Source organism: Dermacentor silvarum, chromosome 3, assembly GCF_013339745.2.
Source record: "Dermacentor silvarum isolate Dsil-2018 chromosome 3, BIME_Dsil_1.4, whole genome shotgun sequence".
NCBI lineage: Eukaryota > Metazoa > Arthropoda > Arachnida > Ixodida > Ixodidae > Dermacentor > Dermacentor silvarum.
In genome coordinates this window covers 210,445,044-210,514,822 of record NC_051156.1, presented here as the reverse complement: position 1 = coordinate 210,514,822, position 69,779 = coordinate 210,445,044, and the positions used below count along the sequence as shown (strand labels likewise).

Genomic DNA, 69,779 nt, shown 5'->3' with positions numbered 1-69,779 from the left:
GTTTCGAGATGACAGAAACCAACAGAGAGAGCCCAACGATAATCAGGGTGGGCGTCCTAACCCTTCGGGAAACGAGAACGGCCGGGCCTAGGGGGCCAGCCCGGCCGCCCCGTGTGCACTATGTCAGAAAGTCAGCTCATAGCAGTGCCCATACGAGCAAACGGCACCGACACAAAACTCGTGATCGATACTGGCTCGTCGGTAAATGTCATCTCGTCACATTTCGCTGAAAAAATTGGTGCTTCATCGAAATCAAGAAAAGACATTTTCATCAGAGGAATTGGCGGAAGCTTGCTCTCCCCCCAAGGCGAAGCTGAAATAACTCTTGATCTTGAAACCACGCGTATTCAAGAAAAGTTTTTAATTGTCCGGGACTGTCCCTACGAGCTATTAGGTGGCCTCCCGTTTTGTCGAGCAGTGCGGCTTCTTATAGATTTCTCCAAGAGGGAGCTCCAACTCAACGGTGAATCTCTGAGGTTGCATTTAAACTCGAGCGCCCTCGCGCACAATGATGTACTTAGTGCACGGTGCCACGAGCACATTCGCATTGAACCTCGCACTGAAATCGCTGTCCAAGTAAAAATCGCAAGGGACGGAGTCCATCTCGTGGAACCAAACAACACGCTAAGAAATGGACTTCAGGTTGCACGTACCGTGACCAAGATCGTGCAAGGGACAGGTGTGATTCGAGTCGCGAATCCCACCATGTCGCCAGTAAATTTGCTCAGCGGAACAAAGCTTGGATGGGCCACTTCTATCCACAACGCACAATTGGCAGTCATCGCGCCCGAGGACACGCAAGTCTCTCAGGATTTTGACGTGGAGACTGGGGATCACCTGCGTCCGCATGAAAGGGGTGAGCTGCTTTCGCTCATTGACAGGTTCCGTCATCTATTCACTGGCGAAGACAACCCCATTCGGCAGACGCATGTGACAGAACATGTTATCGACACAGGCGATTCTCGACCAATTCATCAGCATCCCTACCGTCACTCTCCTTTTGAAAGGAAACTGATAGAGAAGCAAGTAGAGGAGATGCTGCGCGATGGGATAATTAGGGAATCTCGCAGTCCCTGGTCATCGCCTGTTGTCCTCGTAAAAAAGCCAAACGGAACATGGCGTTTCTGTGTCGACTTCCGAAGAGTGAATGAAGTCACCAAGAAAGATGTACATCCACTGCCACGTATTGATGACATTCTCGACGTGTTACAGGGGTCAAAATACTTTACTACACTTGATCTTACATCGGGCTATTGGCAAGTGAAAATCAAGGAGGAAGATAAGTTAAAGACCGCGTTTGCCTGCGGGCCCGGGCTGTACGAGTTCAACGTTGTTCCTTTTGGCTTATGTAACGCCCCGGCCACGTTTCAGAGAATGATTAACAAAGTGCTCAGTGGTCTGCTCTGGAAGGTGTGCTTGGCTTACTTGGACGACATCGTCATTTTTTCTAAGACCATGACCACTCATTTGCAAGATCTGGAAAGCGTGTTCTCGGCCTTGGACGCGGCGAACTTGCGGCTGAAGCCGGAAAAGTGCAGCTTCGCTCGCCAGGAGATTAAGTACCTCGGTCACATTCTCACTGGTGAAAGCATCCGACCGGACCCGGACAAGGTGGCCGCGATTGAAAAATTTTCCCCACCCAAAAACAAGAAAGGTGTACAGAGCTTTCTCGGAATCTGCAACTACTACCGGCGATTTATCAAGGATTTTTCTCGTATTTCTCGGCCACTTACTAACCTAACAAAAAAGGATGCCCCTTTCGTCTGGGATGCGGCCTGCGAAGCGGCTATGCAATCCCTCAAAGAGAAGCTGATCACGGCGCCCGTTTTGCGTCAGTTTGAACCGGGCAAGCCGATAGAGGTGCACACTGATGCCTGTGATTACGGGATTGGTGCCGTACTTGTCCAGAAAATCGGATCCCAAGAGCAAGTCATTGCCTATGCTAGCCGCCACCTTAATAAGGCTGAGATGAACTACAGCACAACCGAGAAGGAATGTCTTGCTGTCGTGTACGCCTGTGGACAATTTCGTCCGTACATTTTTGGATCTAAGTTCACAGTCGTGACCGACCAAGCTAGCTTGGCCTGGCTAATGAAAGTGAGGAATCCGAATGGTCGCCTTATGCGATGGTCTCTGCTGCTTCAGGAGTTTGACATAACCTTGCGACATCGTCCTGGCCTAAAGAATGGAAATGCCGACACGCTTTCCCGCCTTCCTCATGATCCCGCACCCGCAAGCGAAGAAAGCCCCTTACCGTTGCTCGTGCTGAATCATGTGGACGTTGGGGAAAAGCAGAGGGAAGATCCGTGGATGAAAGAAGTGATACAGCACCTAGAGCAGCCGAGTGCGCCCGTTGTCCGAAAAACGAAAAGAACGGCACGGAGCTTTCGGTTGATCGATGGTGTGTTGTACCGAAGAGCGAAAGGTTTTCAAGAAGATCGCGCGGCGCTCGTAGTCCCCAAGTGTTTGAGATCGGAAGTTCTAAAGCAATGCCATGACGACCCCACGGCAGGCCACCTCGGTGTCAAGCGCACATGGGAGAAAATTCGCAGCCGCTATTTCTGGCCAAAGATGTTTTGCCACGTCAGCAAGTATGTTCTCTCCTGCCCTGACTGTCAGACTCGAAAGCTACCACCCGGAAAGCCGGTTGGTTTTCTCCAGCCGATCCCACCTGCAGGTCGACCTTTCCAACAAGTGGGCATGGATTTTCTAGGCCCATTCACAAAAAGTAAAGCAGGAAACCGCTACATCCTCGTGATTACCGACTACCACACGAAATGGGTTGAGGCTGTAGCGTGCCCAACGGCCACCGCTACGGAAGCAGCTAAAGCCTTCGTCGGGCAAATTGTCTTACGTCATGGGGCCCCAGAAAAAGTTATAAGTGATCGGGGACAGCATTTCGTCGCTAACCTGACTGAAGAAATTTTTCAACTCGTGGGTAGCGAACATGCCACTACTACAGCGTACCACCCACAAGCCAACGGCTTATGCGAACGCTTCAACCGCACGTTGGCCGATATGCTGAGCATGTACGTTTCTTCTCATCATCGCGACTGGGACGAATTTCTTCCGTATGTGCTTTTTGCCTACAATTCTTCCACCCACGAGACAACTGGATTCACCCCGTTCTTTCTCCTTCACGGACATGAGCCAGCGCTTCCTATAGATGTAGGGCTGGGCGCGCAACGCGGTTTCGACTGCACGCTGGACGCCAGGAAAGTGGCCCGCCGGCTGCAGCGTGCTCGCGAACTAGTGAACGAACGAGAGAGGCGTCAGCAAGAAAAAAACAAACGCAGCTATGACGCTAAACGGCGTGGTGCAGTCTACCATGCGGGGGATTTGGTGTACTTGTGGACTCCCTTCAGAGCTCGGGGAAAGACGACAAAGCTCCTTCACCGATACCACGGGCCTTTCCGCCTTGTTAGGCGAGTCGGCGAGAACAACTGGGAGGTCGTGGATCGAACTGGCAAAAAACGCGACGTTGTGAATGTTGCGCGATTAAAACCTTGCCACGTGCGACAGGGTTCCGATGATGAGGACGCAGACGACGAGTCTGTTGACGGACATCCAGAGGAGGTGTGTGACCCACATGGTGATGTGCGCGAGTGCTATTCAAGTGATGATGTGCGCGAGTGCGACTTAAGTGGTGGTGTGCGTGAGTGCGGTCCACGTAGTGATCGGAAGCTTGACTCGTGTGATCGTGCGTGCGAGACAGAGACCAACGACAAGGTGCCCGTAGTCGAAAGCTCGGACGCTGGGACTGAACTTTACTCCGACTGGAGGACATTTCTCAACGAGGCCGAACCTACAACCATCGCTGCTTACGACACAGATACTGATGTATATTACAGCACCAGTGAATAGAACTTTAGTGTTAATTTTTGTGTGTCGCGATCGCTCGCGGTTTTTTACATTTTTTGTTAAAACGCGCTTGTTCATTTTTGTTTTTATTTTTTCCATTATTTCTTACAACCCCTCATGTATGTGTTTAATTTCTAGAGCCATAATTTCTTTTCAAGTTCGAAGTGCTCTGTAGAAACGAGTGGGACACTCTTTTTCGTAGGGGGAAGGTGTCGCGAAGAACGTATGCCGCGCCCGACCTTGAGGAATACCGAAACGGGTTTGTGCACGTGTAAAGCGCGGTCGCTCCGCGCGCGGCTGTACTGGGGGGGAAAGGTCATGCCAGTTCACGGTCTATTGTTGCGACCATGTCTGCGTGGTCCCCAAAACTCTGTCCCCTATTGGAGCACGACGGCTTGCCTGATTGACGAATAGAGGCTTGCGTCTCCCACGGGTCCGCGGGCCCCGTGGATGCTGTGGAACCACATTTAAGGAAGGGGTTTTGGGTCATTTTGGAGTGAGCAAGGACACAGCAGCCCACGGCGCCACTTCACCACGGGAGACCAGGCCGGTCAGGCAGGCCGTCGACGATCGGTATGACATCGTTTCATGTATAATATGTGTGTACAGTTTTTATGAACTAAGTTAATGCCAAGTTAAATAAATCTAGTTTCTTCAAACGTTACTTCTTGTCGTCGTACCTGCCGATCTGCACCTGCCGCTGCCAGAGCTCATCCCCCTTCATCGTCGTCTCCCTGGTGAGCTGATGCGTCCAACAACTAACTGCTGCGTCACTTCGCTACAGTATTTTAGTGGAAGCGTGAGTGTGACGTCCCAGACTGTGGTATTTCCTCGTGCATGGATCGTTCCTTACGCAGGAAAAGTTCCCAAAAGTTTCGCAATTGAATTCTCGCTCCCATTCAGTGTGCTATGTAGTCATTCCTTATTGATATTAAATTAACTAGCTATAAGGAAACATTGTCAAAACTCATGACGTCACGAGGAACTGCTACGGAAACTTCACAAAGGTGTCACTTTTAGGCCTTTCTCTCTTTCGGTTTTCTGCGAATAGAGTTAAACTTGACGTTTATCTTTAGGTGTTTGGTTGGTGCCTTATTGTACGCTGTCGTTTTCTTGTGAATATTGTTTGAGCGGTCCGAAGTCTTATGACAGATACGCTCCTCCCGCCACGCCATGATCGTCATACCGAGAGCGGACAGAATGGCTCCCGACCAGAGGACTTCACTGCCGACGGCCGGCAGAGCCAGCAGCAGTCCCATCCAGCGGCCGTAGTGCTTCTGGAACGGGTCCAGCATGGTCATCGCGTCGCTCAGCCGCATTCTACCGGCGAAGAAGAGGCCGCCTGCGACAATAAGACGGCGCGAACATGTTTAGAACAGCCACGCAACACACACAACGCGCGCGCAGTGCAACGATGCTTAAATTAAATTGCAGAGGTTCATCGTCCCGAAACAGCGCAGTACGTTATGATGGACACCGTAGCGGAGGGTTACGGATCAATTTTGCCCACCAGAGGTTGTTTAGCGTGCACCCAAATTATTTGCACCTAAAAATGCACGGTACACGAGCATTATTGCATTTCACTCCCATCGAAATGCGGCCGCCGAAGCCGGGAATTGCACCCGCGACCTCGTGCTCAAAAACACGGTGCCTTAGCCACTGAGCCACCACGCTGCGTCCAGCAGCGATCTCAAGAACAAAGGTGATGCAAAGCAGAAGGGCAAAAGAGAGTTCGGTGGCACACACCATTACCCCGCGCTGCATGAAGTGGTTGCTGACAACATCCAGCCAGTCATCTATCTACACGGTCAAACTCTAGTAGTTTGTTGCTACTGAAACTACTCCCCAGTATACTTAAAACAACCAATTCCTTCGAAGTGCGTTCAGCTGTGGCAGAGCTAACTCACCCAGCAGCAGGCTAAGGGTGTAGCCGAACGGAGCGTACGTGTGCAGCAGGCCGTGCTGGAAGACCGCCTCGGCAGTTGCGTTCAGGTAGCCGCCTCCAACCCACGTGGCTGCAAATTCATTTCAGGCGAGAGCCATATAAATGTATTCGAAAACAATCACCGTGCAGTGCGACATATTTAGAGTGTACGTTTAAGCACGTAGCGTAGAAGGCGAGGAAAGGACGACCGTGTACAGAACAAGGCACTGTCCTGCGCTGCGCACTGAAGGACGCTTCGCTATTATTCCGCATCTCAGTTCGTGGCACCAGATAAACTGTACCACAAACTGACGACATGGTGCGTGAATGAAACAACAGATGTGCCAGTTATCTTTTTTCTTATGCATAAAGCCAGCGCTTCGATTAACTTTGGCCGGAACAAAGTTCTCTAATACCTGCCTGATGCACCGTTTCGTTGCACGTAACCATCGCGAGAGGCCGCAAAAGCGTCCTTGTTTGTTGCTATAAGGGCAAGTCATACGTCCCATGTACGCTCGATCTTTGGGGGATCTTCTGTGCCGGAGGAGGAGAGGAACAAAGGGAAAGACAGGGCAATTATCAAGTTCACAGACCAGCTGGCTACGCTGTCTACGAAGCATACTCAAGAGAATGTAGTAACTCTTTTATTGCGTTCAGTAACAGGTGTTCTGGTACGCTCAGCAGCATGCACACGGTACGATCCAGCGTGCGATCCGACGTACGACCTGTCGTATATACCACCAACCACATTCAACAAGTTTCTAACAGGTTCCACCAGGTTCCTGCAGGTTCCAGCAGTGTGGGCGACGCACGGATATAATGTCTAGTGCCGCGTCGCACCGCGTGTCTCCTGCTTTGCGTTCGACCGCGGCGCTGCCATTATGTCCTTACCGGTCATGGATCCGCAGCTAAGGACCAGCGGCAGGCTCCTGTTGGCGACGAGCAGGTTCCTCACGTATTGGTCACCCGCGCTAATGCTGAGCTGTGGCGACGTTGGCGTGCCCTGCTTGGCGCTGCTGCGACGGCGTCGCTCTGACGAGTCGTGGATGTGCACCTTGCGACCGGCCCAGACGCCCACGAAGATGACCGTCAGGTAGTAGAGGATCGCGACGAACGCGGCCGCCCAGTTCAGAGACATGGCTTCTTCTCAGATTCGCGGCAAGCGCGCGTGCACCCGCGTTCACGCGCTGACACGTCGCGCAGCCTGATGTCGATTGGCATGAACGTGTTTAGTCACTTATTTGCTTTTGCTTGTTTACTTACCATGCATTCGCTGCTTTATAAGTTCTAAAGGTACTTAAAGAGGAAGAGAAGAAAAAGGGAAAAGAGAACGATACGTAAGCTATTACGTAAACTTTTGAGTAGGCATACATGAAGAATAGCGTCAGCTGAGAGCGAACCCAATAAAGGCCCGTACTAATCAGCCACTTAATCATTATCATTCGCGGAAAGTTCAAATGCTTGTGCTAAAGCCTAAGCCGCAAAGTCGCCGACTATCTGAAGAGCCTAGCCAGTTTCTTGCCTGACGGCTACCTCCGCAGTGAGCGAGATAGATATATAGTGTAGAGAAAGGGAAATGGTTGGCCGGTTACCCAGAATGGGGCCCAGTTTACTACAGTTAACTAGTCTGCAAATACTGCCCATAATGCGAAGTAGTGACGTGATAGCTGCCGCATTATTATGCGCTTTAAGTATTGCACTGTTTTGTGCGGTATCGATTGCGGTCAACGATCGAAAATTCGTGCGAGCAACGTCCTTTCGTGCACAAATGAAGAAAAAGAAGAAGACATTCAGTGTGGGAAACTGAACAAGAAACGCAACAACAACACCAAGAAACGCATTTCTCATGGTTATGCGACTGTGATCAGAGTGTAACGCTGCGTGGAGGTTCGACCCAAAGTGAAGTACAAGGACAGGAAAGATGTCAGCAACAAGTACAGTGATATGTAATAAGTGTTTCGGTTAATTCTTTTAAGTAATTTCTTTGCCTAGTCGGAGTCATGGTCAAACGCGAGGCCGTCCAGGTCACAGAGTTCGTCGCTGATGTCTGTGCACCCGCATACGCTCGCTCGCTGGCTGCTATTGGCTAGGCCCCTCCTTGCTCCACGCGTCCGCACGCACCATGTTTCTTACCTCCATGGCTCGCACACCGCAACTGGCGTGGCGTCTCCTCTCCTTGCTCCACTCGTCGGCACGTGCGTGCGCGTCACAAATAGACGTGGTTCGGTTGCGCTAGCTGCGCTATGTTGCGCGTAGGCCTCTACTTCCAAAGAGCCCCCTCGAAATTATCAAGCGGGAGAGTGCAAAGGTTCCGCAGAGAGTACAGAAGTATGCGGTGCGTACCCAAGTGGCGAGGCAGTGGGTGAAGCGATGGGCTGACGATATACGCTCGGCCGTGGAGCGCGAACAAGAGACGCGGCGCGCGGCAGAAGAACAGCGCTACTGTAAGCGAACGGCCGCCGAATAGGCCTCCACGCCAAGCGGCACCGGTTGGAGGACCGCCACTTGCGGGACGCCGACGCGTACTTTCAAAAGCACTTTGTGGAAGACGAATTTGGTGCGGCGTGTAGCGTCTGCGATCACCTCTGGTTCCGATCGTACGTTGTCAGGGTGTCGCGGCCCACGCGTAGGGCGGTCCTCGAGTGAGCGTTTCCCCGGAAGGGCGTGAGCAGGAGAGAAATGTTTTGCATTGACTTAGATAATCATCGAGGATTGTTCCATGCCATAATTTTTGCTTTTCTTTTTTATTCATGCCTTTTTTCTCCATGTCATAATTTTCACTTTCTCCCTCTCCTTGTGTTCCCCTTCCGCGTCGCTAAGTAGCAGACTAGAGCCTAGCAGTTCAGGCCGACCTCACAGCTTTTCTCTCATAATAAATCTCTTACAGCCTGCTGCGCAGGCCCGCAGTCCGCAAGAATCGAAATAGCGCAGCCTCTAGCGCTCAGACGTCCGTTGCGACCACTATCCTTATACCTTTCTTTCTGACATTAAACGAGTGCAATATTCCTCAAGCGAGGTGCACAGAGCTTGCTATTTCGTGCTGCAATACGGACAGATATAAAGCATGGTGCGCAGCTGTTTCTTTCGAGCCACGTGTGTGATGAGACACGTCAGACGAATGAAAAACACGACGAAGGGATGGAAAGAGAAACAAGTGGACAAAACAAATGAATGAAGTAAGCGATATATGAAAGGCAAAGCAGAGCGACGGGCTTACAGAAGCAAGCAAGCAAGCAAGCAAGCAAGCAAGCAAGAAAGAAAGAAAGAAAGAAAGAAAGAAAGAAAGAAAGAAAGAAAGAAAGAAAGAAAGAAAGAAAGAAAGAAAGAAAGAAAGAAAGAAAGAATCGGGTGTTTTTAGAAGAGGAAAACGGAGTCGAATTTATAGTCAGACCGGAAAACGCAGGCTTATTATGTTATCCTTAACTTTATTTATAATATTATTTTCTAACCTTCCAAGGGGCGCCAATGCTATCTAACAGCTGGTAGGATAATCCCATGTTTTCTTCTTTTCAATACGCACAAATGTTTATCTCACTTGGCATATTCCTTGAATTGGGCACGTGCCACAGTTGAGCAGCAGCATCATCATTAGAGAAGAACCTAACCACAAGAAGAAAGCGCTGGTGGCTACAGTTTGGAACGTTCTGAACATTTCCTCACAGTGACATTTCAAGCCTTCCGCAACACTCATGCTACTGCTTCGAGCTCTCTGGAGACGAAATTCCTTGCGTGAGTTGAAAATTTCGCTACTTAACGGCTTCGCGGCATATACTTAAGGTCCAAAGCAAGGAGCTGGTTGGGATTCATAGCGTTCCTTTTCGATGCGAGCCAAGGATTACTAGACGCGCTCGCGACCAAAGGACCCTTGCAAATTAAGGCAACCGTCGTATAGCACTGTGGTCAAAGTCTTGGATTTTATCGAGAGGTCATGCCCGAGCATGGCCCATGCAAGGCAGGCGCACTGGTCTAGCGCGTGATATTGCTACGACGCTTTAGGCCCGGCTGATGACATTATTACGGCCATACGGCAGAATGTGTACGAACTCGTGGAGCGTTGGTGACTTGAACACAAAAGAAAACCTAAGCTTCCACCCAGATGAAACGGGTGACGCTCAGTGGAAACGTGGTCTTCGCACCAGTGTCTGATCGTGCACAAAAACTGCATATTCGGAGGCTGCGATGAGGTTCGGAATTTACTATTGTTAGTTTTTCGAAAACATTTGTAAGCAAATTTAAGCGCCCACATTTACAGACGGCGATGGTGACACGCGAATGTGATTTTAAAGGCTTCGCATGGGCGACTATAGTACTGCATGACTTCTCGATGTGTGTTTACCAAACGTATCTTCAGGATGAAAATGTCGCGGAGTACATGCTGAACACTTGTAGCTACGCGGCATTTTTCATGAGTTGTTGACGGTTTACAGAAGCTTATGATCTGATGCTGTGTTACGGTTAGGTGCTACAGCTGGGCTATAAAAGACTATGCAGTTGAAGGGCCGGGTTAAATTTGACCAGCACACATTCCGATGGGCTCTTCATTTTTTTGTACATGCGACGTTTGTGCACCTACGCCGAAACCGAATACAGTCACGCCGAATGGGAATCTAACCCAGGACCTTGTGTTCTAGAGCAGAACTTCGTTTCCACAGTGGTGCAGCCACCTATCATGACAGCGAACATGGCAGTGGTGGCGGCTGGTCAATGGTTACGATCGAAAGACTTCGGGAACACAGTCCTAAACTTGTGAACATTTTGCATGGTATATCAATATATTCACACGGGTGTTGTCTCGCACAAAATTATTCAGGCATTCTATATAACCTCTACGGGCGTTTTTTCGTAAAAGTATGCGCAATGCCTGCAGAAAGCCTGGGATTATATAGCCTTAATTTCGTCTTTTGTTTATAGATTTTGTGCGAAGAACCAGTTAGTAAATTTCTGGACCAAAACAGACTAAAGGAATTAACCCTGTAACAAACTTTTGCCTGTATACAGTCCGTATACTTTACCGAGATGTGTATAGATAGTCTGTGAAGTCATATTAGTCTCGCAGATATCTTCATATATGTCTGTATATAGAAAACTGGATGGTACGTATGGTTGCAGTCTGTCTACGTTCTATAACCGAAAGGGCAGATCGTTAGTACAGCAGTACAGTCTACGCGATATCTATAGACAGTTTAGAAATTGTCTAAATTCATTTACGATATCTACTAGGTACTTGTGCCTACCCATCGCGCATAACCGTGCATCGATCATCTAGCGCACTTCCCTGCGTCGCAGTGGAATGCATCAGGACTCGCCGTCAGGTGACAAGGGGTCTGGAAGACGAGAGTCCACGGGACAAGTATGACCTGAGCGTCGACGGCACCGACCTTTCGAAGCTGTACAAGCAGGCGAGGCCGACACTTCCAGATTTCGTGGTTCAAGACGTCATAGCGTACGTCAACCAAAAGGTGACGGAAGTTGTGTATACTTCCTGTCTTGGCTATACAAGCACGCCACTTCGCAGCAGCTATATAACGCTGACTCCATATATGTCATCGGAGGTCCATATGTGCCATCCATATGTGCTGCGTCCGTTGTACGCGGCATGCCCATGCTGCAATCAGGGCTGAATGTCGTAAACGGTGTTCGTAAACTTAACTGGCAAATTATTCGACAACTCGACCAGCAGGGACATCAATGTTTCCGCACTAAGAGTTGTCGATTAATTGGCCGAAAAAGGTTACAATCACCCTGTACGCTATTCAGCCCTGATTACACTGCGCTTCCTTCCTTCCTTCCTTCCTTCCTTCCTTCCTTCCTTCCTTCCTTCCTTCCTTCCTTCCTTCCTTCCTTCCTTCCTTCCTTCCTTCCTTCCTTCCTTCCTTAATTAATTAATGCATTAATTAAACTTATTATCCAGACCAGTGCTTGGAGAGCTCCATTGATTCACTTTCCTCCCACCATCTTCCCGGCTATATCTAACTTGGTACAGCGTCTGCCCTTGAAAGGCGATGACTTAAAGTTCGATCCCCGAACCAGGACGAATGTTTCTTGCTAAACTGCTAAATTTGTTCTACGAATGCATTCATGCTGCTTTCACGTGCGTGCCAACCTACTCAAGAAAGCTGAATGTGGTGAAGTCTATAGGACTGGTCACCTGTCCTCACGCGCAGCTGCCCAAGCGTGAGCTGTGCATTGATGTGGGCTGCGGGCCCGGCCAGAGCACCGAGCTGTTCTGCCCCTACTTCAAGAACGTGGTGGGCGCCGACATCAGCCACTCGCAGATCGAGGAGGCCAACGCCATGAGGCGGCACGGAAACGTCACGTACATGTGAGCCCTCGTCGTGTTATGTTTCTGACGCGCGAGGTTGCTGATTGTGTGCTACTATCAACACCCGATTAGGTACGAAATATGGAACGCGTTGTTTTGCGCACTCTAGTGAATAGCAATGGTCATGCGATTTCGAGGTCGACCCCGATTTGTCACGAGCCATGATCAAAGTGAGTCAAAAGTTCACGTGACCATTACTTTTCGCGATTGGCTTCGGGATTGTAAACATTAGGGTGCACTAGGGACACGGACAAGGACAACACGTAGATGTATAACTTATAACCGCCTTCTTTGTTAAACGCGTATAGATCTGGCATTGGGACATCGTGTATAACGGACAGGAAGACTGAGGCCAGGTAAAAGGAAAATACATTCATACAGGGCTGTAATTAAATGGCATGTTGAGAGTAGAAGTCGCGCTAACGACGCGCCGACGCGGCCTTAAATACACATTTTATGCCTTTGTATGCAGCGATTAGTCAGTAGTGTCGTCGCACCTCGATCTTATAAATCACACAGTGTACTCAAAGCTGATATAGGCATCTACACGGCTTCGTTTTCCTCACTTCCACCGAGGGGCACTCTGTCGGGGTGCGGGAGGTTTAACCTGAAAGCGCGAAGGTGGTTCCCTCGCAAGTCGCAGAAAACATAGTCTGGTGCCACGTGACGGGGGAATATGAGCTTCATGCACTTCTTCACGACGCCTGTCTCTCGGTCCGGTACGCTAAAAAAATGCGTGACTTGCGTAACTGAAATTCGTCATGGTGTCAGGGGGGAACCCCAATAAAATAGCTTCTCTCCCCCTCCCCTCCCCTCTTCTCATTTTTTTTTTTTTTCGCGGCGTTGGGAAATTGACCTTGGTGTCGTCAATAATAGCAAACCAGAGCTCAACGCCTCGATTGCAATGGGGATTTGATGCACTTTCTCTGAAGCCCACAGGTCAGACAGCGACTCCGTGGGCGAAAGCGGCGAACAATAAGCTTTCGCACTTTAGTTCTCGGCTAGAGCAAAAGAAGAGATTCTTCGCAAGAGTATTTTTTGTAACGTAAACGTTCGTAAGAGTTCGTTCGTACTTTGCGCTAACGTTTGCGACATGCATGGGTTACCAACTTGACCCAAGACACCGTCCTAGTGGACATTGCAGGATAACTGTGCTGCTCTCTGGCGCGCTTTCAAATACATGGGCTGCTTGCTACTTCGTCGTCCCTCGGCGACAGGGAGGCGCACGCCGAGTGCCTACCGCTGCGCAGCAACTCGGTCGCGCTGGTGTCGGCGGTGAACGCGATCCAGTGGTTCGACCAGGACGCCTTCTTCGCCGAAGTGCGCCGCGTGCTGGTGCAGAACGGCGTCCTCTTTGCGGCCATGCACCACCTGAGGGCTCTGCTCGAACCCGGCATGGACAACTGGCTCTCCCAGGTATACTGTGAGATGCCACAGCTGCGGTAGATCGCGGTGTCCATCTTTACGATCAAATCAAATCAGCGGTTATTTTGATCATTGATCATTAGTAAAAATCTTAATTGGGCGATATATCATCGTCAACACGATCCCATCAAACGTACGACTACTTATCTTGAGACAAACTTGTCGAACTAACATAGAGTGGTCCAGTGGCCGGCTGTGCAATCCACAGTACAGCACAGTAAGTGTGACCAAACAAGCTTTTAATGTTTCCAACTGGTCCAGAGGTCAAAACAATTTAATCCGTTGGATGACGACGTGGAAAGGTGGCTGTATCACTGTTAGAACCTAATGGAACTTGTTGGAAACGTGCAGGACGAGGTGGTTGATACGTTCTGTTCTACGTCGAATCGGATGGTCTTTAAAACAAAGTGCTTGAAGTTGAAGCGTAATATGGATGGGTTAATCTCTAAGATAAAACAGAATATGACGCGAAATCAGAGGAGACATCAGCGACGTGGAAGCATTGGTTACAATAAGTGATCAGAGACTATTGGAACATTTCAGTGGTTTCATATCGTGTATTCGTACCTTTTCCGTAAAATATACTTAAGAAATCGATAATTATTTCATAAAAATACTGCATCATTCAGGTGATGTTGGCACGGAAAGAAAACTAAAGTAACTCGACAACTTCGGTGATTTTTCTATGTCCCTTGACCTTAATAAAGTTTTGAGTATACGTTCTCTTTTGCAATCGGATTATCTGTGGAAACGATATGACTACAATAAGTCATTTAGTGACGTCAGAGTCTACACCGCCACTTCGCCCAGAAGCGTAATAACTGGTGTTTCTCTTCGTCTTGCCGCAGGACAATGCGTTGAGCGTGGGGAACGTCAGATGTCTCGCGCGGAGTCGGCGGCTCAAACGCAAACGGAGATCCTTGAGTGCTCATATCGGCGTTGAAATCGCCGTTGTATAGTTCGAAAGAGCTGGACAAGCTTCGCATGTCGTCAGAATGCATCGTCAGCTTCGTTTTTATTTTTTCTTGGCGTTAGCACCCTGTGTACTACGTGTTTAGCACGCGTTCTGCGTGTTTACATTACGGTAGTGTAGGATCTGACGTCATCCACTCATCGTAGATGTCACATGAAGCAGCTACCAGTTTCAGTTCCGGTACCTTGTTTATCGGATATTTATAATATTGATGAATTTATATTGAACGATACTACTGGTGAGAGGACTGTCACTGCCATTTGAAAAGGACAATATCCTAACATGGTTAAAAAAAAACGCCGGAGTTGCCCTTTAAGGGGTGCCTGTGTAGGGAGGATGCATTGCTCGCGCATATTTTCACGCCATCGTATACCACTTTAGTCAGCAGCCACATTTCCATCGACCGCAGCAGTTGCAATGCTTCAGCTGTCTATAACTTCTTGCAATTCTAGCTGGTGAATGCTGCATGACTGAGACCGCTGGGCAAGGAACCCGCAACTAAATAGACATATGTGTCTCCTTTATGGTCTATTCTTTCAGTTCTTGTATCCATTGCCTCCTACCGGTTGTCTCCTACCGCGGACTTAAGTCAGCCCTTACTACTGCGTGGTTTGAAATTTTCTGATTTGTATATATGATTATCTTATGGATATTATATTAAAGCTCTTGGATGTCGCCATCTTAATGTGACAATGTGGTTATCATAAACAGTACCACCCGATGCACGCAGTGTAAGCACCAATACTTGTTTAAACCACACCAGGCAACTTCCGGCTACCTCGCGTAACGGAAGTAAACGGTGCGGAGAAGAAATGGCAGAACAAGCTGCGAGTTACGGCGTAGTACAAGAGGTTAAGAAGCGATGCATATGGAAGCTTCTAAGCGCTGCAACTGCAATTTTTTTTATACTGCCTCCGGTATCGGCAAAAAAACGCGAATTGACGTGATCTTGGCGGCCACCGATTTGCATACCGCAGTCGTTCGTCATAGTCTCACCGTCAGAAACACTGAGCATGTGCGCGTGTCTAAATGCATCGCAATAGGAGATACAATTCTGCTTTGCGTCAAATAAGCAGCTGAGCAAAAGCTCAATATAAAACCCTCTCCGGCTCTATAAAATTGTCAACACAATGACATGCGCCGATGAGGGCCTATAGGTACCGTTCACAAACCATTAGTAACGTCACGTGTAAGAACCATTGACTTTTTTTTGTTGACTGTAAGCGATGACAGCAAGATCATAAAGCATTCCTGGTACTACGCACAGCTGCGAAGAGACAAGTTCTCGGACTACTTGCTATCCCGCCATATGTACTGGGATGAGGGATACGGCAGCATCAAGGTCCCCTTCAAGGGCGTTCGAAGGTGAGAGCAAAGCGCTTCTGATTTATTGCGATAGCAATTATATGGACACTCCAAGCGTATTCCTGCTGTCGTGGTCGCCGTGAGGTTCCGTATAAAGTCCGACGACGATAAACTCGTCGCCGCGCGCCGTATGCTGCATGTGCGAGTGAAAAGAGCGCGAGGGACGCGCGCTTTCACGGAGAACGAACGCACGGCGGAGAGGAAACACGACGTCTCCGGTCGTGCGAAAGGCCGTGGGGGGACGGGAGGGAGGGAGGGGAGGCGACGTTTAGCTGCGGCACTAAATGCGTATCTTGCGTCCGGGCGCAAGGGGAACTGGCGAGTCGACTAATCTCCCACGCGAAAGGAGGAAAGTGGGAAGGCAGCGCGGGAGGGAGGGTGTGCGGCTTCTATACTCTGCCAGGAACAGCGTACTTTGCACGGCTGAGGGCTGTCGCGCGCACCGTATCTTGAAAGCGAACTCTACATGGATCTGACCTTTGTATGCGCTGTGCTTTCGCCGCTCAGTTTCCGTTGAAGCGGCAGACCACACGAACCTTCTGTCACTGCTCTTGCCGCGCTTGCACACGCCAGCGTTTTGACAGTGCTTGTCTGCGGTCATCGAGTGTGATCTATTTATGTTTGCTTGAGCGCGCTGACACCACGCTTCTTAATTCAGTCAGTAAGCGAATGTGTCCAAGTTTATGCAGCCCAAAAAACTGCTATCCTTACTCCGTATACTCTACTAGTAAATTTGCTATCTCAATTGATTGTTCGCCTTTCGGGCGAAACTGCGACTTTTTTTTAGTCACGACAAAGACCTGGTGGGCCGTTTGGATGACAGGGAGTGCGTCAAAACACTGTCACGTCGTGTTGGAAGAGTCCGGTATTGACTAGTCTCACATAGGTCGTAATACACATCGCCCCTCCCCCCTCCCTCCAGCGGCAGCTCACTTAGAGTAGTGACAAGCCACGGCCGCTCAATGGAAACACCATTGAGCGGCCGTGGACAAGCAAATGTTATGGCCATGCTTTTGCCGTTCTGCAGGTGCCCGCAAGAACCGTTGACGTGTTGGTCGCCAATTTGTGGTCACCAGATATTCGTCCTAGAAGCTAGACAACGGCCGCATTGTAAGTGCGCGCGCACTGAATATGAAAGTATTAAAGGAATACGAAAAGTAGTTTCGGAAGCGCGTTTGCAGCCAGGAAATTTGTATCTCGATGTTTGGAGCTAACAATGGGTGAGCACGTTGAAAAGTATTCGTGTAGGCTCCACAGAATATACTTCACGTATACACCCGCCCTCCCCCCTCTAATAATAAAAAAAAAAGAATGGTAAAAAATGTGGTTGATCCCTCTTATATAGGAATCGGTATAGAACACGAAAGTGAAACGTGTCTTCACAGAAGTAGTGTAATGTTTATTGCACATTGATATATAATGTCTATTGGTGTTTTGTGGCTAAAGCGCCCTTAGGCGTTGATGCACCCACGCTGACGCCTGGTGGCACGTCTCCTCCATCACGACTACCAACGTCGATGACCATGAGCAACCGTCGTGCATATGGAAGCTGCACTACGCTGCACACGCTAGCACAACGCGAAAGACGAAGCACGTAACTGACACACTAATACAACGCGCAAGACAAAGCACGTAACTGAATCGTCACCGAGTCAAATCAGCGCGTACAGCGCGTCGTAATTGCAGCCTCCGCGATAAACTTCAGAAACATTTTCAGAGCTAATTGCGGAGGCCACGCTCCGCTGTGCTGAGTACGGTGAACGCCACCTAGGTGGCGTTGGTAGTGCTTCTTGATGCCAGCGTCCCTTCGAATGCTGGCATCGAGGCGTCGTAGTGCTGAGACCACCGAAGCGTTCACTGTCGGTGCGCGTTAGTGTCATAATGCAGTACTTCTCTTTTCTGCTCGTAGGCGGCGGCACCGCCCCGAGCAAGAGCGCGGGTACACGGAGGAGTGTTAGATATATAAGGCGCGTCTGTGTAGCTCTCTGCAAATGCGTTTGTGGCGCAATGGGTTAAACGCTCGGCGATCTATCGTCGCGGACCGAGAGGTCGTGGGTTCGATTTCCAAATTTTGCATGTTTGTGGAACTTTTTCTTCTGGTTTCTTTCTTTGTATTATGTTCTATGACGTATTTCCGTGACGGAAATACGTCAGTGAAGTCTTGGTGGACCCCGGCATAAAACACTTTCGTGTTAAAAAGGCGCTGTTCAGCTCTAAGCAAAGCGGACACGTAAAGTGATGCAGTTGAAGTGAATTATAGTACGCTGTACGCGTGCACCTTTAGACTCGTTAGCGACTACTTCGATGGATTAGTTTTGCAATTTACGCCGATCCCATTAAGAAGAAATGGTTTCAACCGAAAGCACCGTGGATAACATCTAAATCTCTTGTCACGCGCACGCAGGAAAACGATGCTGAACAACAGCACGCTGACAGTGTCGGACGTCATGAGCCACATCAACACGTGGAGCCTGGTGATCATGATGCGCGAGCAGGAGCCGGCAAGGGCCAAGGCCACACTCGCAGAATTCAGGGACAGGTACGCGCAGGCGTGGCTTCCACTCAACTCTCGCCAAGTGTTTCCCGTGCGGCGATAGGGGCACGGGACAAGGTTTGCGCGAGATTTCGTGACAGTACGCTATTAAATGTTTAACGGGCTATAGGCGAGGAACGTTCGATACTCGTTTTATTCGGCCTGTATCTCCCGGGTCACGAGGCTGCTTGCAGTGCGAATTTCGCGCACACCTTATCTGATTCAAAGACTGCATGCTCTTTTTTATTGTGTGGTTCTTGCAAAACCAAATCTCTTTTCATGCCGTCGAGGCCTCAGTGATGTTAAAATGTCTTGTAATGCTGCCCATGAGCAATCAAGAGAACTTTCTTCCGCACCTTTGCAAATATCTTTATGGAAACGTTCGATTCTGCAGGTAAATAGTACGAATGACCTATTTCGTTTTTGGTCATAAGTACTTGATAGTTCGGCAAATGTTAGGTGTAACGTTGACAGAAAGGAAGATAGCGGCGTGGATCAGAGAGCAAACGGGGATAACCAGTATTTTCCTTGGCATTAAGAGAAAGACAGACGGAGCTGGGCAGGCCAAGTAATGCGAGGACCAGACAACCGGTGGGCCATTAGAGTTACAGAATGCGTGCCAAGGGAAGGGAAACGCAATCGAGAACGACAGAAAATTAGGCGGGCCGGGTAATGAAATTATGAAATTTGCAGGCGCAAGTTGGAATCAGCGCAAGACGGGGGTGGTTGAAGATCTCAGGTAGAGACCTGCGTCCTGCAGTGAACATAAAAATAGGCCGCTGCTGCTGCTACTGCTGCTGCTACTGCTGCTGCTGCTGCTGATGATGATGATGATGATGACGACTTGATAGTTCTATCGGTGCAGTGGCTTCGTCTTCGCCAGTCTCCTATCCGTTGTAATGTTATTTGAAGCCTCATTCATGTCACTGCGTATGGGTATCGAAGCCATCAGTGATGTACATCGTAGACTGCGCATAAAGATTTCGATAGCACACAGACTTCTGTACTGAATATTTATAGCGTAACCTGGTCTACTTTTGAAGGGACCATCCAAGTTGCACTCAAATCAACACAATTTCAACGTTTATTTATCTTTATAAAGGAAATGTGCTTCATTCGACGCGTCAGGTAGGCGTATATCGATAACTACTGTTATTCGCACCTTCCTTCTTAAAACTGAGCTGTAATCACTGTAATCAGTACCGGAATACAAATTGCGTGTTTAAATTAGGAGTGGGCGGAACTGAACGTTGAAATTAGAAACGTTGCAATGTCTGCAGCTTCGTATGGTATTTAATTCTAGTCGTTTCGAGCCCCCGTCTTCTTTGTAAGGATCCACTGTAAGGGTCCTGTTTCTCGAAGGGATTGAAGCTCGTGCGTGCGGCGCCAGAGCTGGTGCGCATGCGCGCAGCTGCCTCACGCACAGTTTGCTTCCTCGAGGCAGAGCATGGCCCTTAGTGGTTGCACATAAGTCTAGAGCGGAGCGCGCATCACAGTATATTATATATGCTGAAACTATCAAATTGTTCTTATTTTCTTTCCATTCAAAGTTATGTTTTCACTGCACGCCTTGTAAATGAGCTTGCGTGTGATTCCCGCAGGATCCTATCAAAGATGCAGCGGTACCCCGAGGAAGATCCAGTGCTCAACGTCGCCTTCATGACGTCATACGTTATGTGCCGGAAGTAATTGTTCCACGAATTGAAGCTTGAACGGCAGAAATATACTCGCAGAGTTTTTTTTTTTTCATTCTATGCAATAACTTACTGAGGCCGAGTTACATTTATGTACGCGATGTATACGCATAAACGTTTATCTACATGTGCGAACTGACCATCGTCTTCGTGTGGGCGTAAAATACCGGGAATAAAATAAAACATTTGGTAAAAAAAAATATAAGCATATTTGGTGACCTTAGCTTGCTTACTACTTACAACGCAAAACAGTTAGCGGCACGAAACGGCGTCCCTATGACGACAATGGCCGCGGTATAGGACGATAACGCGACACCGACGACCACGCCGACGATTGCGGCGTGATCACGACAATACGGCAAAGACTATGCTGAAGACGGTGGCATGACGAAGACGACGGTGACATTTCGTTACTGAAAACTGCCAAGTCATATGTTCGTATCTATCGCCCTATCTATCAGCGATTTAAAGTGCGTTACAAGAAAGCGCTCTATACAACAGCGTTACACTAAAGCGTTAAGCTCAATCTAGATTTTAAACTATTACTATCTACGGGCGATAAAGTTTTACGGCTTCTCAGTGAACGTAACGAATAGACGCCTCGCTCGTTTCTTTCAAGAAAGAAAGAATGCTAGGATATCTCGATATAAGAAAAAATTGCTGGCCACTGTTTCATCGCAGCGCGTGCGAAGGAAGGTGCACGCGACTACAAAAGCGGCGGCATTCACTCAGTTAATATGTACCCGTTTTCCTGCTAACCAGAATAATAATAAAGAAAACAGTGGCCTCCGAGATCCCACTGGTGATCTCGAAGGCCACGAGGAACCAGAAAAAGGAATTTGCCATTGTCTGCCTCTGATCGCCCTGTACGCCACGCCGACTGAACGTAAGTTGCTTCTCTGTAGGGTGCCCATATGTGGGCGAGGTGGACACCTAGGCACCCTACTTCTCTAGAACATGCCCGCCCGATCTCGTTACTGATTGCCTCACACGAGCCCTATAGCTTTCGCTGCACTACACGGAGCTTATGATGTGGAGTCTACGCTTACGCACTGCACGAACTTCGCAAAAATTGTGTACGTAGATCGTAAAACGAAATTTACAGAATTTCTAAAATTCTTGGCCCGTATTATACTGACAGACAGATGAATACAAGCGGAGAAGGAGCGAGTATAGCTCTCGCCATTCATTGTACTAAACCTTCTGCCTGGCTGTTGTTGCCTGACTGTTATGAGTCTAGGGGGACCGCGCTTCTCCGTTGTTTCATGTTTCGTTGAAGTAAACAAACACACTCATCCAACTCAGTGCTGCAATCTAAATTACACTCAACTTGTTTGAATTAGCGCGGTAGCAGCAGCAGTGGATGACACGTACCACGGTCTCGTAGTCTCTAAATACCTAGTGTGTATTCTTTCCAGTACAGTGGAGTAGCCGCCAGTAATTTTTTTCATTACTGAGATTTAATTAGGTAATTGTAATTAATTATCTATCTCGAGAAATACTGTTCTAATTATCAAAGTGTCAATGAGAAAGTTGTAGAGCAACATGAAAAACTACCGATACAGCTTTCTGTGGCTCAATACGTGCTACAGAAAAGTGGTTTACCGAGCGTGAAAGAAGCCCGCAAATGCACGCAAAGTGCCTCGAGCGGCCAGTCGCGCGGCAATTCTGCGTGTATTCGAGGTCTTCTTTCACACTCGGAAAAACGCATTTATGTAGCTCGTATTCAGCAACAGAGAGCTGTATCGGGAGTTTTTCATGTTGCTCTACAACTTTCTCATTGACACTTTGATAATTAGGACAGTACTTCTTGAGTTAGATAATTAATTACAATTACCTAATTAAATATCAGTAACGAAAAAATTACTGGCGGCTACTCCACTGTACTGGAAACAATACGCACTAGGTTTGCTTCGCGTAACACCATTCCTCGTTTTTTAAATCGTGCTGCATGATAGCTGGGACACCCTGTATATTTATTTTCACCCCGATATGCTTTTATTCCCTTTCCCACACGTAGGGTAACAAGTTAGTCCAGTTCCCTAGATGATGTTGAATCTTTTCCAATATGTCACGGATACCCCTGATGGGGGTCGTTGTTGTTGCTCTTCCCTGTCGATCATGTGGTTCCTACCCTATGGGGTATCGTCCAAGAAATGGGTAGCTTATTCCAAGTTATAATGAAAAATAATATTTCAGAATTTCTATGGTATAACTGCCATAGAAGGTGAAATTATCTGTTAAAATAAAAGCAATAATAGCAGAAACAACAAATAATCATTATTTCAAAATGCAAAAATAAAGATTAAAAAAATATAGCACACAATTTTAAGTTTAACCTCCCTATACATTTCATTTGCCTTTCTCTGCCTTCCTTGTGGGTCTCTCAAGTTCAATGAAGCTGTTATATTTATTTTATCTTTAGGACGTGTGCTTAACAAATTGGAATTCCGAAGTGCTCAGAAATTGTCGCGGGTATTCTCTGACTACCCATAAAGTAACTCATAAAAATTGGACCAGAACTCATCTCACGATGACTGTTTGCAATAATGTGATTATCATTCAGGCAATGTAATGACACATCGGCTTTATTTAAAATCTGTACTAAACATTCTGAAATTTCTTCTTTTGAAACAACGTCAATTCTACAGCAAATGAACTTTATTAAATTTAATATTTTACGAAGTCGGGTAGCTTTATGCGTTAAAGTGGCCTCGCTTGGAACTTTCAACAAGGAAAGGGCTATTTGCAAACTACTTTCGCGACTGCAGGACTGCGTAGCACGTACGGAATTATCGCACACGGTCTATTTATGCCATTTTTTTATCCTGTTCAGTTTACAACAAATTATGGGGTTGTCTTTTAGTCTGCATTCAATACCGGATCCACTTGTCAGCGCGTGTCAAGAGCGTGAGGAAGAAGGAAAAGACTAAGGAGAACGTGTCCACGCAGCGTTCGGCTCACGCGGTGGCGTTCGCCGAATCGCAATTCCTTTATTTTGCAAGCACATCGCAGCTCGTTCCGCCAGAGAGGGCACCATTATTTTCCCGACTACTCGCCCGACTCAAGTCAGCTGCGTTGGCGATGTCCACCTCCGGCGCCCCACAATCTCAGCCTCAGAGCAGCGAACACTACTTTGGCGGTAAGGACTTCCTTTATCCATCAGCGTCCTTGCTATATAGAGGGCGACCCTGCATGCCTTGACATTTCCCTGTGGGCACCTTGCACGAAGGCATTTAACAGATGCCAGCAGTGCTAGAACACACACACTATAGCTAGCAGAAGTATGACTGGAAAGATGCGATTATCATTCGCCACGACTGCTGCGATCACTTATAATGAGGCATATCAGTGCCCCAGACCTGTAAGATCATTCGCCACGACTGCTGCGATCACTTATAATGAGGCATATCAGTGCCCCAGACCTGTAAGATGTTGTAAAACTAACCTGACTTTATAGAACTTATTGCTGGAATACTTGTTTCATGCTTGCTGGTTTAAGAACGCACCTTAAACTGAACAGAAAGTATAGACACAGAACAAGCGCTTGTCTTGTGTGTACCGTCTTTTGTCCAGTCTAAGCTGTTTTCACTTGTTAAGCCTGCAAGTCTAACCTGACTTTGATGCTACAATTATGTTTGGTTCCATTTTAACGAACAAGCACATACACCTGGCTGCAAAAGCTTATGGATCGTGGGATATGAAAAAAAAAAATAGAGCGCATTGAATTTCCGTACAGTTTGCGACCGTAGCCAGTACAACCGCACAACACCACGTTGTACGCGTGTACCGTGTGCAGGCTGAAAGAAATACTGCAGGCTGCGTTCCGAGGCTGCAGATAGGCCTATATTCTACTTTTTCTCGGATCGCGCGGTCCGTAAACTTTTGCAGCCGAGTGTGCGTTCCCAAGCTTGAGTATTGCGATGTGTGGAGCTCGCCGCAACAAAGTGCGGTGAGCGATGAAACATGGACGACGCTTTTATCGTCGTCCGGGATGACGTTCCATTTCTTCGCAGCCCCAGCGGTGTGTTTCAGCGACGTATACGTGTAATAAATGAAAGAGTAGCAGCGCCATCTGGCTGGTGCAGGATTCCTTTATGTTATAGCCCAGCTGTAAAGATTGAATGAGTTAATTTTTCTGAGTTGATCGTCATATACGGCGCGCGCTGCGAATACTGGCACAAATAAAGTCGAACGCCTCTACAACAAACTCCTCTACGAAGAAATGACCTGTATAGCGAATGAATTCTGTCCTAGTTATATTGTGAGCTGTGTGGTGCGTGACCTTTATAACGAAGTGACCTGCATTACGAATGATTTCGGAGGCCCCGAGCACTTCGTTATAAAGGTGTTCACCGGCGACGTTGTGCTTAATCCGCCGATCCGCCGACCTCCGATCAAAGATGCAAAGTAGCATGGAGCTCGTCCAGTACTTTACTGCGACGCGGAGGTGAGCATCTGCTGTCACGACACACGGCGTAAGCGGCAATAGCTTCCATATCCTGCCCCGTTCCTAACGCTATCCTTGATAACCTCAGGTTTTGGAAGGCCTGACCTGCGACGTCTTAAAGGGTCCATAATGGGGACCCCGAGCAAGAGAGAACTGCACAGTGCAAGCAGTTCTCAACTCCGGCGTGCAACTCGTATCTCTGAAACGTAAAGGCCCTACAGTCACTTGAATGCAGCACGTTTATACAAAATAAACTTCAAATGGTTTCCTCGGAGAGACCGATAGTCCGCTCTTTTCTAGCGTTCCCGGTTTTATGGCACTATGAGACAAACATAATGGAGTCGCCGAGGCAAATTGATCGATAGCTCGAAGGCGCTGGAACATGTTAAACTTTAACATGACATGTTGGCTGTAGTCATATTGCTAGGGCCGATATTGTTGTTTATACAGCCTAACGAAACACTCATCGTCTATATTTTATTGTCACCTCAGCCGAGTTGGCAAAGAAGACATCCTCAAGGACGCAGGATGGGGAGAGCCGAAGTCGGGAGCGCAGGTTCACAGCACTTCTCGAATTCCTGATGCCTGTCTACCTGCTGCCGTTCGTCTTCGGCAATGCGGTAAGATGAATTGCAGCGTTTGACAGAGCGTGAGACAGTCGAAGGCAACGCTTGCTGAACTGTGAACATTATTAAGCTTGTGCACAAATATTGGAACGCTACCCGACTTTCGTGTACGATAAGTTGAAAATTTTAACGATGCAAATTTTATAAACCCATGTTTGAAGTTCAACAGGTTAGGCCAACATAACGTTACAAAGGGACGACAGATAGGAAACGAGAACACCGCTGACTAACTGAAGGTTCGCGCCAATGGAGGTTTAGTGTTCCCTTTAGTATACCTTTATCCCAATATCCCAAGGACCTCGGTGAAGACGACATAGAAAGGCAGGGGGTGGATATGTAGAGATTTGGGAGCTACAGGACTAACAACAAAGTCCACATAAACTATGGATGCATACAGTATACTTTATACCACTGTTACAAAACACTGATGAAGCGTACCATACCGATTGTATATCTTCACAAGAGAGAAAAGTACCTTTATAAGCGCTGCAGAATGCGATTAAACCGTTGCGATCGACAAGAGCAGAGACGTTGCGCCGTTTTCACATTTATGCCTGTACTGGCATAAACCTTTTAAGAAAGAAATTTTAACTCATTGCCCCAGCACTGAACCGGCGTAAGAATAAATTACGGTATACACGTGACCCTTACCTGACTAATGCAAGACGTGTCGGGTTTGCAGGAAGGCGTAGGCATCTACTGCGTCCTGTTGACACTGGTGTTCCTCACGGGGCGCCTGTTGCCACCTGCAGTCGCGGCCATGTTGCCACTGGTCATACTGCCGCTGGCGGGCATCTTCGCCGTGGACCAAGTGGCCGCGGAATTTCTCGGCGTGAGCTTGCGTTCAGAGACCGATGATTCCTAGTTTTGTCAGCTAGCGTGTGCTCTGGAATTCCTTGTGGACGTTATTGCCTCGAAACAATTGGTGCTATGTCTATCTGAACTTTCAACTTGGCGCATTATCCAAATGAATCTCCTTCTCAGGTTGCGTGACCTAGCAGTTGCTCGTTGATTAACGAGTGTTAACCGAGGCCTAAAGTAACACTGCGACTATGAGTGACGCCTAGGGGAGGGCTCCGAGTCAATTTTGGCTGCTCTTTACAAGAGCTGTGGATACTGCTGTGTTTCCGTTGAGTTTCTGCGTTCTCAATATACTTTCTGTTGAGATGCCATTGAATCTGAAACATCCTTTTTGCAAGGGACCTGAGGTTCCTCATTAATTTGCACGAGTGTTTTTGCATTCGCGAAGTCACGAAGACATTGAGAGATCGATCAGTCACTTACATTATACGCGAAATAAGAAATATATAGCAATAACAAAATACGAAAAAGAAAAAAAAAAGGCACATGAGCTCTAGACTGAAATGAGCCTTCTCAGCTAGACAATATTGATCCTTGAGGAAAAGCTTTCAAAAGTTGCTTACAAGAAAATGCGGTTCAAATCAGCGATCCAAGCAGCGAGTGCCCTTGCCTGGTTATATCGTCTGTACGATATTACCAGACATACCATATTTATGAACATGCAGCTGGTCTGAATCAGGCATCTTGCGCAATCTCAGCACGATAATTTATATAGAGGCGCTCTCTTAAAGCGGTTCAGTTTCTGATGCCACGTACGAGTGAGATCGCGATGCTTGGGCGCCGTTTGATACGAAGTCAGGCTGTGGCGCCACCATCGACATCGATATAAAATTTTGAGTGGCCGATGTGCTTCGCTCGCCAACGCCATTGCGACACGCGGATAAGATTTGAATCGTCTGTCGCCCGCGCTGACAAAAGCCGTTTGTTCGAACAACAAAATCATCTGTAACATCATCATCGCTATCAACATTATCATCAGCAGCAGCAGCAACAGCCGCATCAACAACGTCATCAATATCGTGCTTTCGCTACATGGAGGAAGAAAAAGCTAGGAGGGAGCATCGCGCAACACGACTGAAGCCAAACCTGTCGGCCCAACACGTGATCGCACGTCAAAGTGTGCGGTTAGTTTTAGTGTTCCCCGCTCTTCAGGCAGAGCCACGGCAGGGCAGCCCAACAAGCGCGCACCGAATAAAAACTACTGGCATAGCTACTGGGAACCAAACGTCTCAGCAAATCTCGATTCTTGCTGCGTGATCTCGACGCAAGAGGTCACGTGTTGGGCTGCCGCTGAGCAAAGGGACTGGCTTCACAGAGCGCTCGCTTGCCAAGCCTGACTGCGTGCATGACCTAATGCTCTCTCCTATCCTTTTTCCGTCCTTCGTGTTTCGCTAGCCACCATACTTTTCGCAGAAGTGCTTTATCTGAACAATGTCATAATGCACGTCATCATCAACAACACCTTCATCAACTACAACGTCTTCTCTGACCGCAGCCCCGCGTCCTGGCCGCGTGGCTGCTGTTCGCCATCGCCATCGTGGGAGACGAGACGACTCTGTTCGCGCGCGCGTGCCTCTACGCGCTGCAGCAATTCGCGCTGCGTATGCAGCCGCTCTTCCTGAGCCTGCAGCTGGTGGTGCTGGCGCTGAGCCTGTTCCTGCCGAGCTCGTTCATCGTCGTCTTCGGCACCGTCCTCATCGAGCGATTCTTCGCCGTCGTGCAGCGGGAGATCATCACGGCCGACCAGCGGAGCGGCCTGCGTGCGCCCACCAGCAGCTCGACGGAGAACTTCATCAAGGACGTGCGGTACACCGCGTTTATCTTTTTTTTTCCAACAGGCTTTATTGCTTTGTTGTTGTTGTCTAGAAATATTTGAGCATTCGCACTTTGCTGTTTGCCATGTACAAGGGGGCTCAGGTTTTCTTCAAGCGAATTTGTCGCTTTTTGCCTGGGCCATCCCGCATCATCCTGATGTAAACAAATAAACAAATCAAATCAAATCAGAAATAACTTTTATCCGTTAAATAAAAGTTCCAAAATGACTTCGTAATTGCTTACTGAGCACACATGTCGCAAGTGCGGAAACTAAATTAAATTATCGGGCTTTACTTGTCAAAACCATGATTTCATTATGAGGCACGCCGCAGTGGGAGAATTCGTATTAATTTTGATCAGCTGAGGTTACTTAACGTGCACTCAATGCACCGCGCACGAGCACTGTTGCGTTTCGCACCCATCGGAATGCGGGGGGGCTGCGGCCGGGGTCGATCCCACAACCTCGTGCTTCTAGCAGCGCAGTGCTATATAGCCATCAAACTATAGCAACTGACCGGCAGCGTTAGCACACACCTTTGCAGTGCACTGACGTCGCTTCAGCCGGTACTTGCAGGTACCGTGCCAGCAATGTAAACCACACATATTAGAATGTTTCGTTTAACAATGGACTGCACTGTTTAATTCGGAGAACTTTAGATACCGGCACCAGTTTTGATAAATATATATACCTGAAAGGTACTTCTATATAGGCATCGGCGTGTCAGTTAAGGCATCGGCGTGTCAGTTAATTTCTTTCCTAAAGTTGCTCAATGTGCGACGTAACTGCTGATTTTCTTCCTGAATTTCCGTTTTCTATATTAAGAACAACTGGAGAGTCCAGTTATAAATTTCCATAAGGTCACTATAGAATTTAGCTTTGCTATATTTGTTCAGATACACGTTCGGATATGTGTTCAGATACACGATTGTTCAGATACAAAGCCGAACGTCGAGGGAAAGAGCTTTCACCTAAGTGTTTCACTTCTCCTGTTTGTCCGCTTTGAATGTGCAGGCGCCAGCGGCGGCTGCGTCGAGTGGCCGCCGGCGGTAACACACGGCGAGCTCGCAGAGTGTCCATGGCCAGCGACATGACGATGGCCAGCGACGCGTCGCACAGCAGTTCGCTCGTGCGCCAGTACAAGCTGCACCCCGAGTGGCTCAAAGAACCGGGCTTCGAGGCGCAGAAAAAGGTAACGACCGCCATTCCTCGCGCCTTATCGCTTGGCCATGCATCTATAGTCGGTAGCCCTTCTTATAAATACCGATGTGTACGTGTGCTTGTTTAGGCTATCTGGTTATACATGCTGTCGTAAACTATAGCCCCGAACTGCTGACGCATACAGATGATACATGTACATGAATTCGGCAAGAGCAGGTCGAGTCTGAAGTCGGAATCGGACAACCCGACGCCATAGCTCGTGTGGTGTATAGAGATTGCTGCTGCAGTCTGCGGCGAGGCAAGAGAACACACAGATCGTCTCGTTCATCGCTGCTGGCTTGGAACCGCCGACCCGGTCCCTTCGCACGTTGCATGTCGGTCAGGCTGAGAGGAGGAGGAGGAGGAGGAGGAAAAGTGTTGCTTGCTGCGGGTGGAACTAGCCCTGCAAAAGTTACCGGCATGGATGGATTGATGCTAAATGAGCGTCCCCTTTGAAACGGGGTGGTGGGGGTTGCGACACCAAGCTCTTTTTTTATTTTAATTTCTCACCTATCTTTTTTTTACGTTGCTACACCCGAGCGCCACCTATAAAACGCGATGGGGCCTGAAGCACGTCGCCATTCCATCTAGGAACATCACAGCACCTGGTATCACAAAGACCTTTACACGGAGCGCAACAGAATGCGCGTAATTTGTTTTTGTTCAACTCACACGACTCGCTATTCACACTGTTTCACGGATGAACTATAGCAGTAGTCGAACAACCTCTCTCCTAAATGTCAGGTGTTTCCACGGGAACAAAATGTCACTTGCGCTTGAGTGTGGAGACATCTTGCTCTTCATTCCATTCTTTTAATGCTTTCCGTTCTGCGTCAAATTCAGGACACTCAAACAAATGATGGTCGATGACACCAAGAGCTTGACAACGCGTACACGACGATGACGTGATAAGTCCTGTCTTGCACCACCACGTTATAGAGCTTGCGCGTACGATCGAGCTGACACAACCCGATTCAATTTAGTTCAGTTTCAGTTCAGTTTCAGTTTATTTGACGCTCGCTCAGCCCTACCGGCTAATTAATGTTTACATTAACACGACAGCTAAATCTGAGCCCGAAAAGCCGACTCGATCCGTTTTTTATCGGGTTCGTGCGAACGCCCAGAGAGACGGCGCCATCTATGTGAGGACGTGTTTCCTTCTCCATAAATGTAGTTATTTCTATAGTTTACAACGATTTCGTACTTTTGTGACGCGACACGTGTGTCCCACCACAAAAGCCGGTGGGACAACGCGTTGATTGGTTGATGAGCAGCAAATCGAAGCCTCCTAAAAGCAACACTTAGGCACATGTGAGAGACCGCACAGCAGGGTCTCGGGAAGAATTTCGGCCATTTGGGGTTCCTTAACGTTCTTCTTATAGATTCAAGTAAATCACAGCGCTTTTGAATTACCACCCCTCTGGAATTAAACCTCCCCGGCCGGGTCTCGAACGCACGACCTCTAAGTTCCACAGTAGAATGCCACAGCCACTTAGCCACCGTAACGGGTGGATTTAATGCATTAAAAGGGTAGAAACATTTTGCGCACAAGCAGACATAGACGTAGGGAAGAAAACGCAACACGAGCGCTTCCCTGCGTCGTTTGTATTTTTCCACCATCTTTGTTGGTTGATGCGCTAAACATTTAGATATAAATCAACAGCAACTTGCTCAGTCCACTCTTATCGTTAAAGATAAATGGCGAATCAGTTTTGCGGAATCTTCTTTTCTTTCATTAAAGGCGGAAATCTGCGACGAATTCGGAACCTGGTCAAATTCAACTGTGAAGGCTTCTTTCCGAGGAAGCTATGCGGATTTCGTTTGTAGCTTCAAGGTATTTTCATTATAAAACGGGGAAGCTTCCCTTTCATGAAATAGTCTCTGCTTTGCCGATTTCCGCAAAATAACTTGCTTACTTACGGAGCACTGTGGCACGTTGTAAACGCGCTCCATTGACGAAACACGTGCGCTCGTGTTTTGTTGGTTCTGTGTCCCCGTCAATTGTGCGCTGCCCGTTACCATGGAATCGTACACATAGCCCGATTGAGTTGCCTGTTCACGTTCATAGGCAGCGAGATTAACGGATACTTTTCTCTCGGTCTCAATCAACTCGGGAGCGCAGGCTGCAAAGAAGCAACCGCGGAAGACTTCGTTCGACCCGTTCGACCGCACATCGGACGCCGGAGTGTGGGCCTGCAGGCTTCCGATTCGCACCATACGCTCGTTCGCGCCTCAGAAAACGCAGCCTTCGTCCATACTCAAAGGGAGCAGCTCAAAGGGTAAAGAACCGGAGCCAGGGAGTCAGTCACAGCGCAAGACAACCGCCACCACGATAAATCTGGTGAAGTCTCCTAATCCCGCAGCGGTGATACCAAAGAACAGGCAGCTGGATTCGCGTGCGAACGTCGTCCGTACGGTCGAACTGCCAGACAAAGTTTCGAGCACGCCGTCGTCCGAATCTTCGAAGAAAGCAAAGTGCGAACCGGCAAACAAGGCGTCGATCAAACACGTGGACGAGACAGTCATCGAACTCTCAGTGGTCCAACATACGACGACACTTCCTGCGGACAACGAGCGGCGAGGTAGCGGACACCCGGTCGAACCGGCGGCTGCCGAAGACGTCGCCTCTCATTCGCCGGGCGGAGAGTCGCCGCCACTAGAGATGCAACTGCAGCAGACGCTGAGTGCGTTCGCGACGTCGACGTCACCGATCACGCCGTCGACGTCCCCGTTTTCGTTGTCCTCCCGCAGCTCGATGTCGTCGTCTCCGCAAGCCGTCGTCGACGTGTGGAACACGGCGCCCGTCGCGGCGGGCGGCGAATGCAGCGTGGACAGTTACGCGGCCTGGGCGTCGCACATGATGGGTGGTCCGGTTTCACGGCTTCTGCTGCACGATGAAGAAGCGGGGGCCGCGTCGTCACTCGCCAGGTCGACCGAGTCGACGACGATGAAGAGCGCGGCCGAGGAGCAGCAACAGCTTTCGCCGCCATCCATCGCAACCGAGAACAGCAGAGGCGTCGTCAAGCGGGGCACTGCCCTAAGCCCCGAGTCCCAGATCGAGGCGGATGCGTCGGGTTGGAAGCTACTGCAGGTACTGTTCTATAGTAGCCGTGGGTCGCGCCTTGCCGAATTAATGCACGGGCTTTTGTGGAATCAGGAAAGCTATAGTAACGTGGAGCTCAGTCACTCTTTCGGAGGAAACCACTTGGGAATGAAGAGAGTTAATGGGACCTGTTGCAGTATAGCTGATGAGTGGTGTAAACCTTGAGCTATATACATTGTGGCTGTGGCGTGAGATGTCCCCATCCCCTTGCCTCAGCAACCACTTATCTCTCGTCCATTCCTTTTCTTCTTCGTTGCGGTTCAACGACGTGAACTTCATATCGAGGTGTGTCTTCAGCGTGCTTTGATTTCCGGTGATGTTTTCAGCTGCTCAACAGCTTCTTGTGTTCACGATGAGATAAAATGTGGCGTGATGTCTTGACGTCGAATTCTCTCCCTCGACCCCTGGCGACACGACGCCTCCTGATTCGTTTCATCATAAGCGCAAGAAGCGGCAGATACGAGGCACTCTGGCTCTGGGTTGACGACCTCTCCATCTTATACATGCGACTCCTGTTTTGAATCACCGTATAAGTGCTCACAGCGTGATTCTTTCTTGCGTTTTCCTCCTCCTAGATGTTTCAGGGCCTCCACATGCAAACGGCCATTGAATTGAACCAGCTGCAGAAGGTCCCCTCTACCGCGGACTCCCGCTCCGAGCGTCTCTTCGAGGTTCGCGGCGTCCTCAAGGCGGCGCGTAGCAAAGCGTCGTTGCAGTCGCTCCCGCAAGGCCAGCGCGAGAGCCCGACCACCCGCCGCTGGTCGCTGACCTCGATGGACCGCGACACCACGATGGCGGCGACCATGAACGGCGGCCCGACGAAGCCCAGGCCCATCATGTGCGACTCGGCATGGCGCAGGGCGGCGGGGGCCGGCCGCAACGAGAACAGCACCAGCGGACGTCGCATCGTCATCGCTTCGCAGCCCTACGTGCAGGGCGACGCGGCCTCCAGCTTCCGTGAGAATTCTCACCGCTGAATTTTTCGCGTTCAGAGCTCAGCGACCTATTCCGTGGTGTCTCAGCGGCTATAGAGGTCTATGGAAACGCAACTCAATTCCCAACCCTTTTCGACTTCACTTAAGCGGTAGCGTCGAGAGAATATTGAAGTAAAACGAATTAGGGAGAAACCATAGGCGGATGATTGTTACCGATTGACTTACCAGTAAACCTACTGAAATATTCTGCTAACGGCACTTTGCGGTTGACATGTGGGTGCTGCAAAGTGGCACTGTCTCCAGGATCGGCATACTTTAGAAGCCGCAATAACGCCCAGGCGAGCACACACATGGTGCACATCGTGCACTGGTGTAGGAGTGGTACGCTAGGACATCACCTGTGATTACAACTGGCTGGATTAAAACGGCCCAGCTTTGATTACTGTGTCTGCAGGATAGGCTTATCCCACGCATAGTGGGGTATAAGTGGGTAATGGGTACCAGAAAAATGCAAATTCTGTCGACGGCGGTTGCGGATTGAATGGAGTGACTAGTTTAAACTTGAAGATCGCTGGGAGAGACCTTCGTTCCACAGTGTATATAGGCTATCAACTAAATAGGGTGACGAAAAGGATGATTATCGTGATGATTATGTTGAAATGGTTCTGTCCCGCTTACCACTAAATGCGCGACTACCGTCACAGCAACTACCGCACCAAACAAGGTTTTTAAACGTTAGACGGCTCAACCCGCATCGTGCCATGTTGCTCCTGTTTTAGGCACATACGGTAGAGCGAGTTCTAGAGCGCAGCTCACGGCCGTTCCTGCTGCGAACGTCGTCGTCGTCGTCGGTGGCGGTGGCGTAACAGCGAACGAGCACAGCGAAAGATGAAAGCGAACGCGGATCGCAGCGCGAGATGAAAGACACGAGGAGGAAAGCGGAGAGGAGGGTGCAGCGGAACCATGAGGCGGAAAGCGGAGGAGGGTATGGCGAAAGCGTGAGAAGAAAAGCGTAGTGCGGTGACGACGCCTACGAGATGGCTCCAGAGTAGCGTGCGTCGTGTGGTAGACTTGGTGGCGGCGGCGGCTGCTGTGAATCGCGCCTACGCGTCACCCACGTGCTGGCTGTCGCGATCTCCAGATTAGCGAGGAAGTTGCGCCACACCTCCGTTTGCAACGTGCCGCACGGGACAGACTGTCCGCGCCAGCCAATATATCGCGAAATGAAAACACGTATACAACTGCGCTCTGCGCTCTAATTTCGCATTAGTGACTATCGTAATCGTCAGTGAAATTTTTAGTAGACTTTTCCCACTTAGTCGCAATCTGCTCCTTCAGCTGGCGCCTCACTTGGAGCACGACGTCTTGTTCCGTCAATAACGTTGAAAAGTCCCCAGAATATTCTCTTATGTATCAGCATAGCGGTAACTGTTTAAAGCCAACAAACAGTGATGCCAAGAAAGGCCACTACGGGTGGTGAACTGTTCGTGGATATTAGAATTGATTGATTATCAGTGAAAACTAAATTTGGTGAATATACGCTCAGCTACAGTTCGACAATATAACCTTACAAAAATTATTTTCTCGATGCTTTCCAGCATCAATTTCTTAGCTTTATATAGCTGCTATTTGATTACTATCGAGCCCGTCAGTGGTCTCGTCGGAGTGGTCTCGTTTTTCTTGCGTTGCACTTTGAAGGATGCAGATAATGCGACTATACCTTATTGCGCTGATCATTATTATCCTGCTTCCTTAATACGGTATATGAATAACCTACTATTATCTTTATGGTTCCAGTCGACTCCGGGGACGAGCAAGTCTCATCGTGCGTACGTCTGCGAGGGCAAGTAAAATTTATATCTACACATTAAGAATGCCTACATAAGAAACTATTTCTTTCGTGTGTATCGTTTTACTCGAATTACAATTGTCATCCTGACGGGCGCAGGATGATCCTGGCGGTTAGGCCGGCGTTTATTGCAGGCACCGCGTACACCGCCATTTTCGGGAACCTCATAAGCTTCAACACGGTGCCCGCGCGCAACGCCGTCCTGGTCAACCTCGGCTGGTACGTGTATCTAGTTTGGTTTAATAATTATCCAAACTGGCGCTATTGGACTCTAGTGGCGCTGGCTAATGCCTCTCGGGAGTATAGGATACAACCGTGCATACGTAAATACCCATGAACGTGGGTATCAACCGCCGTCGTCGTAGCTTTGTAGAGCACCCACACGCGTCATGCCATGGTTGTGTGTTTGGCTCCCACCGGCAACAAATGTTGTTCCTCTTTCATTACCCTTCAACCAGATTATACGAAGCCTAGATATATCTCATCCATAACTGTACAATTAAAAAAAAAGTTAATCTCTTGCGTACTTTCTGATCTTCATTCATCAATATATAAAGGCTTTTAAGGAAGCTAAAGTTAACTGATTCCCGCATATACAGGCTCTTGATGGACAACCGCAGTGCACTGTTTGTTCGGGCCACAAGCTTCAATCGTACCAATAACTGCACCGTTTTTCGTGTTTCTTTCAAACTGCAGCATAAGCATAAAGCGCAATACACAGATTTCTTGCCATGCCATCTGCTCCGGCCATCCCGTATCATCGAGTAAGGCGTCCCTACATCATGGCGATACTGCTGGTCTGTATTTGCATTTAAAACGCAAAAATGTGGAACTCACTCGATGCTGCTAGCACACCTCCTTAATTTCTTTTTTTCTTGCCAATTATCTCCGAGAAACACCCTGGGTTCCTGGAGACACTAGCAGCGTGCTCTAGTTAAAAGACGCGGAGTGATACACGGGAACAAACGCACTGAGCAGTAAATGGGACTCGACGCTCCAATCAGAGCGCGTGGGAGCTTATTGTTTGTTCATGAGTAATAAGTAGTGAGTAATAAGTAGCCTAACGAGTGCAGAAGGGGGAGCTCGGAATTTAGAACGGTAACGGCTCTGCACTGCCAGAACTTCGGCAGACTTTACCATTTCGACAGTCCCTATATAGTGCCGTGTTGGTGCAACCTTGTTTATCTCGTTCGTGCAGCGACGACGACCAGTGTGCCGTGAGCTGGTGGAGCTGGGCGGCCGTAGCTCTGCCCGTGGCCCTCGCGTGCTGCCTCATCTGCTGGCTTTACGTCTGCTGTGCCAGCCTGGTCAGCTCGTAAGGCGCAAATCTTGTCCTTCAATGTCCAGATCGTAGCAATTGCTGTCGCTATAGGCGTTGCCATTTTGGTTGCTGCAGTCATTGCTACACTTGGGTGGATGATCCCTTTCGTGAGCTATCTTTCCCACTGCGGGCTTCCGCAAGAGTTAGTTGCTATATTCTGAGTCCCTGTGCTTCGAGTTGTCGAGTAATTCGGACACGTTCTGTGATCTGCTTCTAAGTCTTGGCTGCGGCGTCCGCATTTAGATGGGGGCGAAATGCAAAAAAAAAAAAAAATGGCCTGCGTGCACTAGGTGCACGGTAAAGAACCCTAGCTGGTCAAAACTAACCCGGGGTCGCCCACTATACGGCGTTCCTCACAATCAGATCGTGGTTGTGGCACGTGATATCCCATAATTTATTTCGTGTGCGATCTGGTGGCCTCCTGTTTAATTCAGATGGGAGATCGACGGTCCCGAAAAGACGTTGGTCGCGGGTTCGATACCCGTACCTGAATTACCTTTTTTTTTTTTCAGCTGTGAACTGTGAAGCTTTCTTTCTCAGAAGCCCTTATGGGGTTCCGTTGTAGTTTTGTGGTAAAGTCGGATGGATTACACTTTTCTTTTCAAGATCCTTCCCCGCTAAGCGGGTTTCCGCATAACTAATTTGCCCTTCATTGCTGCTTTTGAATATTTGTAATGTGATACCTTCTATTTCGTAGTAAACTTTGTATGTGTGCGCCTCTTCACGATTGAATGCGCGAGACGTGCTGCTGCCCTCAACAATATCGACACGTGTACAATGTTTATGTTTTTCAGGTGAACGCTTTTCACCGGCAACCGTTGTTACAATGTTGTCTTTCTTCACCACCCATAAAGCATGACAAGCTTGTTTTAACACCAAGCTTGTTGGAAGTTTTTGTTATGTTCTGTTTCTGTCACGTCTACAAGGCATACGTCGAGTGGAATAAACTATTTCTGGAGCAACTTAATCGATATGTTTTCTGAACAAAAGTTATCTTTCGGTAGCAAGTAGTAATTTACTGTTAGTCATAGAAAGGCAGCAAAGACAAGGGCACAGGGTAAAGGGCCTGGGCATCGTCAAAGTTTCACTTTTCAATGGAACCCGGGATTGTTCCAAGGCCGCAAAAAAAAATGCAAGATAACACAAGTAACATAATTGTAAAATGAGTGGGGAAGTCACAGTGATAGTGATTGTAGAGAAAAGTTATAGAAACAGATACAGAAGCAACATAGGCACTTAACTACAGTCTTAAAAATTATCTTCTGAATATGTACACTTTAAGCGGTAGCTTCCGAATGTGGCCTCATGACGTCCATGTTTTTTTCCTAATTCTTTCACCGTTTTCCAGCGACGATGAAATCGAGGAGCAGACGCACGCGGACATGTCCAACTGCGCTGGTGTGCGCCTGCGCACCATGAAAAGACGCACGTGAGTTGCGTTGCATATTCTTATCTTGCACTAGGCACTACGTCCATTCTTGACTTGCTGTCGTTGTTGTCCATATCAGGGTGCGAGAGACCCTGCTCATCTACTGGCTGATCGGAGTACCAGTCACGTACGGGGCTTACGTCATCCGACATCCTGAAAGGTAGGCCTCCGTCGTCCCATCATACCACACTTCCGATCATGTTTTCTGTAAGCGCAGTTTCACATTAGCCTTAATGAAAATGGCATATTTTTGCGATTCCTTGGCCTATAGACACCATACGTTGCATTAAACATTTGCGTCAGTGAAATCTTTAGATTCAACCTGCGATGACCCCATCAAATGGTAATCTTGTTTATGAGTTACCGCACAAGAATGCCAGAACTAGAAATTCTATAATAGGTTAACGTGATAAGCATGTACTTCTTTGTACAATTTAACCTACGATGGGAGACGGGGTACATAAAAGAGAGACACCGAATTAGCACTCAATCAGAACGATCACCGCAGGACTGGAGGTTCAAACCTCGTGATCTTTTCTCCTACCTGCTAGGCGGTATTGCGGCGTCTGATGGGTTGGTATCTCCGGAGTCGAAAAACTCGTAGCTTTAACAAGACAATTGTTCTTACTATTTGATAACACGATATATAGAAGGTGGTACTTCCAAAACAGCTACATTTGTATCACCTAACGTTAGGCGAATTGCGGATTCTAAAAGCAATAAAACAGGGGTAATCAATCACGCAGCCTTAAACCGAATGAGTAACTAGGTGCATGGGGGCGAAATGCGAAAACGCCCATGTATACTTAGATTTAGGTGCACGTTAAAGAACTACAGGTGGTCCAAATTTCCTGAGTCCCCCACTACGGCGTGGTTTTGGCACGTAAAACCCCACAATTTTTTAAACTATGTGCATAGTTTACCTGCCAGTGTGTTTTCTAGGAGGCCTTTGTAGTAGCGCTCGTTGTCGTGTATAGATAAGCTGATATTCCGATTGCGTAATCGTGCAGCTACTTGGAGGGGCCCCTGTTCGGGCTGTCCGTGGTCGGGATGAGCATGGTGCCGGGACTGACGTGCAGGCACTACTGGTCGCACCGCATGTTCTGCTGGAGCACCATCTGCTCTCGCATGCCCTGGAACGTCATCATCATGTTCGGCTGCGTCATGGCTCTCACCAAGGTCGTAGAGGTATATGGGCAACCAGTGCTGAAGCTTCGCGTGCCCACAGCAACGCCGTAAAACGATAGATAGCGAGCGGTGGAGACCATTTTCAGTAGCGCACACTGAGATTTCGTTTCAGCAAGTTCGCCAACCCGCCATGGTTGCTTAGTGGCTATAGTGTTCGGCTGCTAAGCACGAGGTCCTGGCATCGAATCCCAGCCACGGCGGCTGCATTTCTAGGGGGGCGGAATGCGATGACACCCGTGCACTTAGATTTAGATGCACGGTATAGATCCCCAGGTGGTCCAAATTATTCCGGAGTGCTCCACTACGGCGTGCCTCATAATCAGATTGTGGGTTTGGCACGTGAAACCCCATAATCTTTTTTTCCAGCAAATTCATCGATCATCTTGAGACCCACTTTTCACAGCTCCTCAGATGACAGGGCACCGACGTGGTAGGACGTAGCAGCGCATGCGCTAAATGCAACCTGCATGGCCATGAAAACTCTATTGGACAGAACTTGGCTGGACGCTTCGGGCTAAGCAAACGTTGATACAGCTAGGACAATGCCACCCAGAAACAAGATATTCTAGAGGGTGCTGGCTAGGCGCGCGCCTTTTGCTAAATATGTCGTGCTATCTTTGTAGCCTGCCTACCATACGGTGTCAGGATATTTTAGTTATACCCTAAAACTGCCATAGCGCCTCTTAGCCAGCGCTGGTTCCCTGTACCAGGCGCATTTTTTTAGTATACAAATTAAAAAAAAAGTTGCCTGTAGCAGATAGCAGAATTCTAGTTCTTGATAAATATTACTTGAAGAGGTGGATATTATTTGCACGATAAATCGAAGTGGATAATCGACTAATCGACAAAATTGTATTTAGTTTTTTAACTACTTACCTTACGGTGCATTTTGCAATTTACGAATTATGACAGATGAGTTCGCATGGCGTGTGCACTTAGAAAACGTTGTCACGATGACAGCTGTCTCGAGATATTTGTTCGCAAAGTGTACAACGAAATACGTTGACGTCTCGTTTACTTCTGTGCTTCAGTGTATAAAACGGTGGCTTACGAAAAAAAAAAGAAGTCACTGGAAGAACGCTGCATTTTCAGCGCAAGTTTGACTGCGCATATCTGGAAACCAGTGCCAACCTCAGAACTTGCCTTATGTTTATATGCCTTGCAAGCACGCCGGCTACAATTCGTAAATTGCTATATGTGCCATAAAACAATTAGTTAAATTTCAATTACTATTTTTGTTAACTAGCCAATTGTGTATTTTGTTTTATTGTGCAAATAATGACCGCTTTTTTGAGTAATCTAGTTCAAGGATTAGAATTGTGCGATATGCCACAGGCAGTTTTTTAAAATTCCGTATAGTTAAAAGAAATGCCACAGTTTCGCCCTAAGGGCGAAGCAATGAATGCGATAGCAACACAGCAATGTCATACGAAGTAAGGTGAGCGGCTTTGGTAGCAATATGAATTGTAGTAAACATGAGCTGATTAAGTAAGCAGGTGTGCTGCGGCGTAAGTAGACCGACATGAAGAGAGACTCGATGACCACGAGAAGGCGCGTGTGAAACGGTGGTGTTGATGAGAAGCGCTTCCCGTGGGCAGCGCGTGCCAAGGGACACACCTGTAGCGCTGCACTGCCGACCCGGGCAGCATTACATGTGTAGCGTGCGTTGTAAAATGTGGCCCATTACTAACTGAATGAACAAGCGTGGTGTGAGCGCGAACAAACAAACATGAATAGATCACACTGAATGACTGCAGACAACGACTGTCAAAACGCTGGCAGCAAGCCCATACGCCGCAGCGGCGAAGGTACGTGCGGTCTATCGCTTCAACGGAAACTGAACGGCGAATGCACGGCGCATAAAGGTCAGAGCCGTGGAGAGATAAGAGACGGTGCGAGCGAGTGACGAGCGCGGTGGTTGGCAGAGTAGAAGTGCGCCCCCCCCCCCCCGCTCCCTCCGGCGCTGGCTTCCCGCTTCCTTGCTTGCGCGTGGGAGATTGAGTGCGTTCGCCCTCCGTGATAGCGCGCGTCCCCGCACGCTTCCGCTCGGGCATACGGCGCGCGGCAAAGATTTTATCTATAGGGAACCTCACGGCGACGGCGACGGCGACGACGGGCACGCGCTTCCCCTCCCCTCTCCCTCCCCCGGCGCGCGCTCTGATTGGTTTGCTCCTCAACCGGCGCGGCCTCCTCAGCCGGCGCGGCCTCTGCCTATATGCAAGCGCAAACAGCGCTTGCATGTAGGCTCCCTAGCCTCCGATAGCCTCTGATAGAACGCAGCGCCTCTAGCAGTGGGTCTGGGAACCTGCCCCTGCTTGACACCGGCGGACAGACGGACGGCGCAGCCTGGACCTACACAGTTCCGCTGTCAAAAAAAAAAAAAAGAAATCGTGCTGTGAAATTTTTCACATGTAGGTCGAAATCAACAGGCCTAACCCCCATTACTTACAGGCCCATTACTTTGGGATCCCTAAAAACTCAGTTGCCCAGGTTTGGTAAATTAACCCCACCGATTGCAGATAGGCCAGATTGCAGATTCCTAGGAACCGAATCCCGTCGATTACAGATATCGCAGGTGCGCGTTCGGGAACTAAACTGCTTCAGTTACAGAATAATGAAATGTAAAATTATGAACTTGTCGAGAACATGCTCGACTCGGACGCCAAAGTGAACAGTTGGAATGATGTAGACAGGGACGCAAGGGCTTATTCGCAATAACGCGTATTGTCTCCTTGCACCACTGTTTCCAATATACGGAAAACGTACCGTAACTTGGCGTTACACGTACCACAGACGCAATAATCCAGTAAACGGCATGGTTATCGAGGATGTGACCGTCATATCTCGGGGCGCAGCGATACCGGCTCGTCCAGACGCTCCTGGACCAGCTGGACGACCAGTTCTGGAAGCGACGCTCGGCCAAGGCGAACCAGTTCATCCTGTCCAGCATGGCAGCCCTGCTGTCCGAAATGATCGTCGGAGACACGCTGGGCAAGGTGCTCACGCCGGTCGTCGTGCGCGTGGTGAGTGAGCGAGCAATGGCAGCTTATTGCGAAGTCGCACAAACGCGCCTGACGAGGTTGTGCGACTGTGTGTTTGGCCAAGACGAGACTTGCACCGAGGTTCAGTTCAAAGCAGGTTCATTTCGGCTCAGTAAGCTTTCAGACCCGCGACGCGGCACCAATCTACTTTGCCGGTAGCCATTTCATGCTTACATCTATTCTCAATTACGGGAGAGCGAGCAATTTCTTTTTTTTTTACTCTGACTCATACATATCGCTGTTATGTTATGTGACGCATGGGTGATGTCGCAGGGGAAATCGGCCGAATGCTGCAAACAAAAGTCGCACGCAACGACAAACAACTAGGAACTCGGTTGTTTCAGTTCAATTGATTTCGAGATGTTTGATCACGAATAAGCCTATCGTAAAATGGGATTCACAATTACGACTACTGCTAGTCTACGCACATCGCCTGGCGCCTAGAATGCACGTGAATGCAACGCACGACTGATGTGTGTCACACGCATGCGCGCAGGCTTTGGTGACTAATGCTCCCGCGGCGTTCTACGTGGTTCCGGTCAACTTGGCCGCCTCCATCAACGTGATGTTGCCCGTCTCGCTACCGCTGCTCATCATGCGCGAATACCTCAACATCGAGTGCGTCAAGATGGTGAGATGAAGACGAGTTCATTGTCTTCCCAGCAATGCATTTCTGTTTAAAAGTGAAGCCGACTTTAAGGGGATCGGTGTAAGCTTGGTCTTTGTAAGCTGGCTTTCCCACGTTTGTGTTGCAGTGAATGAAGCCTACTTGCCGGTTGCGAACGATGCGATGCGAATGGGTCCCGATAACGCTATCGCGTTCTACTCTTAAAGGCGAAGCTTAAGCGTTCTCTAATTTTTGAGCCACAGATGACACGCACTTGTCATTGCCTTGGATTGGCAATGGCAAGTGCCATTGCCAATCCAAGTACCGAGTCAAGTGATTGGCTCGGTAGCGTCAAATCGATTTTGCAAGTATTTTGTCCTTCCTTAACACATCCTACATGCATGTGCTTCTCTTGGCTAAACTTAACTTTATGCTTCAGTGACGTGTGTGACAACCCTGCATGCCTCCGTCAGAAGTGACGAATGCTCCGACAACAAAGAATTCCCTGGACCTGCTTCTGCAGCAACCTACTTTGGTTTAGAAATTGAATAACCCGAAAATTTTTGTGAGAAACATTGCGTTTATCCAAGCAATGTATAATCAGCTAGCCCCATTTGAAGCTTTACTAACAGTATTCCGTCTTACAGGTTGCCTATGGCGTCTTCCTCAAGTGCACTGCCGTGATCGTCATAGTCGCTTCCATGAACACCCTGGGCACGATCTTATTCAGCAGCGAGACGCTAGCCAATAACCAGGGCGAAGCATTCGGCATAGTCAACGCCACGCACGTTGGAGCGGGCTCCCTGCAGTGATTTTTATTTTACAGCGGCATCCTCAAATCCTCACCAAAATCAGTGACACGTACTTCGTGTTTCACACTGGGTGGGGTAGGGTGCTGCTGATTGCGGACGCTATGTCGGGCGGCGCGTGTTTTGTGTTTTTCATTGTGTATTTTCGTATCGTGTGCCAAGGCGAATGCCACCTGGACAGTCAGTTGGTACCGGTGGTTAGGGAAGTGGCTGGTGGATACCTTGAACTTAATCGTGTGTGTTCGAACAATTATTGCCCACTTGCATATTTTCTGCCGTACCTAAGCTGTTTGTAATGAAACGTGATAACGTTGAACTGAGCATTCTGACGACATTGTGTCAGTAGTCAAAGCCGATTCGTGTTTCTATTGCTTTCTGTTTCATTTTTATCACGCTGACTTGTACGATCTCTGCACATCGCTCTTGCTCCGTAACGTAAGTGAAGAAGTTCGCGCTCGTCAAATTTGAATCCATCGTGCACTATGTACAAAGCCTTTCGCAGAACGAACCATCGTATGTTTTGAAGCAAAGGTCAACATACTGACCATGCACGCTCGTTTGTCGACGTTCTTACGCACAGAATCTCAGTAGTGGACACTCTTATTGCCACTACGAACGAAGATATATGGCGATCGCTAAATCAAACAGGTTTCTTTTTCTCTTAGCGTTGATTAAAGTTTTCTGGAAACCTGCGATATCGTTTGTTATAAACCCATGAGTGACGAGTCTTAAGGGGAAAAAAATTGAAAGCGCGTTTTAAGTTTTTGGTTTACCTTCGCATAGTGCCCAGTTCTTGCAGTGCTTTAAGAACGACAGACGTTTTCTTTACGCGCAGTTAAGTACACGTTTAAAAAAAAAAAACCAACCAACCAACCCTTCCCCTACCGGAAAATGGGGGTAAGCGAAGCTTGTCCCGGGTGCACCTGAACTAACCATGATGCGACGGCTACGACGGAGAGAACGACGTCACTGACGGTATGCCCGCAGTCCGCCGTTGTGGCTTGCGTTCGATGTCTCGAGTTTGCTCGGCGGCGTGGTTAGCAGCATTGGCCCGCCCATTGCCGCTTGCGATTCTTCGAAATTAAATTGCTTCAAAATCAAATCTGTCCGCTACGTAATACAATGAATTGCTCATACCCCCGTAAACGCGGCCTCCCCATTACGACCACAGAAGTGAAATTCTACGCTGGAATGATTAGCGACAACTCAGCCAGCTGTGGAAGACGATGACGACGAACGTGAGAGCAGTATCACGAGCAAACCGAGGGGCGCCAACGAGTCAGCTGTGAAAGAAGAAGACGCTCGAGCCAACGCTGATGATGATAGTTTTTTTGCGTACACGGACGCCACCGAAATCGGAACCTTATAACAAGCTTCGCTTGAAAATTGTGGTACTTTTGAATTAGCACATGTGCTGCTTTAGCGATTTCGCAATGTGGAGGACTTGCATATAGGTCCTTTTCAAGCCAAGCTTGCATACGCTAGCCTGCGCCGGTGATGTAACACTAAAAAATGCCAGCAGCTCTCAGAGCTGCTCGAGCGTCGTCTTCTTCTTCCGTAGCTGGATCGTGACACGGCCGCTGGATAAAAAAAAGGGTACCTTTTTTTTTTTATCCAGCGGCCGTGCTCGTGGGCTCGTGCTCGGCACGCGCTCGTGCCACTGCTCCCGCGTTCGTCGTCGACGCCTTCTTCCGCAGCTGGCTGCGTTGCCGCTCATCATTCCAGCATAGAATTTCACTTCACTTCTGTCGTCGTAATGGGGAGGCCGCGTTTACGGGCGTATGAGTCATATGCTTAAAGGGATATGAGCCATTCATTGTCTTACGTAACGGACAAATTTAATTTTGAATAAATTTCATGAAAATACATCCAGAAGGGCTCGTGGTCGACGTGCCGATTCTAGCGTGAGGGCTTCCGAAGCCCAGGCGAAACTTTAGTGAAGAGCCGCGGACCCCGAGTTGAGGGAGCGCGATGTTGCGGTGAAACGTCAGCGAATAGCCGTTGACCCCGAGTTGCGGGAGAGCGATGTTGAGGCCAAATGTCAGCGTCGTCTAGCCGTCCAGGAACCCCACAACGATCATGCACGCTTCGACAACGCTAGTGCCAACTTCCCGAGTGCGACGGCCAGGTTTGAACGCGAGTTTCTCAACCGGAACTTCGGAGCCAGCTGCAGTGCGTGTGATCGGTTGTTGTTCGAGCACAACGTGGTACTCGTCAGTGCAATTCGTTTTTGCATATTCCCTCCATCGAAATGCGGCCGCCACGGCCGCATTTTGCTGGGGGCAAAATGCAAAAACGCCCGTGTGCTTGCGTTGTAGTGCTCGTTAAAGAACCCCAGGTGGTCAAAATTAATCCGGAGGCCTCCACTACGGCGTGCCTCATAATCAGAACTGGCTTTGGCACGTAAAACCCCAGAAAGAAAGAAGTGCAATTCGTTCGGAGGAACACCGAAGAAACACACGACCAAGCTTCGCTTACCCCCATTTCCACGACAGGAGAAGGGCTACTAATTTTTTCCCCGTTCCGTTTCCTACTGTGTAGTAGCAGTCAAAAAGTACATCACGATCGGCAACCCTACGTTCAAGGGAAACGTCTTTTGTTATAATACCACACGGTTCTTGGTTTATTTCCCGCAAATGGGTGTGTGCCATTGTTGAAGGAATCATCATTATCATCGAACATCTTCTGAAAGGTCGCCTTCACCAGATCAGGCTGGGACCATGACCTCTGAAACCTCGGAGGCTATGCTGGGGCTTACGCTTTCCAGGCTGCTCTCCCTGGGGGCGTCGGCACTAGTTTACTGCAACATGAACGTATTTGAGGCCTTATTTAATTCCATAAGTACTTATTACAAAGAAACCGATGTGTTAATTTTTTTTTCTTGTTTTTCTGACCATACATTACTAAATATATTTTCTTTAATGCATATTTAATTCATAATAACAGAGTTCAGAATCTCCTTTATATGATTATTCATTACAGCTCTAATATTTAAAGTGTTCTGCTATATAGGGGCAGATGGGGTTCTTCAGGCCACAGGGAAGTGTCTCAGTGATCTTAAAGAACTTGTGTTCATCTCAGTGGCGTTCATATATTTATGGTGTCACCAGGAGTACACATCAACTCGGCGGTACATAGCAACAAAACAGCATGTTAGCCTTAATTTTATAAAATTTCTTTTTAGATTTTTTTCTACAACCGCCCGATTCGTGGCTTACCCCGCTAGTAGAGTCCAACCCACGTGGTGAGATGCCTCATTTCAGTCATGACCAACCAATTTAATTGGGGCGCCGCAACTTCTCTGACGCAACAACAGCAAGATGATGAGATTAGAGGTCGCGAAAGTCAGACCTATTCGTCTTGATGGAAATTCGAAGAATATCTTGCTGAGGAAGGAGAAGTGGCGGCGTTGACAAGATACTAGTAATTGAGAACCAAATTTTATCTATGACGGTAAAGCAATCGAAGTTATTGAATTACAAAAATAACAGAGGCTAGTAATTAAGAGGAAAATTCTATGAAGGTGGATCTATAGAAGTACGAAGGTTTAGAAGTTCATTTGGCTTAAAAAAAGTAAAAATGTACAGGTCGTCGGATTTTTCTGCCTATAGGTAACATTTTCGAAGTTTATAGGTTTGCCTTTCTTTTTCTTTTCGTGGCGGCTCAAGTCAAACTTTATTTTGGTAACTTTTCTTCTCCCGTATACTATCGCTCTTGGAGGCCCTTGGCCAACCTTCGCTGTATGTTTTTGTCATTATCGCAGTCCTCGTCGTCGTCCTGAGTTTTCAGAGCACTTTGCTACAGTACTATAACCAACTGAGTGGGTAGGTGCCGCTGATACAAAGGTTTTCATCATAATCATAATCATCACCATCATTGACAGCGCCGAGGAGTGGACCAACCAGGTTTCCATGGGTAAGGCGGCTTCTCTCTTTACCTGATAGCTGCTGATGGTTCTGCGCAGTATGATTGTGAACCTACACAGGATATACTCAGAAGTCTGATTCTTTGAGCAATCCATCAGTTTCCCTCTTTCTGAAGACACGATTTTGGATCTGTGATAGACTCAGCACAGTGCGCGTTCTTTCGCCGCTTGGCTATCGCAGTGCCCGTTGTTTTTATTCCAATCTACAACCTTTTCATTTCTTTCCTTATTTTTTTTCTTAACCGTTAGCATGATAATAAAGCTAGGTTGCTTCATTAAATTTTGTCAGTTGAAAGTCCGCGCTTAGTACGGTCGTTCTGTGTCATTCTTCGATCACTTGTTCTCCGATCAATCTGACCTTGACTGCTTCGACTTGCAGACCACGGGTCCTCCCGGTCCAAAAGTCCTATTCTGTCCAGCGCGACGTCTAAAAGCTCGTGTAAGTTTCCCATGACTGTGGCGAACGCTTTTGGTAGTTTAGATCGAATCCAAGCTGGACCAGTGTGCCCGCTTGCTGCTTGCAATAGCAGATTCACGGCCACAACGAAATCGCCAATGTCCCGAAACACTGTAGGGCACTGAAGTGGCGCGCAATTTTTTTTTTTCCAATTATGTTCTCTATTGCCTTCTGTCTGATATATACATGTATGTGATTTTGCTGTGTGTAATTTATTTGTGCACTGTTCGGCTTGCGCGATTTGATTTCACAGATTGCTGCTGTTGCACTGTAAACCGTATACACGTCTTATTCAAGCTTTGAAATGGCTTTCTACTTGCCTTTCGCAGCGTCTATTTTGCAATTTCTTTCTTTGGTGCTGAAATAAAGTGACAGCTTGACCTGATTGGCTCTGTCAAGGGCACAGCTGCTGATAGTTTCAGGTGTGCATTTTGGCTTTGAGAAATGTGTACGTTCTACATGTAAGAGCCCTGTACGTTCGGGGCCTATCTAGTACACAGAGTTGACGCTCATCCCTTATATTTGCCCTTCGCTCTCTTCTGCAGCCAAGCTCAGTGAGTCGAGCTATCGTACGAGCACAAGATCGGGGTCGGTGACGGGATCCTTGCGTAAGCCTCCTCGCCAGCGTAGCGGGTGGTCCGAATTGATTTGCACATCGAATCAGAATATTGTTCGGGCAGTTCTTACCTTAATAACTAAAGTGTCTGACTTGTCGTTACTTTTTGCGATTGTTTCCGGTACTCGCAGACACTCTCACAGAATTTACCACTACACCGCATACGCCAGAGTCGTCGGAGACGTCGGTGGGAAGTACGAGTAAGACTGCGCGTAGGACGCGAATTTATGAAACGTAGTTAAGGAATTGACCATAGAATTAATATCAATGTGACCTTATATACTGTGTCACTTTAAACTTCATATTACTTTTCTTTTGTTTCGCAGGAAGGCCAGCAACCGTACCGACAGTTCTCCAGCGAAGAGGCGAAGGTGTGTACGAGTAACTGTTGCCAAGAAAGTTGCTGAATTATTGTTTCATTGCACGGGGGCGAAGGGTATTCGAAACTACGTACGTGACTTGCTTCCAGTAACACCATTATAACCGCATCATGTACATTAGTAATCCTAATTTACTGCATACGCATGCTCCGAAAGCATCAGTCGGTATAGGCTCGAAATTCTCGGCGAAACGCATTTCTGTTCAAGTTAACATTTTCTCTCTTTTACCACAGTGAGGAAAAGTTTTAACAGTGGTGTCAATGTATATATCAGCGCAAATTTTTGTTATCTGTGTCTTGGAACTGTTAGCGTCAACCGCAAACGCTTCCGTAGCAAGAAATCCAAGAGAGAAAAAAAAAATCGTTGGAGCTGATGCATCTACCCTGCATGCAGAATATAAAATATCAGTAGATACTTACCTGCTGCAGTCAAGACAGAGTGAGGAAGTGGTGAGCAAATTTAACTTTACATTAATTATCGTGTGCCGAACGCATTTCCTTGCGGTTGTACGTTTCTTTCCCATTTTAAGCGTAACATAACGGCACATGGTGCACACATGGAAAGAGAGCGGTTACGTTGACTTTGAGAGATGGTTCATATTAACCACCGGCAATGTGCTTTCTTCCAGCATCTGTGTAAGCATTTGGCTTAGTGTTTATTCCAGATTTAGTTTCGCACACTGATAAAATATATTCTTGAAAGGAAAAATTGTCAGATGGCGTCTTAGCCTTTAGCGTTGGCGATGCGGGATGCTGAAGAATAAATGACTTCTCGATGACATGCCTGTAGTGGGGTTGTAGCCGCTTTTTCGTTCGTCCAAGTAAACAGGGCACTCCGTTTCATACTTAGCGAATAACGCTGCGGAAGCTACGCAAGTATAGTGCCGACATTGAAGTCTCACTCTGCGCGTTCAGCAGGGGAGTTGTATCTTATCTTCGACGCTTTCTACGGAATAACTATTTCACATACGACGACTATACAGCTTCTGGACGCAGAGTTACATGTCAGAGCACGTATTATTTGAACACCGTTGTGCTGCATTTATTGCGACGGCAATTTATGGACACCCCAGACGGATTTTCGCCGTCGGCGTCGCCGTCTCAGTGAGATTATGTATAGAGTCCAAGTGCAATAAAATTGCTGCCCTGCGCCGTATGCGGTATGTGCGAGCAAAACCGTGCGAGGGTGCACGCTAAGATGAATGGCGGCTTGATAGGCGCCGTCCTCCCGTGCGCTCAATGTTGGAGGTCACACCATTGTTGTGGCAGCAAATGTTCGCAGTCATCGAGTGAGATCTGTTCATGTTTGAAGTGCGCGCGTGTTAATTTAATTTTTAAGCGAATGTTTACTGCAATTTACACGGTATCGCTATCGATGCTTCGCCTTTCGGGCGAAACTGCGACTTTTGTATACGACGCACTGTCAGTTTAGTCACGACAGCAAGCGGTGCGCTCTGGCCGCTAATTGCAGACACCTGTCACTGCACTGCTTTGATGGAAAATAAGTTCAGACCCGCGACGCCTTTCACGGTAATAACATCATCATATTCTGGGGCATAAGCTTCAAAGACTTAATGTTACATCGAATTACTTGACACATACTATAGGTATCTCTTTCTTTCACAGGTGACGCACTATTTCTCTCGTCGCGAATGCGATCAGTGAAAGAATCGTCTCTAGAATTTGTAACGTTGCCTACTATGTATGAAACGCCGTATAGTTATGTATAGCTCCAGTTATGTATAGCTCTTGGCCCCTGGCATGGTGGTAACGCGGTGACGGCAACGCGTGCATGCGAATAAATCTTCTTTTATATCGCCGAACATAACAAAAATGTAAAGCACTATTTTTTTATTGTTTACAGCCCAACGCCCGTTACTGCTCCGCCTCCGGCCCCTGGATGCCCTTGGCGGTACGTGCCTCAGTGATATAATCTTCCAGAGAGCCACGAGGCGACTTAAGCGTGAGGCAGCTCGAATAGAAAGCCAGTGTATAGTCTATAGCTGGGGAATAAGATCGACTTACCATCGATCGCTCTCGGTTCAAATTGTTGGAATCAATATCAGCCGCAACAAGCTCACAACTCGTACCACATCGCAAAACTCGATCCTTGGTCCTCTTGAATGAAGCCGAGCGCACCTTTTTTTTATTTTAGCTAGGACAGTCTTTTCTTTTTTAGTGCGAACAGCATTCTTGGTATTGTCAGACCATTCTTTCCGGCTACCTATAGCTATCCACTTATCCCACCCAAAATATGGACCGATCCCGAGATTTTGCAGTCTAGAAATGTAGGCTGGTTGCTTAAGTATATGCCGCTGAGTATGTGTCACTACGTATGTGCTGCTCTTCAACGAACCTCTGACGCCAACTTGGGTCACTGTGTATTTGCCACTGGGTACGCGCGAACTTCACGGCGGCGCCACCAGAGGACGCAGCGTGTCCTGAGGCAAGCGCGCGAGAGGCTGCCGTGCCCGCCGCATACAAGACGCGTTTAGGCTATTCGAATACGTGGATATAGTCATCGTGGATTACTTCTGCCCGAATTTTAATACTATTAGCATTCCTCGGGAACCTCACTCAGTTCACGGTATGTCTCTGCGAATCTACGCATCTATATATCAATGTATACACGAATCTCCGCGCCTAACCTCTTTCCCGCCAATTTGGGTCAACGGGTAATCAATGGTCATATGGGTACAGCGTCGGGCTGCAGTGCTGAGAGAACCGGGTTGGGCCAACCGTTGGACCAACTTGGGCCACTGGGTATGCAACGCTGGGTATGCGTCGCTCTTCAATGGGCCTTTTTGGCGCCAACTTGGGCAGGTCACTAGATATGTGCCACGGGATATGTGTCAGAATCAGAATCAGTTTATTCATGTCAGTATAATGATCGAGGTTAGAATTACAAGAGATGTACATACAGAAGCAGGTCCCGCGGCTAGAAAGTTAATTGGGACCTGCTGTGCATGACGACAAGAATTATTTAGACCGAACAGCAATGACAACGTGCTGAAACTTGCAACTGTATAGAATCCTGAGAAATGACACGATATACAAATGATCAAAATACAACGCCATCAAAGTCACTCTTCAATGACCCTCTTTCGCGCCAACTTTGGTCGCTGGGTATCTGTCACTGGGTCCGTGCCGCATTTCATAATATACATTATATAAAAAAATATCATCAACAACTACGCATAAACATAACATAAATTGCTAATAGCATTAATGTCGCCAATCATCTATAAAGCAGGGATATACACCACCAATAGTCTTTTTAACGTTATGTCGCAACGGTAGCTAATTGAATCCGTCACAGTGCAGTGGCGTTTCGAAGTATCGCACCGCTCCCTTGAAGAATATAGAACGAATCAAAACGCAGAGCAACGTTGCTATAGTATAGTGCGCTTCCCCGAGCGCGCCCAATTCCCAATTCTTAAACAGAGAAAACGTTGACATTGTTGGCAAATATCCCCTTATACCAACATCGAAATCTCGCATGACGCATTGTCCACGTGAACGCCGTTCGAGTGTGTTGTGTTCTTGTGGCCCCTTTGAGTGACTGAATATCTGCGCATAAAATACAAACATACGAGTTTGAGCCACAACGGAAAACAGTTAAATGTGTCGCTAATAATGTACAACGAATTTCGCCAGGGCTATAGTGTATCTTTTGTTTCTACTTGAAAACGGGTACGCCTAAAGTGTTAGTAACGGCTGCAGTTGAGCGATAGAATTTTGATTACCTGTCTAATGTTGTCCTTGCAGTGAAGCTCTGGCCGTCCTTATCTGTCTCTTCGGTTTGGTTTTGTTCGTGCTGGCTGCGATGGCATACATCGTATTGGCCGTCATTAAAGGCAAGCCGGTCGCGTATTTCTTTTTCCATTTTTTTAGCGCTGGTTGGGCTTTTTGGAGAAGTGACGATCTCTTCGTTGCTGATAAGTAGAATACCGGCAAAACAAGAAGCATCTGCAGTGCGTTTCCCTGAAATAACTGAGTGAATACACATTGATGCATTCAGGATCCTAAAAAGCGTGAAAACTCGGACGAACTAAAGAATATCGCTAAATCACTTTGGGCCTATAAGTACTGTCTAAAACTACATTTCATTAATGTGGCGAGAAAATGTTGATTAGTGGCACACAAGTTAAAGTCCAAACTTCGCTTTTGGAATTTCGCGCCGAATCCTCTGCACGGGTGCTTTACTGTGACGTCAAAGGCTTCAATCTATCTTTATCTCATATGGACCTTTATTGCTCAGCAATACTTATCCAGAACTTGGTAGGGTGAGGCACCTGTTCCTTCAGAATGCAATTTAATCCGTGTTTACCGATAGACGTTAAACTAAACCAGCGCAAACACCGCCGGAATCCACGACGTCACGGAGTTCTAGTACGAGAACTTCAGGGAGGTGTCGCTGCCCGTATTTTGTTTATGCGTCTTTTCTGGCTTATCAAGCCTTATCTGCACCCTTTGAGTGGGCGTTTTGCTATTGCACAAGCGTAATTTACTAATAAAGATCAATGACCTATCTCCCTCATGGTGTCCATCTAAGTTGTGAGACCCGATGTAGCAGCATATCGGAGGACTAAGCGAGCCGGAGCGAGTGTCAAAACGTTGCAATGTCCTCCTCTCACGTGACCACATTCTGCGTCATGACGTCGCGACAGTATCCTCCTGAGAAACGAAACCAAAACTTTCTGTAGAAAATCTATTATATTAAATTATTAACGACGCTTTGAGGCTTGTTACTATCTTTTCTGATCGAAAATATAATGTCAGTACGCCTTCAACCTAGGCGGCGGATGAGATTAGTATGAAGGAGCTTTAGAAAGAACTAGGAGGGAGCGTCGCGGGATAAAACTGAAGCCCGAAAAAGTTGTCCCAACATGTGATCACGTCACGGTGCGTTTTAGTGGCTTCCACGGATAGCTAGCCGTGCTCAGTTCACGCTCTTCCGCAGCAACAGTGGGTCGAATAGCAGCTGCCGCACTAGCACGTACGTACCAAAGAAGATGATAAGGGTATACGTTGCAATAAACGACCTAAGTTGCACAAGCATATCAGTAAAAAAAATATGCAGAGAATAGTTGACAATGCACTGACAATGCCCGGGCCAGCCCCGTCTCTCATGACTGGCTGAGTGAGCTTTCAACGAACGCGCTTGCATAAGCTGAATGACAAGTGCAATGAATTCGATTGCATTACAGTGCAGAAATAGAAGAAAAGCCACAACAGCATCTATTAAAACTAATCGAGGAACACCTGGGCACTTCTGCATGCTCCGCCTGAAGGCAACTAAGATAACGTGGGAATGATCGATAGCACATGTAGCTGTCCAAAGTTCGTGCTTCTGGTTACAAATCATTTTACTGAAACTAACTTTTATTGGGGTTTAAACTAACCCTTTTATTGACAATCATTAACATCGTTTAGCCTCTTATTCCTGTCATTGGGAAGATTTATGAGCGTTACGAACAAAAATATCCAAGATGATTTGACATTTTCGGAGTTCTCCCTGAACAGGGAAGCGATGCTGCGCGCTGCGCGATCCTGCGTGACAAATTCATTAGGCTCGCACTCTTGCGCGACGCGCACACAAGTCTAGGTTATATTAGGTTAGATGAGGTTAGGGATCGCTTTTAGAACTACGTTAGTTATCTGCGACTGAGATTCGCTTTTTCTCGCCCATCGATCACTACCGTTTGCAGACGACCCCAATCCTCTACCCCCGGCCAATTCCACTCTACGCACTGCAAGATCTGCAGGGACGGTGACGGTCAATGCTAGTGGTGGGACAGTGCCTACCGTAACTATGGCTTCAACCACTACGGCAGCTACGAACCTGACAACAACTGCCACCGCCAAACTGCCGCAACCCGGATCTGCGACCAGTAGCACACCCGTTGCCACAATGACCATTAGAAACACATCTACGAGTAGTACCACCGCAACCGCCACAGTCGCGCCTGTAGGCATCGATTACCACCACGACTACGACGAGCACTACGACGACAACCACCACCACCACGACGACCACCACGAGTACCACCACTACCACTACTACAACCACCACTACGACAACAACGAGCACCACGACCACCACTACCACAACTACAACCACCACCACGACCACTACGACTACAAGCAGCACTACTACCACGACCACAACCACCACTACTACCACGACCACAACCACCACTACTACCACGACCACAACCACCACTACTACCACGACCACAACTACCACTACTACCACGACCACTACTACCACGAGCACTACCACCACAACCACCACGACCACGAGCACTACTACGACCACCACCACTACGACATCTACGCCTGCTCCGACGAGAGGTACGCTACGCTTCTGCCCGACCGTCTCATAGTATTGGGCGTTATGGCAGTGTAGTGTCAGCGAACCGGTAACGAAAGGATTGGCTATGAGCTAGACTATAAAACCTGTCCATTCACAGAAAGGGTTTTTAAGGCGTTCGCATTCTTTGAGTACCTCACGCACTTTTCGGGGTCTGTCTATCTATCTATCTATCTATCTATCTATCTATCTATCTATCTATCTATCTATCTATCTATCTATCTATCTATCTATCTATCTATCTATCTATCTATCTATCTATCTATCTATCTATCTATCTATCTATCTATCTATCTATCTATGTTCATGTTTGTGTGGTTGCATGTCTGTACGTTTGTATCTAAGCATTTTCCCGCCTACCTGGGTCACATGGGTAGTCAGTGGTCAAATGGGTAGCGCATCGGGCAGCTGTGCTGAGCTGAAAAGGGTTCGAAACCAACTTGGGTCACTGAGTAAGTGGCAATGGGAGCATACGTGCTGCTCTTCAACGAACCTCTTTCACGCCGACATAGGTCACTGTAGACGCCGGAAAGGCTAGGACGCGGGGAAGGGAACTGTAGACGCGGGAAAGGGAACTGCTGTTTGAAGTCTCTTTGTCGCCGACTTGGAGTGCTGGGTAGGGGCCACTCGGTCTGTGCTGGCCTACAACGATGCCAACTTCGGTGACTAGGTATGTGCCAGTAGGTGCGTGTCGCTCTTCAATGGACGTCTTTGACGCCAACTTGGGTAACTATGCTTGGGACACTGGGAATGTGGCCGCTCTACAATGACGAAAAATATCCCTTAAGTTTATCCGATTCTGGCCGGAAACAAGCCCACGTCACAAGGGTTCCTCAAGGACAGCAACCCGACACATTAGCAGGCTGCGCCATCAGTGCACTGGTTATGTGCGGCATTTCAATGAACGTCTTTCACGCCAACGCTTTATCGAGCTGCGTATATGTGCCTCTCTTCGGTGAACCTTTCGCCAAGTTGGGTCACTGAGCGTGTGCTACTGAGTGTGCGGCCAAGTGAAGGAGCAATTCTCAGTGTTCATAGGCACCGGTGCGCCACGCTTATCGTCTCGGACGTCACGCGCCGTCTTCTCGGCAGTGCAACTAGATGGCGCAGCGTGTCCGGAAAGAAGCGCCTCATACATAACTAGTTTCGACGGTTGCAATACGTTGTGTCACTACACTGGTTCAATGCTAACGCATTGCCATCGACGTTCATGGTGAGATGGATTCTGCCTCAATTTTTTAATAGTTCAATTTTATCTTGCTTCGTTAAAACAATAATTTGTTGAGTCACGCCCCGATATCTTATTTTAGTAAACTCGCACAATTTTTCTTAGCACGAGACTTTTCGTATGTGCAGTGATGATCATTTCTGGTAGGACGGTGATTGCATTGATCAGCCCGTTCGTACATAATGAAATAACGCGAATGCAGACAACGGGCATGACTCTTATTATTCTTTAACTATTCTCTAGCGCCCTATCCTGTTCGACCCATGGGCAAGCACAAGGTATTCTGCACGTTTGGAACGTACGAGCAGGACTACGCCTACGTCCACATCGATGGCCTCTGCGACTACGCCTTCATCCCGTACTATGTCCGCAAGAACGGCACTTTTCTCGACGACACCGATCCTGTAATTCAGAAGTTGCTCGCAAAGGCAGCCATATCAAACTTGACGTCCTTCGGCATTCACGTCACAATACGGCAAGTAGGCAACCATCATAGCCTATGTGGCGGTACTGGAAATCCAAGTGTCGAAAAAGTATTCGTTAATACCCGAGCAAACACACACACGAATGGACATGCATATGTACCTACTACCGACATACAGACGGACGAACGGAGCTCCGTCCATCAATATTTTGTCGTGACGGATGAGTAAATATCGCATGTCAGTCTGAAATCCTGTTTCTTTCTCTAAAGGCAACGATGTTCATTGAATTCATGTTCGATGTTCAGCAGTTTCATGATGGGGGCATTTTTGCGTTTCGCATGTATTTGTCTATTGTAAATTCGTAGACTGGCCCTGGCAAAAGCTTCCCCTTAAGCATCAAGCTGCAACATAGCTTTGCTTAGCTTTGCTTTGCTTGGTTTGCTTTGCTTTGCTTTGCTTTGCTTTGCTTGCTTGCTTAGTATTGACGACGCATTGCATTCGCAAAGGCCTTTACTTCTGCGTTGACTGTCATTCGTGCGCTCATGCAGAGGGACTGCTTTCGCAAGGGGTCACATGGGCAGCACGGGGGGCCAGAACACTCTGCGAAATTACTGGACCACCAAGAAAATATTTCACTACGGCGTTCTCAACCTCGAGGTGAAGCCATGGGAAGCCGTGCCCATCGACAACAGGGTCAAGCAAGCCTTCGACTTCCTCAAGGTTCGCGGTGTTGTTGGTATTCATTATAGGTGCTGCCCACACTTTGACAAGAGCAGAAGTTGTCTTTTGAGATGAATGAATCTGACCGCTTGCCAGGGTGAAAATATCGACGGTGGAAAGAGCTTGTATTCATTTGTAAAAGAAAATGTTACTGGGCGTGGGCCTTTCATTTCTTGAGCTTTTCAATTGAAGAACGATATGTGTTCACATACAGGTGTATGCTAAGCGTGCTTGTATTGTTGGTGCTATATTTATTTATTTACATTACAGTACGTTACGTTACATTACGTGCCCGATATTTATTCACATTAGGCGACAGCAGCGTGTTTATTTGGCCTGGTTGGTACAACTTGTTAAACATAATTTTAACAGAACCACACAGAACACTGAAAAGAACCAGCGCTTTGTCCTGTGGTGCTTGTCTTTGTACCGTGTCGCGCTGTTAATATTCTTCTGCTTAATTAGGGGACAACGCGCGTTGATGAAGAGCCAACGGCGAAATGAAAATTCCACATGTTCACCAGTCATATACGATATATTGAAAAAAAAGTTTAGTTATTTAGTTAATTAGTTAGTTAGTATATTAGTTAGTCAGTTAGTCGGTCGCAAAGGCCTTTACTTCTGCGTTGACTGTCATTCGTGCGCTCATGCAGAGGGACTGCTTTCGCAAGGGGTCACATGGGCAGCTCGGTCGGTCGGTCGGTCATATCCCAGGGAGAAATTGTCGCGCAACGAAGGCATAAGACAAAGGAAAGTACAGAAGACACTTTTAAGTTATTATAACTCCGAGAGAGCCCTGTCTGTGGACTCCTTCGTGGCTTAGTTAGCGCCAAGGCCTACTTTACATGGTTGAAACAGTCAGACTTCTGCACTTGGCACTATAGCTTATTTTACATACCCCAAAATAATTTCGATCTCATCGCATTTGCAGGCAGCCAGAGCCCAGCAGGAGATGCTGAAAACAGCGCACCCTGGGCCCCCGTCACCTGCTCGCGGCTTCGTAGTCCTCGGTATCAGGCTCTGGCCTGCCAACATGGCACCCTTTCTTGCTGCAATCGACAATGAGTTCAAGTAAGCATGTGGCATGTCGTACATCTGAGCTGCTGTCTTAGTAATGAAATAATAATAATAATAATAATAATAATAATAATAATAATAATAATAATAATAATAATAATAATAATAATAATAATAATAATAATAATAATAATAATCTCATACCTATCTATATCATATATATATATATATATATATATATATATATATATATATCGTTGTGCATAAGGAAATCACGCTGGCCCCGGTAGTAAATTGAAGAAAAGAGAGGACGACGTACGTTGTATTAGCACAGTATATTTTGCAACGTTTCGGCTGATGGACCAGCCGAAACGTTGTAAAATTTACTGTGCTAATACAACGTACGTCTTCCTCTCTTTTCTTCAATATATATATATATATATATATATATATGTATATGCATACACACTGGGAGGGCTAGCTTCTACTCTTCCCTAGCGAGAGACCAATCAAATAATTAGTTTTATTAGTTCAACGTCAAAAAGTGCGTACATAATATTTGGACCGATAGCAAACGGGCTATAGCGGCCGGCCGAAAACAAACTATCTAAAGGTAAGGCACAGGAAGAAACTAAGAACGAAATTTAAACAAAAAAAAAACGAAAAAAAAAAGAAACGTAATATACGTGCATTTAGAATGGCTCATTCAAAATACGTTGACTTATTTGTCATGAGCATTGAAGGGACAAACAAAATTCAGCTGCATGCATCTAAACATTCAGGTAGGTTACTCGGGGATGTTTTGATGATTTAGATAAGAGCTTGCGAGATAACTTGAAAATTCTAGCCGTTTCTTATGTCACTCTCCAGCTTCGACGTCCTAGACGCAGCGTCAGAGACTCTCCACTGGTGCGAAAGTCTTGCTGCTGAGGATAGCGGCTAAGTTGGCTGGTGGCTTCAATTGTAACGGAGCAGATGCTGATTAGTTGAAGTTAAATTAGCATATTTCAAGGGCTTTCAAGTAAAGATGTACCGAGCATATGCTATCCGGTTGTTGACGCGCTCTATGTCAGCTGTTCTCCGGCAGGTTCTAAGCTCTGGCAAAGAAACGCGTTGCTTCCCTTTAGCAATAGGGGTCTGTACAAATCTTATGATCTACGACTAAAGCAAACACATCGCATCAGCGTCAACGATTTTTTACTCAAGATAAATAAACGGGTTATAGTTAGGAATACGGTGGTTTCTTTGTTATAAGCAAGGCGAAACTGAATGATGCCTAGCGACGCTTTCATGGGGAGGTCAAAAGAGCCGCTGGGTTTTACAGTTTATGAACCCCTGCAAAAGGAGCCGGAGAGGCTCTGGAACATGCGTAGCGCCATTCAAATTTTTTGGTGCCGAATGTCGAATGCCCAGCTTTGATTTCGTTCCTGCTTAGGCTCTTTTTTTTTTCTTCTTTATTTCGGATCATGAGTTTTATATGTTACGAAAAGGCCCCCTTCATATTCGTGGCATTAAGGACCCACTGTGTCAACTTGTGGCCTCCTTGCGCAGCCCGGCGTGTTTATGCGGCTGCAATGCAGGTCCTTCATGGTCGACGGCTTAATCCCATTGACGCATATCAACGAGGACGAGTTCGTCGCTGGTTACACAGAGTGTTGGATCAGTGGGGGAGCGCCGTACCAGCTCGCGCTCGGCAGCAACAACTCCAACGTGTTGGGCATGGTGAGTTATTTCATGCATGCGCAGACGGATTTTCCGTCTGCGCAATTTCTGATTACTTAGTTTTTTTTTTTTTTTTTTGAGCCATCTTATATATATTCGCGCACTTGCTACGACCTTGTGCTGCCAATCGCGAGGGTCGCAGTACTCGAATATCAGCCAGAATCTGATCACAGCGGAATTCGAAAATGTTTGCTTGGGAAGGTGCGGTGTATAGCGACGACTTAATTCCAAGCCGCAGACAGTGTGTGAGAGCCGCAAGGCTTCTGTATATGATATAGAGGTTCATGAGTCGCACGGGTGTAGGCGCGTCGATCTTGTTAATGCTTTGATCAACAAAATCGGAAGCCTTAGCTTGGAGCCAGCGTTTCGTCTTGTGGAAAGTTGTCAAATTACAACAAAATGTATTCTTCAAATAAGGCAGTTACATACACACGTGTACATTTCGGCTAGCCGCATCACAGTGCAATCCAGATGGGTGTTAACAAAACACTGGAAAATAATTAACGACAAGCACCAAGAGTCCAACACGTACAGAATGAATAGGAACACAAAAGTGTCCACTCGTATTCACCTGTGCTGGTCTTGAGCCGGACGACCTCGGCGTAGCTCGAGGCAAATCTCGAAGAAGGAACTTCTTCCGGAAATGCAGACGCTCGAGGAACTCGCCGGTTATCTTGCCGGAGAATCTCTTCCTCCTGCAGGTGGTCGGTCTACGCGTCACATCTCTTCACCAGCGCGGTCAGATCCTCCCTACTGATTCCCGCTCGGCGCTTTTATCGCCTTAGCCGGCGTTTCTCGAACTTTCTGACAGAGTCGTGCTCCCATAGCATGAACAAAGCCTGGGAATCCTGTAGTAATTTCTCCCGTTTTCGGCCGCGGTCGCCGAAGCGTCTTCGAGGAGGGTGGCGACTCATCAGTTGGCGCACGCTAGGGCTGTCGCCCTCCATCTCTCGCCGTGTGTCGGGGTCTGAGAGAGTGTTTCGGCGCGCGCCCTCTCTGTCCCCTCTCTCGGTACCGTAGCCTTCGCGTACCTTGTCGCAGTTTCTAGCCTCCATTGATCGCGTTGGCTGTCTGTGGCGTATGCGCTCCCTCCCTCTGTCGAAGCTGCCGCGGAGCCGAGGTGCTCCTTTGCCGCTTGGGTGATCCGCGGCGCGCGCTTTGATTGTGCGCACTTTTGTGACACCAACTGCGGCGAGAGTTTTAAGCGCGTAAGCGCTTTATGGTTGCTTGGAAGCGCTGTATCTATACCAACTCGCCCGGTTATCCACTCTCGTGCGCAAGCGCTTATTTGCCCAAAATCCGCGAAATTGGCGTTCGTATATGTAACCGCCTATGAGGTGGCATCAACTTAGGTGTTACAGCTTTATAATGAAACTGTTGAATATAACGCGATCTTATATTTACAGATCTACGTGCGTTAGAGACATCTATACGAACCAACAATATTTATACAAAATAGGCGCAGCTTGCTTTGCGTCGTCATTTGTGTCGCAGCGACGATATTTTGGTGTGACTTATTGTTTGATCACGAAGAGTAGACATACGCTCACTGACATTACTTTGTGAGTTAAAGTGTGTCATTTTGCTGTTTAAAAAAAGACTGCGGGGAAGCTTCCGTATTTTCTTCTTTTCTTTTTTTTCAAAGAGCGGACAATGCCTCGATTTGAGTGCATATATAACTACATATACCGTGTACGTCGACTTTGTGTTCTTTCGCGTCGACTTGGGTTAGGGTGGCTCGATGCCACTCTTTTCCGCCGGCGGGAGGCGGCGCTGACAACGAGGCAACTTTGGTTAAGCACACCTTTCTTTAGTCTACGCACCACACATGTTGGGAAGGTTCGTGAACATTGTAAGAACACCGCGGGCAACCGGTCAAAAGCATTCAACCCTTGGAAGCAACGCTACTCACTTGTTCGCCTCTATTGTGCCCCAGGTGAAGACTGTGGAAGCGATCGACAACTTCACCGCGTGGAGAGGCAGTCCCTCTATGGCAGTGTCGGTCTCCATGTGCACGCGCGTCTACAAGGCCCAGGCGGTCAAAGCGATGGACGCGCCCTGCGTCCAAAGCAAGTTCGGGGTCAACACCACTTCCAGTGTGAGTGTTTTTATGAATTGTAGCAGCGAGGAGTTCATTAAAAGAACTTAAAGAACGTGTCTAGAATAGCAATCCCCGCTACACTGCCCCGGATGGTCTGTATACAGAGTGTGAACTGCCACTCCAGATATGTACTTGTTCTCCATTTAAACAGCGGAGCTATTTAAGCCGACCGTCAGTCCGTAACGCGTGTACAAAAAAACCTCGCTGAACGATGACGTCACCGCGCGTTGCCTAGCAACCACCTAGCGCGCGGCGCGCACTATGCTCGTGAGAGAGAAAGAGAAAATGAAAGCGAGAGAAAGAGAAATCATAGCCGCACCAACGAGGCAACGCGCAGAGCTGCTGCCGACGCCGTCCGCGTTTCCCCGTTTCCCCGCGTTCGCGCCGAATTCGCGCGGTATCCGTGACTGCAGCAGGCGCCTCTGGCGGCGACTCGGCAGGTTTCGACTAACCACGCCCCGGCACGTGTGGAGGCGCAGCTTGGCCATGACGTCACCGGGGAGATGAAGCTCGGAGCCACCGCGACCGCTGCACAACTCTCGTTGACTCTGTGACCTTGACATGGGACGACCAAAGAAGATCCGGACACCCGAAGAAGAAGCCGCTCATCTTGAAGCGCGTCGCGCGGCCAAGCGAGAATCTGCGCGTCGGGGGCGAGCCGATTCGGAATACGTACCGTGCCTAGCAGCACTTTGCATTTCCTCGCAAAACTTAGCCAAGCCTAGTAAAACCTGGAAGAAGCTAGGTCGATCACCAGCTCCGCTGTTTACTCCAGCCTTGCACCACTACAGTGCAAGCTGCCCCTTTTTTTATTTTTTTTTATTTCCCCACTTCCCCGTGCTGCATCTGCGACTCCGCTATCGCGCCGCTACACTCCGTCTCACAATAGCGTAGAGTGGAACTTAAAATCTGAGGTACCCGCCGTGGTGGCGTAGTGGCTTTGGCTGCTAAGCCCGAGAGTTAGGGATCGAATTCCGGCCACGGCGGCCGCATTTCGATAGGGGGCGAAATGCAAGAACGCGCGTGTATACCGTACATTGGGTGCACGTTAAAGAACCCCAGGTGGTCCAAAATCATCCTGCATCCCCCACGACGGCGTACCCCATAATCATATTGAGGTATGGGCACGTAAAACCCCATCGTTTAATTTTAAAGCTGTGGTTGGTCAACCAGGAACGCGGCCACGCGAATGCGCGTTTCCCTGTGCCACGAGTCCGTCCACGTCAGAGCGTCGTATCTTCAGTTTCGAGCAAAATATTGAGTGCATTTTTCAGCGCCAGAGGACGCTTCAACTCCGGTACAACTAATTTAGGTACAGCATCGTGGCGAATCAATCGGGCGCGACCATCGCCAGCATTCCGCAGGCTGGCTTTGATCATAGGGTCCCCTAGATAAAACAAGTTTTTTGTTTTTTTATCTAGGGACCTTATTTGATCATGATCAAAGCCGCCCTCTGGATCTGGAGGGTCCAGGCTCAACACCATCTGAAGCGTATTTGGTCGTAACACTGTTTGCCGTGCCAGCAATGGTAACGTTTTCTAGTGCTTACACGTGAAAGTTGCTTTGAGCGTACAAGCATTTTTCGCTGTAAAGAAAGCGCAGTGAGTGACGTGGGCTGCTCCCCGCGAACGTGAACTGCGGTGAAGACAGATTGGACGTTTTTATAGCTGGCTAAGCGTGCAACCACGCAGACACAGAGTAACACACTTCGAAGCGCGCTGTGCGACATACGCACAGAGGCTAACGGCCATATTATTTAAATAAATAAATAAATAAATAAATAAATAAATAAATAAATAAATAAATAAATAAATAAATAAATAAATAAATAAATAAATAAATAAATAAATAAATAAATAAATGCCGCGACTCAGCTCAGCTAACCCTGGATATGCAAAGCGAAAGCTTGGTCTTTTTTTTTTTTTTTCGTCCAAAGCCTGCCTTTGTCTACGCTTGTGGGCCCGCTTCCGGCATTTTGGGAGCCGCACGGCAGTCTCCGATGCTAGCTTCGCGCGCTTGGCATTCCGGACCCTCTCCAGTGAAGCAGCTCGCCGGGCGATATCCGCGGGGTGGTCAGACGGATCAAAGCCTCCCGCTCTCGCGCAACGCTCAGCGAAGACGGCCCGGCCCGGCTTCGCTCTCATCAATGGCCCAGCTGACACGAGCGCGGCGCTCCTCTTAACGCGCGTACACACTAGCGGAAAAACGCGCGCGGTGCGCCGCCGGCTGCAAAATGCGCGCCGCGCAAGCAGCCACACGGCAGAGGCGGCGTCGAGTCTCGTGATGCGTTGCCAAGGATACGGCGCAGCTGTGGTCAAATGAAGGTCAAATGAAGGTCAAATTTCTGGCGATGGCGAAACTCGACTAGGTTAGTAAAGCTTTCGCTTTAATAAATGTCGCCCTCTCGCGAAGTATAAATTGCGATAGCAAATTATTAGACAGCTATATGAAGTAAGGACAGTGGTATTATCAGCCGTATAAAATTGAAAACATTCGCTTACTAACTAAATTAATAAGCATAGCCTCAAGCGCTCACAGGCAAACAGAAACACATATCACTTGATGAGCGAGGACACTCGCTGTCAAAACGCTGGTGTGAGGAAGAACGGCGGCAGCAGCGAGCGAATTGCCCTTCGTGCTGCCTCTCGTTTCAACGCGAACTAAGCGGCGAGAACGCAGCGCACACGAGGCCATCAGCCCTCGGCCTGCCTAGACTCTGTACCCACCGCAGATCGCTTTCAAGACTAGGGCCCACGCGGCTTTCAAGCGCTCAGCCGCGTCATACGCAACTGCCGCAGGAGTAGAACGCCCCCCTGCTGCCTTGCGCCCGACAGAAGACGGTGCGCTTCCTGCCCGCTTTCCTCCCTTGCGCGTGCGAGATTGCGCCACCATCGAAGGTTCACCCTCACACGCTTTCACTCGCACCCACAGCACACGGCGCGCGGTCGCGCTGTTATCGCATTTGGACTTAACATCATGGCGATGGCGACGACAGAAATCCGCTTGGAGTGTCCGCGTAATTGCTATCGCAATAATAAATAAATCAGTAAATAAATAAAATTGCTTTTTTTACAGAGTTGGGCACACTATACAAGAAAAATAGCCATGTAATTAGCGACTGATGGCATACTGCACAGCAATGGTAGGGTAATGTGCAGTATGCCATCAGTCAATAGTACATGGCGCGCAAGTTAAAAGACAGTTGAAAGAAAAGATCGCGCAAGCTAGAAGATTGATTGATTGATTGATTGATTGATTGATTGATTGATTGATTGATTGATTGATTGAAGCGACAGGCAAAGCTCGAAGCTCGTGGGCACACAACGCCAAAATCACAATGGGAACGCACTTTCTCAACAGCTGCACCAATATGCCGGAACACAAAAGGATTGACAGCAACGCCTCGATTGCAGATCTAATGCTCTTATAACAGATGTCGTTGTACCATAAGCCAGAGCTATTATAGCGGTCGTGAACAAACAAGGATGCGAGTCCTCATCGCGCGGCGTTCACTGAAACGCGCGATAAGCAACCAGGCATTATGAATGTCACGCGAGATAGGTCATTATCTGTTCTCTGTGTTTTTATCGCAGTACTGCACATCTTTGAACCCGTATGAAAATCCAACCCTTGACGTGACACAAAATGTGGTGGTCGGGACATCTCGCAATATCAGGGCCACAGACGTTCTGAGCACGTTCGAATCCAGACTCACCATCAACTCCAAGGTAAAGCAAAATCACATTGTACAATTTATGTGTGTCGTTCATATATTACGGCAGGTAGGTGCGCCAGCGGTAGGCGCAGATAACGGAGTGGGTCTGTATATTGAGATATGCCCATCTCTATCTGGAGCATTGTTGTCAGCGGGACCAGTCCCAAACTTTCCTCTTTTCTTTTTTAGTCGACGGTATTAATTGACAATAAATAAATAAATAAATAAATAAATAAATAAATAAATAAATAAATAAATAAATAAATAAATAAATAAATAAATAAATAAATAAATAAATAAATAAATAATAAATAAATAAAAATAATAAATAAATAAATAAATAAATAAATAAATAAATAAATAAATAAATAAATAAATAAATAAATAAATTGGCCCTAATGCGTTTTAACAAGTCCATGTTTTTTTATTATTTTAATGGTTGACACAGAAAGGGTACAGAACTGAAAATAAGTTGTTACAACTTCCGTAAAAAAGAGTAAGGAAAAAGTGTGCAATAATGAGAATAGATGCAAATCCCTTCCAATAATATGCATTTGAACTGACGGTTCTTTAAACAATAAGCTATTACTATTCATGACAGCGCACTGACAAATGTAGGAAGCCTGCAAAGCTGAAACTTTGGCCACCTATGACACTTCTGAATGCTCTCAACTAATTTTTGCATGAGAACGGACTGGACAAGAGACTATTCTGAATAGTCTTGGGCCGTGCAAGTTTTTCACCGCCATCTGTATCCTCATAATCAACATCTTCTTTATTCTTTCTTTCTATGCCCATTCTCCTTCCCCCAACACTAGTAGCAGTCAGAACATTGATTCAGGCAGCCTTCTCAGCTTTTCTCTCATAATAAATATATCTCCCTCTATGACGCATCCGCCTATGAGCACCTTCCTTCCTGCCTAACGCGCACGTACATTTCCTGAAACTTGGGTAGAAATTCGACGCCGTACCTGAAAGGTCGCCAGCTTATGGAGGCCATAGCTAAATGCCAACTCTGATTACCGTATTTTGATATGCCCCCATTCCATGTGAAGCACATTTTAGGAAGCAGGTCTGCGTGAGAAAAACGAAGCGAACCGCGAAGCGGGCTTCTCCGCACATATTGTCTTATTGCGGTGAAGTTAGCCTCCACCACCACCTTCGTTAACTGGTCACGCAGGCTCCCAGAAACACCTCCTGGGGCTCGTCGTAAGTACCACTCACAGGTCATCGGTCATCAGGGTAGCGATATGGCCGGGTTGGTCTAAGTTCATGTTGATAAGGCAGCGGAAAGCGCCGAAGTGGCGGGAAGACAATACAAACATAAGCGCTTGTGTTTGTACCTCTTTCCGCTTACCCCACATCCACGGTCCCGCACTTCGATGCCTCGCGCTGCATTCACGCCACGTGACCGAAAATAAGCAAAGGTAAACTTTAAACGGAGCTCTCAGGCCCTCGAATGCGTCTTCGCAATCTGAGCCATTAGGCGTGGCGTGGCGCAAAAGTGTGTTGGGTTGCGGAAGTTGCTAAGGACGCGTGTATCAGCCCCACGCAGTCGAAAATAAGTGGTACGCCTGTAATTTGTGGCCTCCGTAGTGTGAGAAAGCATTCTGGTGAAGACTGAATCCCCCCCCCCCCCTACCCCAAAGAAAGTCGATATTTTAAATTTCTGTCCTAAATATGTTTTTCGAGTGGTCAAAAGTGACCCGAACCTACCTATACAACGTTCCTGACAACCGAACTCTGGCGAATCTATAGGAGAGAGATAAACCGAGCCAGTCAGTATTGGTTCGTTATTTAGCAACAATACAATAAACTGACGATGGAGAAAGACTCAAGTACTGCAGGAAAAAGGGCGCAGAAATTCAACTGCTTATTTTATTGGCTATTGACATGTTTATTGCGCTGTTTATTGCGTTGTTGTCAAATGCGACCTGTGGCGTTGAAACATTAAATCGCATCAGTCTTGGAGAATACTTGAGATCAGCGTGGGAAGCCACAGTGACCCGAAAAGAAGTATTCCGGACTAGCGTTGCTAAACAGTTTAATGAGAGCAAAGTACACCAACTATCTATCTTACAGCAGTTGTGGAGCTGTAGCCATATTTTTATGACGAATAATTGTATACTAGACGCTGTTATTAATCTAATCTCAGTCAACGTGAAAGCTTTATTTTTAGGGGTGAGTAGTTTACGTTTCGCGAAGAGATTTTCTTTTTCTTTTCTTTAATTCTTTTTTTTTTTTGAAGGAAAAAGAAAGCGTTCCTCTTTTGTCTCATAGCTCAGCGCGTCTCCTTACCGCGTTTTATTGTCATCAAACCTGCCGGGATACTGGCTGAATCTACGCGTAGTATCCAGCGCGAACGGTTCTTAACAGGTTCAACAACGACAAAGTTTAATGACCACTGACAATGCGCGTTTCACAGGCGCATGAGACGTACTATCGACCAAAAAGGTTTACGGACCAAGGGATGTGACAAAAAGCTTACTACCTCCGCAGCCTCAAAACCGTAGCCTGGTATTCCAATTTCCAGCCTCTACTGGTATATGCGAACAACGTTATGATGTACGGTTTTACGGGCTACTTTTAAAAGCTGCTCGGTTATTTAGCGTTTTCTGAGATCCCGTGGTCCGTAAGCATTTTTGGTCGATAGTACGTGGTCTGATAAAAAAAAAGAAAAAAAAAAAAAAACCGCGCCGTCTTGTTGCTACTCAAAACTCTCCCAGTTGTGCGACATCAACGAGAGGTTCAGGAACCTGGACATCGGCTTGGCCGTATTTGACCTCGAGTGTGAAGACTGGTCGCGGAGATGCCCGGCGCCCACCGCTGCCATCTACTCGACCTACAGGTTCCGGAACGTCAGCCAACAGACTCACATGCTGGCGCAATCTGGAGTGGCCAACGTTTGCCGGTAGCCGGTTAAACGCACACTCTCCCAGCCCGAAGCTTGATCGTATTCGCATGAAAAATGTCATCGCGCGATGACGTGACACAAGAAAAAAAAAGGAATAAGAAAAGGAATATTGAAAAAAAAAATGAACTCGCGCATTCGGCGTCGGTAGTCCCCCACGCTTCACTTACACATGCAGTATTCGCGTGATCTTGGTGACACTCTTTGCTTTTGCCGCTTTGAATAACGTCACGCCCAGTGTAGCGAGTATATATGAACGCTGAGCATCTGAACGCTATATAATTTTGACCAAGATGGTGATGACACCGCGGCCTATTCTGCTGTGTTTGTGCTTGTCATACCGTGGGGGGCTGTTCGCGTTTTCTGGTTACGTGCGGCGCGGGCACTTGCGCGGCCCTTCTGACAACCTTCCGTGGGACAGTTCGTCGTTTCCCGCTAGTTTTTCGGGAACCTTAAGGTTCACGCGTGAAAAGTGGAACTCCGAAATGTGACTAGAAGAAATATTAATATTTATATGTACGCTTAGTTCGGCGAGTCCTGAGTTGTGGTTCATCGTGCCAAGCAACATTTTGCTTTGAGTGCCAATGTGAGATACTATAAATAAATTTATGTATTTAAACCTTGTCGTTCGGAGGAAACGCAACGTTGCATTTAGTTAAGCCACTACTCAAAACAGTCGCGGTGTGTTTTTATTTTGAAAGGGAGTTATATTGAAAAAAAGGAAAGGGTAAAAGAAGAAAGAGGTGCAGCGAATGCTGTGAGCTCATCCAATTACTACAAGGAAGACGATCAGCGCCGGAGCGAACCAAGACCAAGATCCGGGAACCTTTGTCACACGGCGGTTCGCACAGACTGGCC

General features: G+C 47.8%; 6 protein-coding genes across 6 annotated transcripts; 5 read left to right on the top strand and 1 right to left on the bottom strand.

Moving 5' to 3' along the window:
* Positions 1-4,849: 4,849 nt before the first annotated feature.
* Positions 4,850-6,923, bottom strand: LOC119445185 (high-affinity choline transporter 1-like). Its single transcript, XM_037709508.2, has 4 exons — positions 6,677-6,923; positions 5,769-5,876; positions 5,048-5,203; positions 4,850-4,902 (listed from the first exon to the last, which is right to left on the bottom strand). Exons 1-4 carry the CDS (start codon positions 6,921-6,923, stop codon positions 4,850-4,852), a joined length of 564 nt encoding a protein of 187 aa, XP_037565436.1.
* Positions 6,924-9,392: 2,469 nt separating this feature from the next.
* LOC119444192 (putative methyltransferase DDB_G0268948) lies at positions 9,393-20,145 on the top strand. The gene is made up of 7 exons (XM_037708634.2): positions 9,393-9,514; positions 11,072-11,244; positions 11,950-12,107; positions 13,325-13,523; positions 15,773-15,870; positions 18,275-18,409; positions 20,005-20,145. Exons 1-7 carry the CDS (start codon positions 9,475-9,477, stop codon positions 20,090-20,092), a joined length of 891 nt encoding a protein of 296 aa, XP_037564562.1. The 5' UTR covers positions 9,393-9,474; the 3' UTR covers positions 20,093-20,145.
* Positions 20,146-23,181: 3,036 nt separating this feature from the next.
* On the top strand, positions 23,182-33,127 carry LOC119445183 (uncharacterized). The gene is made up of 7 exons (XM_037709507.2): positions 23,182-23,239; positions 25,040-25,167; positions 25,856-26,005; positions 27,530-27,840; positions 28,862-29,039; positions 31,170-32,138; positions 32,726-33,127. The coding sequence occupies exons 1-7, from the start codon at positions 23,182-23,184 to the stop codon at positions 33,125-33,127; spliced, it is 2,196 nt and encodes a 731-aa protein (XP_037565435.2).
* Positions 33,128-35,034: 1,907 nt separating this feature from the next.
* Positions 35,035-38,944, top strand: LOC119444191 (uncharacterized). Its single transcript, XM_037708633.2, has 5 exons — positions 35,035-35,153; positions 36,133-36,249; positions 37,604-37,684; positions 37,764-37,844; positions 38,695-38,944. The coding sequence occupies exons 1-5, from the start codon at positions 35,035-35,037 to the stop codon at positions 38,921-38,923; spliced, it is 627 nt and encodes a 208-aa protein (XP_037564561.2). The 3' UTR covers positions 38,924-38,944.
* A 2,782-nt stretch (positions 38,945-41,726) lies between these two features.
* Positions 41,727-43,855, top strand: LOC125944581 (uncharacterized). The gene is made up of 3 exons (XM_049665073.1): positions 41,727-41,895; positions 42,410-42,544; positions 43,168-43,855. The coding sequence occupies exons 1-3, from the start codon at positions 41,821-41,823 to the stop codon at positions 43,330-43,332; spliced, it is 375 nt and encodes a 124-aa protein (XP_049521030.1). The 5' UTR covers positions 41,727-41,820; the 3' UTR covers positions 43,333-43,855.
* A 10,635-nt stretch (positions 43,856-54,490) lies between these two features.
* LOC119445182 (uncharacterized) lies at positions 54,491-68,925 on the top strand. The gene is made up of 7 exons (XM_049664917.1): positions 54,491-55,063; positions 56,554-56,766; positions 57,284-57,455; positions 58,387-58,526; positions 60,053-60,194; positions 65,889-66,023; positions 68,737-68,925. The coding sequence occupies exons 1-7, from the start codon at positions 54,522-54,524 to the stop codon at positions 68,923-68,925; spliced, it is 1,533 nt and encodes a 510-aa protein (XP_049520874.1). The 5' UTR covers positions 54,491-54,521.
* The last annotated feature ends 854 nt before the right edge of the window (positions 68,926-69,779 follow it).

Excerpts from the sequence above, each read along its gene's own strand:
- LOC119444191 (XM_037708633.2), top strand. The coding sequence starts at position 35,035 with ATGATCCTGGCGGTTAGGCCGGCGTTTATTGCAGGCACCGCGTACACC. Across the intron at positions 35,154-36,132 it reads GTCCTGGTCAACCTCGGCTG|CGACGACGACCAGTGTGCCG; the intron begins GTACGTGTATCT and ends TCGTTCGTGCAG. Across the intron at positions 36,250-37,603 it reads TGTGCCAGCCTGGTCAGCTC|CGACGATGAAATCGAGGAGC; the intron begins GTAAGGCGCAAA and ends ACCGTTTTCCAG.
- LOC119445183 (XM_037709507.2), top strand. The coding sequence starts at position 23,182 with ATGTCCACCTCCGGCGCCCCACAATCTCAGCCTCAGAGCAGCGAACAC. Across the intron at positions 23,240-25,039 it reads CAGCGAACACTACTTTGGCG|CCGAGTTGGCAAAGAAGACA; the intron begins GTAAGGACTTCC and ends TTGTCACCTCAG. Across the intron at positions 32,139-32,725 it reads CGGGTTGGAAGCTACTGCAG|ATGTTTCAGGGCCTCCACAT; the intron begins GTACTGTTCTAT and ends TCCTCCTCCTAG.
- LOC119445182 (XM_049664917.1), top strand. The coding sequence starts at position 54,522 with ATGGCTTCAACCACTACGGCAGCTACGAACCTGACAACAACTGCCACC. Across the intron at positions 55,064-56,553 it reads TACGCCTGCTCCGACGAGAG|CGCCCTATCCTGTTCGACCC; the intron begins GTACGCTACGCT and ends ACTATTCTCTAG. Across the intron at positions 66,024-68,736 it reads GACTCACCATCAACTCCAAG|TTGTGCGACATCAACGAGAG; the intron begins GTAAAGCAAAAT and ends AAACTCTCCCAG.
- LOC119444192 (XM_037708634.2), top strand. The coding sequence starts at position 9,475 with ATGCTACTGCTTCGAGCTCTCTGGAGACGAAATTCCTTGC. Across the intron at positions 12,108-13,324 it reads CACGGAAACGTCACGTACAT|GGAGGCGCACGCCGAGTGCC; the intron begins GTGAGCCCTCGT and ends CCTCGGCGACAG. Across the intron at positions 13,524-15,772 it reads TGGACAACTGGCTCTCCCAG|CTGCGAAGAGACAAGTTCTC; the intron begins GTATACTGTGAG and ends TACTACGCACAG.
- LOC125944581 (XM_049665073.1), top strand. The coding sequence starts at position 41,821 with ATGGCAGCCCTGCTGTCCGAAATGATCGTCGGAGACACGCTGGGCAAG. Across the intron at positions 41,896-42,409 it reads CGCCGGTCGTCGTGCGCGTG|GCTTTGGTGACTAATGCTCC; the intron begins GTGAGTGAGCGA and ends GCATGCGCGCAG. Across the intron at positions 42,545-43,167 it reads ACATCGAGTGCGTCAAGATG|GTTGCCTATGGCGTCTTCCT; the intron begins GTGAGATGAAGA and ends TCCGTCTTACAG.
- LOC119445185 (XM_037709508.2), bottom strand. The coding sequence starts at position 6,923 with ATGTCTCTGAACTGGGCGGCCGCGTTCGTCGCGATCCTCTACTACCTG. Across the intron at positions 5,204-5,768 it reads CACCCTTAGCCTGCTGCTGG|GCGGCCTCTTCTTCGCCGGT; the intron begins GTGAGTTAGCTC and ends TTATTGTCGCAG. Across the intron at positions 4,903-5,047 it reads AGCCATTCTGTCCGCTCTCG|AAAACCGAAAGAGAGAAAGG; the intron begins GTATGACGATCA and ends CTCTATTCGCAG.